The sequence below is a fragment of the Borostomias antarcticus genome, assembly GCF_949987555.1.
Source record: "Borostomias antarcticus genome assembly, chromosome: 15".
Lineage (NCBI taxonomy): Eukaryota > Metazoa > Chordata > Actinopteri > Stomiiformes > Stomiidae > Borostomias > Borostomias antarcticus.
Genome location: NC_140248.1, coordinates 13,352,072 through 13,424,160, shown reverse-complemented (window position 1 = coordinate 13,424,160; position 72,089 = coordinate 13,352,072). Strand labels below are relative to the sequence as shown.

Here is a 72,089-nt window from a genome sequence, read left to right as displayed (position 1 = left end):
GAGAGAGGGGGCCAGTGAGAATGAGAGAGGGGGGGAGGGGGAAGGAGAGAGAGGGAGAGAGGGAAGGAGGGAGAGAGAGGGAGAGACAGAAGGAGAGAGAGGGAGAGAGGGAAGGGGGGATAGAGAGGGAGAGCTGAAAGGAGGGGTAGAAAGGGTGGCCAGAGAGTTAAAGAGAAAGAGAGAGAGATGGACAGTGAGGAGGGAGAGAGGGAAGGAGAGAGAGAGGAGGCCAGAGAGAAGGGGGCATAGAGAGGGAGAGAGGGAAGGAGAGAGAGAGAGGGAGAGAGGGAAGGAGGGGCGCCTGATAGTTAGAGAGGGGGCCAGAAAGGGCATATTTTACTTGTGACAGCGGGCGTGTGGTCCGGCAGGCTAACGCTAGCTGGGGTTGGTTTATTAGAGTTGTTTCTTTTACGAGGGGGCCGGCCCAACTAACAAAACCAACAGGTTCAGACCGGCCATCTCCACCCGTGGTCCAGACACCAGCAGACTGCTCCATAAAGGACTTTACTGGACCAGTCAGGCCCAGACACACTGATCCACACACACATAGGCATGCACACACACACACACACACACACACACACACACACACACACACACGCACACACACGCACACACACTGAATGTGACTCTGCATTCTCACACAAAATCACACACAGATGATTGCTCATCCACTCCCCAGATTAAACACAGATATGAAGCATACAGCTCTCTATGGAAGCCCTGGAGGATCATTAAACCACATGCATGTAATATAATATAATAATATCATTCTGCATCTTCACATCGACCGATTTGAAATGAATAAAATCCAGCCCTGGGTCAGTGTGTGTGTGTGTGTGTGTGTGTGTGCGCAGGCGTGTGTGTGTGTGTGTGCGTGTGCGTGTGTGTGTGTGTGTGTGTGTGTCAGCACGAGTGATTTGTCTTCAGGCATGAAACTTTACTTTCTCTCTCCACAAACACAGAGATTGTGGTGAGGAGATCAGATAAGGAGAGAAAGAGGGAGAGATGAGGAGAGAAAGAGTGGAGGAGGAGGGGAGATGAGAGGGAGAGATAACATGAAGAGAGAAAGAGGGAGAGGTGGAGGAGAAAAAGAGATGAGAGAAAGACGGAGAGATGAGGAGAGAAAGAGATGAGAGAAATACAGAGAGATGAGGAGAGAAAGAGTGCAGGAGGAGGGGAGATGAGAGGGAGAGAAAACAGAAGGAAAGAAGGAGGGAGAGATGAGGAGGGGAGAACAAGGGAGAGATGAGGAGAGAAAGAGATGAGAGAAAGAGGGAGAGATGAGAGAAAGAGGGAGAGATGAGAGAAGGGGAGTAAGAGGGAGAGACATGGAGTAGAGAAAGAAGGAGATGAGAGGAGATAGAATGAGAGATGAGATGAGGAGAGACAGAGGGAGAGAGCAACAGAGACACAGAGCAGTTCAGTACAAAGCCAAACCTTTTGTTCATAGCAGCGATGGAGCTGGTCATTTACAGGCTACAGTACATGCTATGATGCCATGTTCTGAAAACATAAAAAAATGAAGTGCTTCCTACTTGTGTAAAATCCATACAATAGGTGTAATACCCCCCCCCCCCCACACACACACACACATAATACAGTATGCTGCACCGCCTAAACTGAGTGGTACAACTTCGATGACTAGCGCAGTCTCACTACCTCTGAACTCTGAATGCACTGTTAAGAGGAAGGTGGAGAGTCCAGCTCCTCTCTCGGTGTGCTGTCAGCTGACGGGGACCTTCTCATTGCCACTGTTGCCTTAGACCGAGTTTGTTCAGGGATTAGTCTGAAACGTATGTTAAATGGTCTGTGACCACACCAATGATATTGTCCTTTCAGACATAAGCCACATGTCACCAGAGGCAGCTTAGGGGTGAAGTAGGAGCAGTTTCAACGCACCCCCCCCCCTTCCCCACTCCCCCACCTGCAGACTTGTCTGAACTTTGACCCTGCGACACGTCACCGTCGGCAGTGACCTTAGCCTCTGGCTCCAGCCAACACAAAAGAGCCTGACCTGACTCCCTGACCTTGACGCTCCACCCGAATCTGCTCCTGTCACCATGACGCATGGATGCGGGGCGTGTGTGGAAAGAGCTGACCACCGAGTGACCGCGGCCCCTCGCGCTCGTTACGGACGGCCGTGACGTGAGGAGGGCGATGGGAAGCAGGAGAGGAACCGCGGACGAGGAGGAACTGTGTGAATCAGCGGCGCGTGGCGGCGTACACGCAGGAGGCCTGTCGGGAGACATCGACAGTATACATAGAACTATATGGAGAAACCCCATCCCACAACAGGATAGCTGCTGTATGAACACACACACACGGACAATGGTGTGACTAAACTGACCGGCTAAACAGCAACTTGGCGCGCTGACATCTGTCCACAACTGTCCTCTCTAGACGGCAGCCACGGGTGGGTCAGCTCCATGGTAACCATCGGTGGCCGGTGGCCTTGGCAGTTTGACCTTCAAACACGCCTGTTGTTATTTTCCATGGAGTTCAGCAGCTAAGAATGTGAGGCATGCAGAGCCTGAAACATCTCTCTCCTCCCTACAACCCCCACCCTCCCTCCCTCCCTCCCTCCTCTCTCTTCATGTTCTCTCTTTGTCTGTCTGTCTGTCTGTGTGTGCGTGTATGACCGCAGTATGTCGTCTTGCTTAACCCACCCTACAGTATATCTCTCACTCCTCTTTTTAAGTGTACTATATTATCCGGACAGGACATTTATGTCTATCTACTGAACTATGAATGCTCTCTCTCTCTCTTTTTTTTGCTGGTGTGAGCGGGTTCACATGGACATGGTACAGTAGCTCTGTGAAATTCACATTGGTTAATATTCCCAGCTGGACCTATCTGTGTACAGATCTAGGGGGGCTATTTAAGTCTGTTTCCCTGCAGGATATCCTTTAGGACACCACGTGTGTTTTCAGACCCTCCAGAACACACAAAGACACACACCAGGACTGATGGTCAGATGTTATGTGGGTACATAAACACACATGTATGTCCTGCAGTCACTTAAAGCAATAGCCAACACTTAAAACGGTTTAGCCTGGATTAGAAAGAAAGGCATTTGAAAGGCACAGCTGATTAGCCCAAGTACCTTAAAGTTCAAGAGTAAAAATACATTATAAAGTAGAATTTACAGTAATCTGGATATTACAGTTACAGTAATTTAATTACAGCTTTAATTTTCTCTAAAATAATGAAATGATCAGTGTTAAAGGGGTATTAGTTTATATAATAATAGTACATCACCATGTACAATATAGGAAGTAAAATTCTTATTTGGTGGGTAAGAACAGTAACTGCAAAAAAGTGTGATGATGTAATAGCTCATTTTCATTTCATTTACATGCACATCACACTTTTTGAGGGGTTGCAGAAACAGCTAACACTATCAAGTTGTGCAACTTCCCCCCGAGATCAATAAAGTACTTAGCATACTAGCAATACTAGCATACTACTACTACTAAGTTCTTACCCACCTAATAATGTAGTCTTTACATGACATTCATGCTGGATTGATGGAAACATCTAAAAAAAACCATCCTGTTGTGTGTGTGCTGTCCTTGTACTACAGACCCATGTCACACCACAGATTCAGCCAAGACACACACCTTAACACAACATCAGAGATGCATGAAAGAGCCCCCCACATCTAAAGGTTGCCTACAAAACATATAAGTCTGAATTTTTGGTAATGTCCACCAGCCATACGTTTCTGTCCCTCTATGTCTACACATCCTTCTAACACACATCTAGTAGATCATGACAAATCCCAGATGACTTCTGTTGATATCTGTATCTATAATGTACCAGCCTGACAAACACCAAGAACTTTTCTTTTTTTTTTTTTACCAAACTCAAATCCCTGAAGCATGTCAGCTCACCATGGACAGTGTTGTGTCCTCCGCTGCTTCTCCAGTGTGTGTTGGCGTGTGTGTTAGTGTGTGTACTTGATTGCATGCGTGTCTATTCCTGGATGTGTGAGACGTCTGAACACAAAGAGACACAGACATGCCCCAGGAAAATCAGAGCAGCTGAGCCAGTCCAAAACTAAACCACTACTTACCACACACACACACACACACACACACAAATGCACGCACACACCACTCACACAGACAAAACTCTAGCTAGGTATAAAAAGTAAACTCCTTGCATGTACAAAATGTCCTGTCTATCAAAAGTTTTTTCACAGATAATCATCCGCAATAAAAAACGGCTGTGGTCTCTTATCTTACTTAGCACACACAAACTTGAGCCCCACATACTTGACTTACCTCGTCCTGCACAGGTCTGTCGTCTGTCAGCCTCTCTCTCTCTCTCTCTCTCTCTCTCTCTATCTGGACGGTCAAGTTTGTCTCTCGGATTCCTTCTCTCCCCGGGTGGAAGGTAGGCGGACATTTTTCCAAACACACTCCCATCTCACGGCAGCACTTCTGTTTCGTTCATTTGAATCTTTCAAATCCAGTTCTGGCCACTCTCCTGCCAAGTCTGCCTTTCGGCCAGCTCCTAAGAGCAGAGCAATGATGGAACAGAGAGCGGCAGAGTTCGAGAGAGGGAGAGAGAGAGAGAGAGAGAGAGAGAGAAGAGAGGGAGAGAGGGAGAGAGGGAGAGAGAGGGAGAGAGAAGGAGAGAGGGAGTCATTAAAGGCCCGGGCACACTGACTCAAACGGCTGAAAACAGAGACGCGGAGGGGACGCGCTAAACAGAGAGGCTCTGAAATGAACACGGCTGCTTTTCCACTGGCTCCCCCTGTGTGGGACTCCAACCCATACTGCCCCCACCCCCCCACACCCTCCACCCACTCCTCCTCTGTGCTCTTCTCCTCCCCTCCCTCCTCATGCTCCTCCTCTGTGCTCTTCTCCTCCCCTTCGCTATGCCCCAACCCCCCCCCCCCCCCAGCAACTTGACATAGCAGAAGCTCATTCTGACTAAAGTCCAGAGTATGTCTGTGTCTGCTTTGTTGATGTACATTTGAAGACAGTTGCCCAGGCTAACTGAAGTGCCTGTGATTTAAAACACATTGAATATTTGGTTATATTCTGTGCAGTGCAGAGTTGAGGTCAATTCTGAATCTAGTTAAGAATTGCTGTGAAACACCAATTTGATTTATGGAACTGTAATTTATTTGAACACACTTCCACAATGCAGAATAGGAATTGGAATTAGAGGAAAATAATTTAATCTGGTAAAGGTAAATTCAATTATACTATAAATCACAAAAGAAACTATGTACTCAAGACTATAACACATTAACCTTGTAATCAAAGTTTGTTTGATACAGTATACAATATGGTTAAATGGTTTTCACATTGTGATAGGCGGAATACGTTTTGGGAAGCATGAGAGGTATCCCTGTTCATCAGTAAAAAAATCTTTCATGATTCATACTAATGTTGAATTTCTTTTGCAAATAGCATTGAATTCAATGTTAGATTCTGCAATTCTAATTCCTATTACAACTCAGCATCTTGAAGATGTGCAAGGAAGGTATAAAGAGGGAGGTGTCAGACACATGATGCTATGTGAGCCTCATGGGATCTGTGCAACAGCATTCTAGTGCAGCTGTAGTTCTCTGAAGCTTCCTTCTTTTAATGTTCCTTGGAAGTGTGTTCAGTTTAATATCAACTCTAATTCCACCAGCTGAATTGGAACGAATAAGTGTGAATTGACTCTTCCACTGGCGCTACGCTCATTCAGCCTGAATGTGCAAACGTGAGGACATCTGTATGTGAGTGCATGCTTTATGAGTGCAAGCCTGTTTTCATGGACATCTTGTTAGTGTGTGCATGTGTGTGTGTGTGTGTGTGCGCGCGCGTGTGTTTACCTACTAGCACTGGCACCTGATCCTAAATCCCAAAGGAAAGCTATAGAGCTATAGAACTTTGATATGGTACAATATTTCAGTTTGCTGGACATGTTGAATCGGCTGGGCCCTATCTCAAATAAAACCAACAAGCCACTCAATTCAATCAATATTCTGAATCAAATGAACCCAGACAAGCCCCTGAAGTAAGCAGCAATACATACTGATATCCCACTGACAAAGTAAGCCTGGAGATTTAGCCTGGAGAACTGAAGTTCAACGTGGGCGAAAATATAGCTTTTCACGCTAAAAATCCATGTGTGAAGTATTAGCCTAGTTCTAGAGCCTCATCACCCCCTCCCTCCCCAGAATCTGTTCTAAGCTTCCCTGCTACCAGGCTGCCACACAGCTGGATCTGTGGCACCACACACACACACGCACGCGCACACGCACGCGCACACACACACACACACACACACACACACACACACACACACACACACGTCACCTCACCCTCTCACTCTTGACAATTAAGCTCATCTAAAGATTGCTGGGTCCTCTCACCATCTTGTGACAGCTGTGTCAGACCCAATTAGCCCTGGAAGACTGGTCCTGCTGCTCAAAGGCAATACAACAGCCCACAGCTACAGAACAACTTTTCTATGAAGAGAAAAAGGATCACCTAGTCTCAGTCATTTTGAACTGGGTATTTTTAGCTGACATGACAGTGACTACTGACTACAGTAACTAGGTCAATAGCTAATTAAATGACAGAACATACAGATTTCTAGTGGTCAACACTTGTTCAATCAATCAATCAATCAATCAATCAAAGCTTTATTTGTATGGCACATTTCATACACAGAGGAAACACAATGCGCTTTAAGCGCATTATGTTGTCAGGCTTGGGATTAATTCCCTTACTGTGCAAACCTAGACCAGCAAAATACCTCAGTCCTGCGCCATCTTAGAGATGGAGCACAGGGACATTCAAGAGAGGTTCACCGTTGGCAATGCAGACATACAGAAATGGGAGGAAGCAGGGACAGTGGACGCTCACAGTGGCGTTTTTTAGCCGTCTGCTCTAAGGCGTTACGTAAAAGGCTGGCCTGGCTGTCCTAAAAATCATGCCATCTAATTCCGCTCACGGCGCCGCTGTCTGTCGTTGGCACATAATCTCTCCCCCCCTCCCCTTCTTCTAGAGATGACCCACTTTTGGATGAGCCTCAGTTGGGCTCCCTGCTGCAGACTGACATCCAGGGCCCAGGTGCTCTGGTGTAGAAGAGGGCCTGGACTGGACCCACCATCAGGCCCGCTAGGCCCACCTCACCTGACCTCATTTCCATGCCCACGTATCCCACAACCCTCTGCTGCCTGGCGCACGGTGCGTCCCCCAGAGCCTTCTGAGCACTACCCACAACCCGCCACCGACCGACACCACTCTCCCTCTTTCCCTATCTCCCTCTCTCTCTCCTGCCTAAGGTTCTGGGTCAGAGGCACGCACCCAAGCCTACCCGGGCGGGCCTGCCACACCACAGCTGCCTCCGGTGGCATGCCGCCCCTCCACACGCACCCACACACTCACCCCCAAACACGACTGGTCTGGAAATAGATGCAGTAATCCAGTGTGCAGACAGGGTGTTCTGTCCCCTTTCCTGCGCGCTCAGACAGCTTTTCTGTTTCGTAGCGATAAACACAGCCGGTCTGGCGGGCGCACTGGCAGTGCCAGCATGGCAGATCCTTTCCTCCTCATCTTCCTTCTCGTCCCCACTCAGCCCCGCCGAGAGCCATGTATGCATAACGGCGCTTTACATCCCCCATTCCATCTCAGGTAAATGTAAATACGAGTTCATTAAGAGGCAAACGTTCAATATCACTTTGCCATTCACAGTTTAGGTGAAGATGTGCTCTGTAGTGCAGGAGCTGTGCAGCAAACGACACAAATCCAGACCCGAATCGTCTTGGATAAGCTCACCTGAAAGAAAGGGGTGCTTAAGACTAGGCTCTAATGGGACACACAGCTACACACACACACACACACAGACACACGCACACACATTGGATATCCACTGTAAACAATGATAAACTAGATTTACAAACAAAAGCCTTTATAAATAAATATCCATCCAAATAAATATACCATCAAATGCACCTTCAATGTTACCCGCCAGTCCAGTGGTGTGACTGTGACCCCGGGAGCATGGCGTGGGGGAGGGGATTACCCTGAACTCCAGACAGCCACCCGCCTGATACCCATGGTCAAAGGTCATGGGAAAAGCAAGGAACAAAAGACCTCTTAAAGCAAGTGAGCAGAGAAGAGGAGAGCTTAAAGCTTTGACCGTGTGGTTTAGTGTGTGTGTGTGTGTGTGCGTGTGTGTGTGTGAGAGAGAGAGAGAGAGAGAGAGAGAGAGAGAGAGAGAGAGAGAGAGAGAGAGAGAGACAGAGACAGAGACAGAGATAAAGAGAGAGAGAGGCACTAACGGAAACAAAACCACAACAGAAAGGCACAAAAGCAGGAGTTTTGGTTGACATGCAACACTGAGGAAGCTCACTGGAAAGCTTGGACCAATTCTACCAGCCTCTTCATACTTAAATACCCCTATATGGAGCAGAGCATGTCCCCCAACCCCTGGCTAATCACTTCCTTTAACAAACAGATGGACTTGGTTAAAAAATGGCTAATAAAGGCTTATCAGACAGGCATCATCAGCCTCATCACACACATACACATACACATACACACATACACACACACACACACACACACACACACACACACACGTCACGCTTGCTTAGTTATTGAACACAACTCTTCAAGTGAAAACAATATAATTCAGCATAAACTTAACTTAATGCATAATCATACACAAAATGCATCGCCATTTGAATCTGCACAGGTATTACAGGTTCATTGCTTTTCTCTTTGAAATTATTTGCAATAATTTGAAAGCACAGTGTGCTAGACATCCAAACTTCTCTCCCTCTGTGCGCACCCCTCCTCTCATCACCACCCTTCACACCTGCACAAGGGCACTACTGATCCCTGCTTGAGGAAACAGGATCACATCACAAGGGAGTGAGGGGGAGAGGGGAGGGAGGAGGATTTGGGGCACAGCCGCTGATCACACTCATGGGGCTATGACCCCTGACCTGTGAAAGACTGACACAAACGGAGGGTTTATGTCAACAAAGACGACTAAGCCCTCTTCTCTTTAATATAAGTTACTAGCACTTCATACACAGGTGTCGCCTAGCCCCACTAACCCCATAAAACAACCCCACATCAAACAACTGCAGTAAGAATGCGAATTGCATTTGTACTCGACTTTAAGTAGGCTAGTGATGGAGTAGACTCGAGTTACGTCACTGTTCTCAATTTTATTAGGCAACCTACCACTGGAAGTTTCATCATTAATGCACTAATCTAAATTCGCGGGTTATGACGAAGTTCGACCATATTCTTCGTGGTGTTTTATTTAGCAAGTAACCAGTTAACTTGCTCGAAAATATAAATAAAATATTTGTCTATTTGAGGTCAACTAACCTGGACACAAATACGGCTTTTAAACAGCATATCACCTTACTTTGGTGGCGTGGTGAACTTACCTGTAAAACGTGTCCCCTCAGCAGGCCTGCTACAAATCTCATTTTTCAATTGTCTCATTTGTTTTCTACTTATGTTAGTTTTAGTCCTACTTGCAATGGGCATGTCCCGAAATACAGATTACAAGTGTCTACCGCCAGTCCTTTGCAAATAAAAGTCGAAGCCAGATGTCTCGAGTTCCAACGTTCCAACGCTCGAGAGGAGTTTCTCTGCTCATCTGCTGCAGCTGGCCAAATTAACATGATACAGCGACACCTAGTGTCACTTCTTAGTATCACTACCCAAGTCATATCAATGCAGATAAAACATTTATTTGCAAACATAATTTATATATTTCCTAAGTACATCATTATCATCAGACTTTTTCACAACCATAATTATAGAGGCAGTCATTTGAAACAAAATATATCTTCTGGGATATCTTGTGTAATGCGTACATTTAAAACAATTTAAATACATAAAAGCATTTTATTTTGACTTTAATTTCGGTTTATGTATAAGTTTGCTTTTCAAGTAAATAGATTATATTCAATGTGTGAACTTTTCCACGTTTGCATGCAGAGCACTTGTGGAAGCAGGGCGGGTTATTTACCTTGCTTATCATTTCTTTTTCCTTTTAGCGTCAAGACAAGGTGAAGACCTTTAACAACTCAAGCATGAAATAAAGTCAGGAGAAAAAAGTAACCAAGAACAGAAGCATCAAAACCCATCAACACCCCATGTGGTTGTGAGCAGGAGGGGTTCTCATCACAAACTGCATTGTTGTCATTATTGTAGTGATATAGGCTACCCCTGATCACATGAAGATACAGGTACATACTGTATCAAACTTCAATATGAAATGCTTCAACATAGTCAACATCTAGATCTAGCAAACATCATGATGGGGGGGCAGCACAGACGAGGAGAGTCCTGAGAAGAGTGTACATACAGTGCTCTAGCGAGAGAGAGAACACAAAACGACAAGAGAGCAGAGGAACAGGAGGGCATGTTACAGAAGCTATTTCCTGTTCATCATCTTAGGTTCTTACTGCAGCCATGTTGGAAGCCCGATGCTACGGTATGCTGTCTTTATCACACTAAAAAAGTTGGTCAGAATATGAAAGAGACATATTACTGAATCTTTAAAAATTGAAGAAAAAATTGATATGGATGATTATGAAAAATAATAATAAAAAAAAAATTCAAGTGATTCTGAATGCAGGAAACCAGAATCAAAATAAGTGAGTAGCATAAGAGAGAGAGTGAGCAGCTCAGTGCTAATTGCTGACTACTGTAAATTTTTGGAGGCATGTCAAAAACATTTTTTCGCATGTTGTACAGTATGTGTCAAGCTAAGTAATGTAGTTAATATAAACAAACAATTAGGAACTGAAATTGCACTTTTGTGATGCTTGGTTATGTGTAACAGAAACAAGAAAATAGAAAATATTCTTATGCAGTTTAACACTGCCTGTGAAACAGAATAAATATAATAATGATCCTTCTCAGGAAATCTGTGACTTACTGTCCAATGAGTACTTGCCTGTCTGATGTGTGTTCTGTATTTGTCACAAAATACATGGCACTGACTGATATGCAGGTCAATCATCACATCTCTCAACGCCATCACTGAGTTCTTAAATTTGGACACACCTGAACACTGATCATCAATTTGAATGTTTGGACATATAGTTTCCTCAGCTAAAATACATGGGCATTTGCATGAATCACTCAGAAATGCTTAATAACATAATACTACAGAACGCAATGCAGTGAGCATTTGAAAAGCAATGGTCTCTTTTCAGATTCACACATAGAAAAACAAGGTCTTGGGATGTTAAAACTTAATTCCAGAGAGACTCAAAAGGGATACATCATGACTCATGAGCAGCCAATAGAATTTAAGGGACCACGGTCAAACAGTAATTCATTAACTGAACAAATATGCAGTTGACTGTATAAGGTAACTGGCAGAGGGGAGGTTGAACTAAGCTACTGTAACTAAAACCTCACCCCAAAAAGAACCAGCTCTCTCTGATTGTCATTGGTCAGGGGTAGTCTTGTGCTTTTTTAATTTTTATTTAGGGGAGTTGTGCAGGTGAAATGAGTAAACGGAACATTTTCAAAGCCATGGCAAAAAAGATTTGTGCAGCTTTCCTCCCCATCATCACAGTGTATGAGGAAGCAGCCATGCTTTGACAGGGGGAGGGACCTCAGGCAGCACAACCACGTCGACTACCCTCTGACACTGAACCCGAGGCTGCCTGTGGCCAGTGACTGCTTCTGGGCGCCAGGAAGCTGAAGCTACATTGTGCTATGATCGCCACACACATACCTCCTCCATTCATGAACAGTGCGTTTGAACACACACAGTTAAATAACAATGTCAAACGCTGCGATAAATAGAGAGACTTATTGGACGAGCGTGTGTTACTGTAACACAGCATCTGTTGATGGAAGCCAGGGCTGTCTGGACTGGTTCTGATAGCGGCGTGGGCGTGGGTGCGGCTTAGCAGAGGGAAACGTTCACACTGTTTGTTCACCAGAGAGTTTCTGAGCCCGCTCTGAGGGGAGGGGCGGGGCGCGTCCCTCAGTCCTGCAGCAGCGTCTCCCTCCAGTTGAAGCTGTGATTGGGCCCGTGCGTCAGAGGCAGGATGGGCGGGTCCACGAGCTGCCACACCCCCGTCTCCCCCATCTCCTCACACGCACAGAAACCCAGGTAGGGAATCTACAATGTCACAAAGCAGAGAAGGCGCCGAAACGTCAATCAAGACACACTAGTGTCAGTAAGAAAGAGCCTGTGAGGTTAGACAGAGGCAGAATGACTTGACTGAGACCCTGTTTTGACTTGGTTTTAAAATGCCTTTTGGATGATCAGATCACAAGTGGACAGCGCTAAATACAAGTGTGAACGGCCACCAAAACACACTGTGAAACGTTTACTCAAGCCGCTTGCTGAGGTGGTCTGGGGCGCATTTGAAAACATATCTTTAGTAGTCTAAACGCTAATGCGTTCTGATGCGTCCCCGACAAAGACGTAACAGGAAAACACGTCATCAGCAGGAGAATATTTCTTCTTTTTCACCTTATCCTGCGCTTTTGAAAGTTGCAAATGACTTTGTCCTATCAATAGAAACAGTTCAAATAGTCCCATCATGTACATTCATTCTTCAAACATCTTCAGTTGCTTTCATGCACACTTTATTTTTATTTATAAAAAAAAGAAATCTGATCGAAGTCAAACCGACTGATTATTGATTTGTTTACATGGAATAGGTGTTTGACACGCACGTAGGCAGGAGTGAGTTAGTTACTATAGTTACTTACAGTATATGAACACAAGTGTTCAGCTGGACACATTTGGAGACGCATGACAGACAGGTGTAAACGGCGATGTGTCTCACTGTCCACTTGTGATCTCATCGTCCAAAACGCATTCTAAAACCAAGTCTAAACAGGGTCTGAGAGACAGAGCAAGATTCCAACGAGAGAAACGAGAGAGGAGGAGGCAAGAAAAGGAACAGAGAGTAATCATCTCTGGAAAGACATGTGGGGAGCAGGCTGACCTTCCGGACCACTTGTACAAAGTCCTTGGAGTTCTGTGGGCTGAGGCCCTGCATCTGGCGCGTACAGGCCTCCAGGGAGGAAGCATGGGCCACGATCAGGACCGTGTTTCCTGTGTGAGCGAGAGAAGGAGCGGCCAGAGCCGAGCATACCACAGATACCATGACTTACAGTACAGGCAGACACACACCCCATCTCACTCAAATCAGTATGCAGCAGCAGTGAGTTACATCTATGGCTTCCTCTCTCTCATACTCAGACACACACACAGGCGCACGCACACACACACTCTATATATATACACGCACACACATGCACAGTATATATATATATATACACACACATACACACACACACACACACACACACACACACACACACACACACACAGACTTGAACTTACCTAGGTTCTTACACTCGGACACAATCTCCCGGGTCACCTGGAAGCTTCGGCTGATGTAGGTTTCGTAGGACTCCGACACGCCCAACTTACTGATGGGAATATGAGGTCTGAGGGGAAGCCAGGAAACAGTGACTTAGTTCGTTGAGCACTAGTCTGACTCAACGGATGTAGGTTTTGGGGATAATGTCATTATGACAATGCCTTGTCATGACAATGCCTTGTCATTCGTTTTCTATTACCCAATCAGTGGCGCCGATTCGTGTGGTCGGCCAATCGGTGATGATGGGAGATTATCCCAGACAACAACAACAACAACCTACCAACCACTCTGCCAAAATGACTGTGATTGTGACTGTGATTCAAAGAGATACGAGTTTTAAGAGTCCAACCAGACCTTTCTCCAGCGCTGGAGCGAAGTGTGTCACCCATATGACCAGCATAGAGTTCAGTGTTCTTATCACTAGCAGACCTGTTGCTAGGGCTCAGTCTTAGGGAGGGCATATGAACTGCATTAGGGGGCACAATTATTATTAAATATTTTTGATAATATATGCTATTGTATTTGTGCAGCACTGACACATACTAATTACACTGAGCTCTCTCATTCTGCCTGTGACAGTAAAGTTGAAGGCGGCGTTTCTGAGTGTTGAATCTTCTCATCAAAATGTCCTTCCATTCGTCATTGAACTTATGAGTAGATCCTTTTCAAAGGCAAGCTGAATACACTGAGCCTTGTGTTTGAGCAACATACTGTGCTGATGGTCAGAGAAAACATTTCTAAGTGCTGAAAAGGAGTTTTAACATATTGCTGCAGATGTCCTCCAAGTTAGGGCAAGGGTAGACCTATAAGCTGTGATGACAGTCATCATTGCCTGGAGTGCAGCTCAGCTCGACTCCCAACTGAAATTGCACATACGCTAACCGCTACATTGGCGTGAATCACTTTTTCAGTACAGCGGCCACCTCCAGCTAGAGATAGGCTATTGCTCACATAGCAGAATGCAGTTGAGAGCTCATTGAGGCCTTATGTCCCATTAGGGATGAAGAGGAGTAAGGTCGCGTTCACTCCAGCCTTGTTGAGGCTGGTGCGGACCAAACAACCACTCTCTGGTCCGCTGGACGAGGTGGTCTCGGTCCGCTATCAAGTGAACTCTGGTGTGGTCCATTTCTGGTGTGAACACCAATCAAAGCAATCACGGGAAGCGTACCATTTTACGGGTTAAAAAAAAAGGTAGGCCTTTTCTAGTGTAGCCTACCTGTCTTTGCGCAGACAAGACAGCACTTGTATTCCAACGTGTATTCCGTGAAAATGCAGGGGAGAAACGCCATGAAGTCAGATGTAGGGCTGATTTCGATTGATGGACAGGTCATTGTTTGATGAACCAAGTCCCACAATGTCTAGCCTACATTACAAGTTGAAAATAGGCTATATATTGGCATTATAATCATTTTGGCATTATAATCATTTTATGTTGTTGGCTACATTTTGCAATTTGGGAGTAAAGAGCGCATTTGCCATGCCATTACGTAGGATGTTATAATTTGGATTATTATTATAGTCCACAATAAAGATGATTATGATTATGATCAAATTGTGTAATAACAGTGCATGCAATTTAATTTATTTAAATCATTGGGATACCCTTCATGTCCAAGGTAGACTGGTGCAAACTTGAAGAGTGGAAGCGGCCTACTGGGAAGCAGGCGTAGGCCTACATAAATACATTTCTCTTCCAAATTAAGTTTATGCATGTGCAAAACATCTCTTTGTGCGCTCAAAATATCCCTTCACGGGCACAGAATTTTAGCACAAAAATAACGCCATAAATAGCCATAAATTCCTGACAGTGCTCCATGATGTGGGCTACCATAAGGCTATGATATCCAGGCAGAAATTGCGCAAATTGTCTTTTCACCCACCAATTGTATGTTTCTCTAATTTAATGTTTTCATTTATAAGGTATATACAGTAAGTATTTTTAATTTAACAGAAAAATATGATAATTAATGCAAACCTATTAATAAATGAATTAACTATGGGCGTCAGTGGGGGGGCACTAGCACTTTTGGGAGTGGGCCAGGCCCCCTAAGGACCACCCATAGTGACGGCCATGATCCCTCATCTGTAGCTACCTGTAGGTTGTGTCTACCTGTAGGTTGTGTCCACACTCAGGTTAGCAGCAGCTAAGTCAGTCGGAGGGATCCAGGCTGGGAGAGCCGTGCCTGACACCCACTTAGTCCACTCAAACAGGCCCGGCTCCACACGGATCTTAGTCTTTCCCTCCTGCTGGAGACCTGGAACACGGTGGATGGGGAGGGGGGGCGTTATGGACTGAATTAGTGATACACTCTAACATATGCTACAGTTATAACCTGAGGTTGTTCTAACTCTAGGAGAAGAGCTGCAGGTAATGGTGGTAGCGATGGTGGTGGATGATGGTGATGATGGCGGTAGAGGTAGTGATGATGGTAGTAGTAGTAGAACTTAATTTGTCCCGTAACGGTAGTGGGTGATGGTGATGGTGGTGGAGAGTGATGGCGGTGAGGTCGTACCTCGGAGGATGTTGTGGGCCGTCTGGACACAGCGCAGCGACGGAGAGCAGTACACAAAGTCTATGACTGCGTGACTCTCAAACAGGGCCTCGCCTGTCAGGAAACATACAGTACATCACACAGGCTGAATATACCATCCCGTAACTAATATAACCTGGACATTGTACCTGGGTACCACCTACCCACGAGGCGGGCCTGGGTGGAGCCAAACACTGTGATTGGGCAGTCTTTGTCATAGTCCCGGTACCCTCCGCTCCTGGCTGGCAAGCTCAATGGCATGTTGAGATTGGAGCGGATATATCGACCTACACACACACACAGACACACACACACACACACACACACACACACACACACACACACACACACACACACACACACACACACACACACACACACACACACACACACACACACACACACACACACACGAAACCCAGGCAGGGGGACATGTTGTTAACTCAAAGAAGCACAGTGAGCATCAAATCCACCAATGAAGCTGTATCTACTCCTCCATGCCTTCCCTCCCTCTCCCTCTAACCTTTGGCATCAAAGCACTGAGTGATCCAGTGTTTCCCAAACACCACATCCATCCTCTCCCCATGGCGACACACAAACAGGCTGCTCTTGGGCAGACAAGACTGACTGCTGGGTCTCAGCACCTGAGGGATCAGCCAAACCGGTTTTACATTTAAAATACAGCAGATTATATTTCAAAATACTGCACATTATATTTCAAAATACAGTACATTTTCCCCTCAACTAACTAAGGGTGACATCGTCACCCTTAGCAACGCGTAAGGTATTGAAATATACTGAGTACACATGCGTGCACACACACACACACATATACACACACACACACACACACACACACACACATATATACACACACATACAGATTCTGGTTGCATTGGCCCTCATCTCTTTGACAGTGTGTGAAACAGGATGTCACTGTGTGCAATTTCCAAGTCAAAAATGCACGTTGCCTGACAATAGCTCATTGCCACATCTGCCACCTGTAGAATTCCAATATTGTTCAGAATGAGCTGATCAACCAATCCATTTGAAATATGATTTACGGGACCCCTACTATCTATCACAAGCCTACCTGGACAGGGGGACAGAGAAAATTCAGGCTGAGTGGATCTCCAGGGTCGTCAAGGAGACGGCCATCCAACTGTCCATCAAATAAGAGCCCGCCCACCGCGGCGCCGGTGTTGGATGGCGAGGCACAGCTGAGAAACGAGTGAGACCTGGGGAAAGCAACACAGATATAAAACGGGCCGCGATGAAGCAGCAACATTACCTGTCTTGCCATAGTATCAGGGGCAGATCACAATGACCCCGTCAACTTTTACTACCAAAACGGTACTGACAGTCGAGGACGACGAGGCTTCCCTTCCCTCCTTACCCGTGGAACACCCAGGTGTCACACTCGTCCGCCCGGCTGACGTAGTTCTCGGGCAGGAGGCCGGACAGCCCCGTGCCCAGCGACGTGCCATAGACCCATCCCTCGCTGGCACTGCTCTGCTCCCCGGACGACATGAACATGAAGTCCCCCGGCACCAGCTCCAGCTCGTCCTCGTTCTGAGGCATGTAGGGGTACATGACACGCAGCGTCTGGGTTGGTGGGGGGGGGGGGGGGGGGGGGTCAGGTCACAGGTCAAATGGCCAGAGGTGGACAACCAGAATGCCAGCCAGCAAAGATAATGTGGCCCCATTGACCTCGACGGAAGACGAGGGGGTGACGACGTACCTCGTGATTGGCGAATCGTATGTCCCGAGAGAAGAGCACGGCTAGCCAATCGCAGCCCAGGGAGATGTCCACGCCCTTGGCCAACTTCTCCAGCGCGGCCAGGTGGTTGGTCTGGAAGTGGTAGGCCAGGGTGACATGGAGCTGCTTCTTATGGGGTTCCACGTGGACATCTGAGCAAATAGGGGGCACACCATCATCCAGAGGTTTAAGCTGGCTTCACATACAACAGCCGAGACAGTTTTATAAGCAGTTAGATTCGATTGTTTGGTGAGACTGCCGATATGGAACGTTGAAAGTTTAAAAAATGTCACATTTCAAGATTCAACCCGTTGAATCTTGAAAGACAAGACAGGCTTTTTAAAAACCAGTGTCTTGGCCGTTGTGCGTTGTGTGCCGTCTGCTGCAGAACTTACCGGCTTTAGCTGCGGCCTCGGTGGCGAAGTCCGCGGCGAAGCTCTTGAGCACCTCCGCGATCTGCTCCTCCACGAAGAGGCCGATGAAGTTGGAGGAGGTGTAGAGCTCCAGGGGGAGCGGCGTGGGGAAGCGGCCCCGCCACTGGGCCACCGTGGCCTGGAGGGCCTCGCACAGCGCCTCCACCTTCCCGTCCGCACACTGACCACACACCGCGGGACACGGGACAGAGCGCGTCACTCGCGGCATCGTCAGCATAAACACAGGCACCGAGACACGGCAAACCGATTTGACCGCTGCTCGTATGACCTCTGACCCTCGGAGTTATTAAGAAAGGGGAGGTCAGAGATGCATTGTAATTGTAACCCAAATACTGTGACACTGGTCAGAGTGCTATCCTTGAGCACACGTGCGCATGTGCACACACATTACATCACAGTCATTTAGCAGACACTTTTATCCAAAGCGACTTACAATAATTGCATTTAACGTTTAACTACTCACCAGAACTCACAAGTGCATCTCCTTTCTAAACAAGTGACTAAGAGCATAATCTAGTCTAGTGCTAAAGCCAAAGTGTAAGAGTGCTGAAGCCAAAGTGCATGAGTAGGCCCTACACACACACACGCACACACACAAACACTCACCATGAAGAACTGGCAGAGGGTGATGTGGGGGAAGATGTTGTGGGCCTTGTTCTTGCCGCAGGTAACCCGACTCTGCTGCCAGAAGTGTGAGAGCTGGTGGAGCAGTGGTCCACTGGGGCGCAGGTACAACACGTACTCCCTGGGCAGGGGGTCGTCCAGGAAGGGGTCGTCCACATGGGAGAACAGCCTGGGCCAGGGCGAGGCATGCGGGGGGGGGCAGTTACAGAAGCGCACATGGAACTGGTGGGTGTTCTTTCTCAGCGTGAGTCATGTCTTTATAGCTTGTGCGTCACTGTCAAAACAGTAGGCTTGACCCTGGTTTCCATTCATTGGCGTCAATGTTTAAATATCTGTGAGTGTGTGTGCACTGTGTATGATTGGTTTTGGGGACAAGGGCATTCAATACTATTTCCAGCAGGTGGCAGCAGCGATGGAGCAAAGAGTGTAGAGACAGTTCACATCTGGACCAGGCCTTTAATGACCACCATTAGTTCAGACCAGGCATCTCACTATTCACCTATATAAATAACTGTGTGTATGTGCATTTTTGTAAGTGTGCTTTTGTGTTCGTCTGTGTGTGTGTGTGGGTGGGGGGGGGTTCGTCTGTTTCTTTTATGAGTTTGTGTGTGTGTGTGTGTGTGTGTGTGTGCGCGTGTGTTTGTCTTAACTCACCAATCACAGGCTGCCTGGACATTCCTGCCTCCTGTGGACACCAGAGCTTTTAGACTGCAGAGAGAGAGAGAGAGAGAGAGAGAGAGAAAGGAAAAGGAAAGAGAGCGGGAGAGAGATCAACGTGCTATAGTCACAAGATCAATTGTCTCTCTTCCAGCAGATGTTTATTGGAACTTAGCTGAGTGTTTAAGAGTTATGTGATTCACATCACAGTGAAGATCAGTAGCCATCTGTGGTCTAACTGTGTACAGCATGAGGCTTCACGCCTCAGAGCTTTATAACAAAGCACAACCACGCGCTCTAAAGGAGAAATTCACTTCTACCTTTTGGTTCACTTTGAAAACATTCAAATGAGGCAGCTGGCTGAAACCAAGAGCTTGAAGTTAAATATTACCCAATCAGTTTGGTATCATTTTGTTCACACACAATATGGCACAGACAGCAGCATCCTCATCACACATGCCTGAGCACACGCTAGTGTGGGGGAGGGGACATCACACTCTGGTTGTCATACATTTCAGAATGGAAGCACAGAGCTGACACAGTGTAGTTACTCTAACATGTTAATACGGTACACAAGTAAGAAAACAAACCATAGTCAAACTGGGGTGAAAAAGAAACTTGGAACTGTGCAACACTGAACAATGTTCTCCAAAGACACAAGACGGTGTCACGGAGAGGATAACATTTTTGGAGACAGTATGCTAAAGCCTCAAGATTGCAAAAAGATCATCCACACTCCTGTCACAGAGAGGTGCTATGTAAACTCTGACCATCAAATGATATCTCTCCAGGGGGGCGTGGGCGACACCTCCTCCCACTATCTGACACAGTCTGTAACAGTCAGAAGAGGAGCTGTCTGGTCAGGAGTGACACGCGCAGCAGGTGACATCTGACTCTCCGTTGACTTCTGAATCATACGTTTCGGGGAGGAAAAAATGCAAATGCTTGGAATCAGATGAACCCGGATAAACTGTAATTAGGAAAGCGGAAAGATTTTCTTGTTATACTTAACTTTAACCGCTTCATAAACAGGAAGTCATAGGAACGTTCCGATCCGTACATAACGTAACCTATGTACCGCATCTCAAAAGCCACCGTTCTAATTGTGTAATTTTCCAGGCAACAGCTCATATCCTGGGGCTTTTTTTTCCGAGTAAGGTGAAGAGCTGATTATATTACAGTTAATGAGAGCTCAGAATCTAATTAGTAGGTTATCTTTTTATAAAACCTCAGTTCATTGAGTCTCCGTGGGGATGGGCTGCTCTGCTGATCACATTTTTTTTATCCTTTATTTACACAGGTTGGTCTCATTGAGATTTGCATCTCTTTTTCAAGAGACACCTGTCCAGGGGTAACATGACATCAAATAAATTAATAAACAATGGACAAAAACTGCACTGACCACTGCAATACCTTTTAGCTACATTACAGTAATTTAACAGACACTTTTATCCAAAACTACATGCCAACCCCCTGCCCACCAGCGACAGAACTATCAACGATAGTTTCCACTCGTAGACTATGGCGTGAGGTCTGCCAACCTGTAGTCTGACTCACTACATGTAGGTTTTGGGGACAAGTCTTATAATTTGTTTATTACTGCCCAATCACTGGCGACGGAAGATTTTCCCAGCCCAATCAGATTCACTCCAGACTATGCGAAACAACAATGACCTAGCAACCACTCTGCCCAAGACGATTGTGATTGGTTTAAGAAATGCTGCGTTTCCCCCCTCATCTCCGAATGGTAATGAGTTAAGCCAGCCCTTTCCTCAGCACTGGCACAGCGTAAACGAAGAGTGGAGATAGGTCTGGCTATGCGAGACTAGCCAATCTGTGGAACATGGGTCACCATCTGTGAGTGTGGTCTGAAGAGCGCAGAGCCACTGTATGGCTACGTATATCTCTTTCCTGAGTGAGAAAATAACATTGAATTGTAGTAGTGCCACTCTGGTGTACAAAATCAACAAGCTATTTATAACCCTGCCCTACAGAGAGGGACCTAGATCCTGCCCCCCCCCCCCCCCCCAACCCCTGGGGCAGTGTGCCCTGCCAACTATAAGCATGCTGGGATGGGAAAGCCCTGGTTACGGCAACACCAGATGGCTCACCCAGTTCCACACAATATACAGACCTAGAGAAATAAGGAATGAGACACCTGGAGTTTGGGCATACATGAAGCTACATGCGCACTTACTCACACACACACACGCGCACACACGCACACACACACACACGTACACACACACGTACATATGCACACACACACACAGATCCCATCAGGTTATTTATCCAGGAGGGCAACTAGATCAGAGGATTTCCTGTTTCTACAGGCATGATGGAATTAAAGCTGTCCAGATGTGACACTCTCAGCTACAGTAGGAGTAGGGCTGGGTACTGGCAAGGACCTCTTGATACGCTACGTATCATGATACATGGGCCATGATACGATTGTATTAAGATACATTGCGATGTGAAACAATACAATTCATAGATATGTATTGCGATACACTGCGATACTCTACAGCTGAAATACAGCTGAAAATACAATTCCATCACCCGCTCCCTGGAGGTGATCCTGAGGGCAGAGGGAATGTAAGAACATTTTAAATCCATTTAAAACATGAATAATGTATCTATGACTGAATTCTATCCTTTTTTTATGTATCAATGCAGTATTGAGGAAAATCGATACAGTACCACAGAAAACAAATATTGTGATGTGTTGCTGTATCGATTTTATTGCCCAGCCCTAAGTAGGAGTACTGCCTGAACATCAGAATGTCAGAATGTGGTATCAAACCATCAGATAATCTCCATTGTTTGAACACTGGTCTGTTTGTCTTCTGTCCCTCACTTCCCTCATGTGAGAGTATGCCTGACAAAGACCTGCTTGGTGGAAACACCGCATGTGAACAAAACCACATGGAGCATATTCTGCTGTGTGGGTATTTATGCATTTCCTATTTCTGTCTGGATTTCAACTCTAGTATTCTATACCCCCCACCCCCCTACACACACACACACACACACACACAGTATATTGCACAACATTAAAATGCCAATTTAATTTGTATATTCTTCATAAGGTGAAGATACTGAGCTCCAATGAATTATAACATGCAGCATACTGCATTGCGGTCAAGTGTAGACAAACACACTGTGCTCACACCGTCCATAAGCTCCACACCTGTAGCTCTGTCAGTGTGCAGTATCAACTCCCCTACAGGCTGTAGCTCTGTCAGCGTGCAGTATCAACTCCCCTACAGGCTGTAGCTCTGTCAGCGTGCAGTATCAACTCCCCTACAGGCAGTCAGCGTGCAGTATCAACTCCCCTACAGGCTGCCCAGGTCTCCAGGGTTACTGTGATTCTAACCCGCGCCCCTCCACTCCAGTCCAGGCAGGAACTGAATGATTTATTTATAAACTGCATTTCCTGTTCAAGGCTACTGAGGGACGAAAAGGTTGGAGAGAAGTCTCACAGCGTGCGATTGGATAATGACTGTGTGTGTTGTAGCCAATGGAGAAGTGTGTATAATATGTTCTATACGTTTAATACCTCCCTGTTTTGTTAAATAAAATGAAATACATGACAGCGTGGGATACATGTGGCTAATAAATTTGATAGCAATCCTAGTTTGATTAACAACACAGATATTGGCTGGAATTTAACCACATCCGCCTACATTTACCATTATTAGTTAAAATACATGTATAGGGAGAGGAAGAGAGAGTAGAGAGAGCGACAGAGATAAAGAAAGAGACTGTGAGAGAGACATGGGAAGAAAGAGCTGTGTGTACCCGATGGCCCCTCCCTCCTGCGTCAGCTCTATGGGAAATCCACACTTCCTGTTTACAAGCTGACACCAAGCGTACATCGCTGACCACTTATCACACCATGGAGAAAGCCCTCCGAGTCATCACCAGCACACTGAACTGGAGCTCCTGGAAACACCCCCAGCCAGGGCCCTCCAGGCAGGTCTATCAACAGAGGACGCGCCCCTCCCTTCATCTGGCTCTGGCCCACAGTCCTCATGGGCTCTCCGTGGATCTGGTGCACCAGGACTGGAGCCCCTGAACACAGGAGAGAGAAAGAAGGCTTCCTTCTTCTCAACTTCAGGGGCCTTTTTTCGACAGCTGCTATTTTGTTCCCGTTGGCTGACCTCTGAGAGCAGATTATGCTGAAAAAGGTTAATTAGAACACAGGGCCGTGTGTTCAGAGTGGCAGCGGGCGCACAGTCTCCACCCCCGATCAGCCCCCCGATCACCCCCCAAATGAGACAGAGTCCAGATGCCACCTCCGCATCTGACTACGCGGGATCGAACCCTAGAGAATAGAATCATCAGATCCAGTGGCACACCTTGCTCCAATGTACAGAGGTGTGTGGGAAAGAGGAGAGAGAGACGACAGGAGAGAGAGAGAGAGCCAGGGCAGAGACAAAGGGAAGGAAATGAAAGACAAGCTAGCGATTACACCACGCACAAAGCCTCTCATTGTGTAAGAATATGATTTGAAACAAAAGGCTCAGTCACTAATTGGTTCTGTAAGACATCTCTGTCATCCGGTCATTGTGCACTAATTACGAGCTTTCAACGAGAGGCCTTCTCTTAGCAGCCAGTGTCACAGTGTCCCCATTCAGTGGTATCTCTCTTCAAGAACTCAACAGTACTGTATGAGCCTCTTCACCTCTGTTCCTCACACACTCACTTCATTATTTTCCGAGAGATGAGATTGTGTGACACACAGGCAGAAAAGGTGCATGCACAGCTAGGCAGAGGGTGACACCATTCAATTTAACGGAGAAGTTTGAGACAGAGGGTGAGAGACAGACGGTGAGTGGACCCAATGACAGACTGTCAGTCTGAAGTGAAAAATGTTTAAATATGCATTTTAAAATACTCATAGACATGGTTGTGGACGTTTGGCGCTGGATCATAAACATTTTTGACGATGACACATAAAGCAAAGTTCCACAATCAACTGAGCTGATATGGTCATAACCTACAGGGTAGAATCGTGCTAAAGGCCTGTTGATGAGGCCTCCACAACCACCTGATTAGTCCACAACCACCTGATTAGTCCACAACCACCTGATTAATCCACAACCACCTGATGAGTCATACCTGCCTATGAACAGTGAGGTTAAAAACACTATTATAAAGGTGGTGGAATGTAATGGGGAGAAATGATATGAATGTCATACGCAGGTGACAAATACTGTAGCCCTGAAATGTAAATGACTAAACATGCTCACCGCCAAGTATTAGTGTCTACGGATATTTAGTGAGTCAAACCCAATGAATAATTAACAATTACTTGTGAGGCAGATGAAAGGAAATTATTTAAGGGTGCATGAACCTGAGGACATTTCACAAAGATGGCAAAAGTGACGTAAAGGGGTCTGACTCACAAAGCACCCGCCCAATGCAATACGGGACATCCTCCCTGGTTAACTTATTTTAATAGCAGGCTAGTAGCACCATGCAAGACTGGAAGGCACTGCAGGGAGTGGTACAGTCAGCAGAACATACTGTATCAAAGGGGAGACTCTCCCACATCTCCAGGACATCTACACAAGGTGGAAAAGGACCAGGGCCAGGAGAACCCTCATGGATCCCAGTCACCCGGACGACAGCCTCTTCTCTCTGCTCAGGTCAGGGAGGAGGTACCGCGTACTCAAACCAACTCAGAGAGGCTCAGAAGGAGCTCCGTCCCTCAGACCATCAGGATCCTGAATGAAGAGACGGCCTGTTGAAACTCTGGACTGAGTAGCTACACTCACCTTATATTTATACTCGGTAGAATATACACATCTACATTTTGTGCTTGTGAATATACATATCAATAGACTATAGATAAATTACCATACTTCCTTCAGATCCATAGGTACTCTATTTAACCCAACTGCACAACTTCACTCCCCCAGCATCCCATTCCTTTCATGTATATATGTAAGTACTGTATATACATAACATTACAGTAATTTAGTAGACACATTTATCCAAAGCAACTAACAATAATTGCATTTAATGTAGGAATGTAATGTACTACTACTTGCCAGAACTCACAAGTGCATATCCTTTCTAAAACAAGTGACTAAGAGCATAATCTAGTACTGAAGACAAAGTGCAAGAATAGCAAACTAAAAACACAATAGGTGCTTAAGAGTACTTCTTGAAGAAGTCTAGAGACTGTCTGAATCTGAGCCTCCACCATCATAGTCTAGAGACTTTCTATATCTGAACCTCCACCATCATAGTCTAGAGACTGTCTGTATCTGAACCTCCACCATCATAGTCTAGAGACTGTCTGTATCTGAACCTCCACCATCATAGTCTAGAGACTGTCTGTATCTGAACCTCCACCATCATAGTCTAGAGACTGTCTATATCTGAACCTCCACCATCATAGTCTAGAGACTGTCTGTATCTGAACCTCAGCCATCATAGTCTAGAGACTGTCTATATCTGAACCTCCACCATCATAGTCTAGAGACTGTCTGTATCTGAACCTCCACCATCATAGTCTAGAGACTGTCTGTATCTGAACCTCAGCCATCATAGTCTAGAGACTGTCTGTATCTGAACCTCCACCATCATAGTCTAGAGCAGCCTTTCTCAAACTATGGGCCGCGGACCGGCACCGGGCCGCAGAGGAATCCCTGCTGGGCCGTGACACACCCCCCAAAATAAAAGAACTGTATATTCAATCAAAATAACTGTATTCAATTCAATGCTGTTGATCCGTTTTAGCTGTATGTGCAAAAGACTCCAATGCCGAGACAGACAACTCAGCCAACAGAGACAGACAGCAGACAGATAGACAGACAACAGAGACACAGACATGAGGTGGTGCAAACAAGACAGATACACATTTAAATGTTAATGTTATATTAAAATGGGGCTGTATTATAAAGCGTTACCAAATGTTTTCAATAAAATACATTGAATGAAAAAAATGTATTTCTTTCCCCAAAACATTATGTAAGTGGTCCGCAGAGGTTGAGGGCCATGGATTACTGGGCCCTGGGACAAAAATGTTTGAGAGAGGCTGGTCTAGAGGGTCTGTATCTGAACCAAAACAGTGCTGTGTTTTTCTCCCAGGAAGTCTTTGTTCAATACACCATTTTGAATTCCTTATTGAACTCCTATGAAGACAGACAACATGCCACATCAATCCTGCCATCTGTTAGTTCATGTTCAGCTATCTAGCAATGTGGTAAACATACTTATGTCCCCTGAGAAGCAACTTGAAAGCTTTTTGGATCAGCAAAACACCAAACATGAAAAAGCTAAGATAGAAAGAAATAATGTATGTAAAATGTTAACCTAAACATTATATACATCTGCATATTTGAAGCATTTACACAATTCCAAAGGAATTATAATATAGTTCATATGTGATCTGAAGATGGATAGAAATGCACCATTATATGTACATTATGTTGTACTGTATACTAGTCACAGAAAGGCTTGGACAACACTAACACCCTCTCTTAATTTAAGCACATATGGGTTCTCTGAAAAGGTCAAAACCACTTCCTGAAATAGGCCACTTCCTCTTGGCGGAAACAATTCTGAACAGAAGTTTACATAGAGTAGAACATACAAGCAAAATAAAAAAAAATAAAAAAATTATATTAACTTGCATTGAGTTAAAGGTCTGTGTTAATTCTGGAATGGAAACTGGAGCAACTCTAAAAATCTGAATCTTGAATTCACTTACTGTAACAGTACTGTACAATCCTTACCACATCTGCATGAGCTGCATTATAGTGTTCAGTAACCACAGAAACAGTGACGGAAGTTGTGAGTTGTGCCTTTGAAGATCGTCTTTGTTAGAAGATACAGAACAGGGATTACAGTAACAGACTGCGAAGAAACAGTTCCCCAGAAAACACTAATTTGCAATGCACAGCACACATGCACAGTGAGAAAGAGTGGCACGTCATGAAAACAGATAGCACAGTAAACTATCACACTACCCATAACGTCTGCTATATGGGCTCACTCAGCCAATCTGGCAACAGGTTTGGCAATGGTCCATCACCATTCATAACCAATTCACAGCAGCCTAGAGAAGTACAGTACAGTATCAACACAAGCAGCAGCCGTACGCCAATGAGAAAACAACAGAAAAGGACATGGATGAGAAGCTCCAAGGGAAGGATAGCGCCCTATGGTTGTGTCATCAAAGGGCCAAATGTAATCAGGCAGTGTAATTAAACGCCTATTACTCCCCGGCTATTCTAAAAGCCATCTGCAATATGGCGCTTGCTCAGGCCTGCCAGAGCCCACAGGCTCCCCGTGTGGAATTAGACGAGGGAGGGGTCTGACCATGCTGCACTGACACTTACTGTGGCAACCCAGACTGGGCAGATGGTTCTTCTATAAACACAAACACATACATACATACATACATACACACACACACACACACACACACACACACACACACACACACACACACACACACACACACACACACACACACACACCATCCTGTCTCAAACATACATACAAACAAACATGCAGACAAACGTGTGCGTGCATACACACACACACACACACACACACACACACACACACACATACACACTATCGTAAAATGCACACACTCACAAACAAGAGTGTGGTCCTGATCAGCAAAGTGTAACAGAGACTGTTAACATCCATGAGGACAAACATCACAAGCCCCAACTATCTGAGTTTTGGCAGTGTCATTCTGTGATCTTGTCTGTTGCCCAGTTACAAATCATTACTCTCAAACCATCTATGCTCATGAAGGATGCTAGTCACAAACAAATGTTTTATGTGCAAAACCATTAACAACTACTGTAGTTAACGCTTTTTTCTGTTGCCTCCTATGATTGGAAAGTTTGTTCACAATCTTTCTCTGGGTTGCATCATTATCGGGGAGAAACTAGTGAAAGATTGCTCTTAAACTGGAAAGGAATCTCAGCCTTTCCTTTGTATCACACCCCTAACCACTCTTGTCAGCCTTTTCTGTCTGTCTGACTCTTTCCTGCACACCTTAAAAAATATATAAATATATATATATACAGTATATATATCTTTAGGATATCAAGGAGTCCCAAAGTCCCATCTTTTATATTTTATATGAAACAACAATATTATGGTTTGTTTTGTTTCTTATTTATTTATTTATTTAAAATAAATAAATAAGAAAAAAACAAACCAAATGTGGAGAAGCAGTAAACTGACAACAGAGATATTGAAACATGAGCTGTATTTGGAGCTTCGGTCATTCTGATCACATTCCATCCTGACTTCCTCCAGGCGGGCGAGGAGAGGCGACCATCAGCGAGATCACTTCTGATTACGCTGGTCGATAGGTGGATGATTCAGCATGAACTCCTGCCATGAAACAGTGGGGTTGTGTGATTCATGGTTACCAATGGTTCAGCCTCCTCCACAATGAGGCTCTTGTCCCCCCCAGGGCTATGACAGGCACCACCAATGACACTGTGTCCCCGGAAAGCATTTGCATATTGTCATAAGTAGGTGAGGCTTGTGTGAGTGCAAGCATGTGTAAACTGTAGCAGGAAACAAGTTATCATGAAGCTGACCTTAGGTAGTGACTAAAAAAGCACTACTATGGAGACAAAACATGCCGTGGAAAGGTTAAGCTTACTAAGCTGACAGCTCTCATCATCAATGTTCAAAAAAGATATCCAGGTTTGTATCATTTCTAGATATGAATCATCTTCAAGGAATCTTCGGTGTGCAGTTGTTTGGTCACTTGTTCTTCCCATTTATTTTTTACTCAGCAAAACAGGATGACTAAACCATCTGTTCTGCTCACATCCGGTGAAGAGTTAGCCCACTTGGAACTAACTACTGTAGCAATGGAGCTGTGTTCTGTTCTGTAACCTCTGAGGATCCTTATCTGAAATGTTTCTCTTCTAATCACATCCCAGTGTCTGACTATTAGGTCATTTCAACTGAAATTACCAGGTTGCTCTTTTTCCACCACCCTGAATGTACTTTGGCTAATTTTAAAGGAGTGATTTGGTATTTCGCATCATAAGCCCTGTTATAGTGTTATGTACAATCATAATATATATTATACAATCATATACAACGGCCCATATACAAATTTTGACAGACCTTGCACTCTTAGGATATTAGTGCTCAGTGTTAGAGATATTGGTGCTGGACATACTGCTAGAGAACCATCAGCTAACCATATAATGGATCTCTCTCTGGGCATGACATGAGCAATGAGCACTAATATATCAAAAGTGCAAAGTCTGTCAACATTTTTAGATGGACCGTTTATATGATCGTAAATAACCTTAAAACAGGGCTTATGATGCTAAATTCCATACTCCTCTAACCCTGAGATGTCTTACTTAAGGAGCTCCTGCACTGTGGCTGGTTGCATGGGATTATAATGTGACAGCGGGCTAACTTTTGACCTAAGATTTTATTAGGTTTAAACAATTTATGGGCGTGTAAACCAGTTTGTAGAGTAAAAAAAAATCTTGCTTACTAATATGTGACATTTTGTCGTGAACACACACTGGTGAAAGGGACAGTGGGCTGCTGTAGGTCTGCATCAAGGAGATTTTACTTCTCGACCAAGGATATCAACTTGGCACGCGCGTATTAACATGATGACCTACGTCGCGCGAACAGTTGTCAGCAGCCTACAGCATATAGGCTACTGTAGAAGAAGCCTACTACCATGCACACTGCGGAGCGAGTAGGCCTAACATGTCTGTGAGTGGAGAAACTTTGACAACAGAAAGACATTTCTTTCGAATCTTACGATTTAGGCTGCTTTGATCGGCCTGTATTGTTTTTAGGCACATTTGAGCAGCTCATGCTTGCTTGAGATTATATGACATGGATTAGTGAAAATAAAATACTCACGCCCTGGTTTTAGGAAATCCCATGGAGAGCAGCACATCAAGATTGGACCCATGTTTGACAGTGCCCGTCCGGTTCTGCCGCTGTCTCCGCGGGGTGACTTTGGTGTACAGATCTTCTTTCGCTGCCATAACTCACCGTTCCATTGGAATCTCAGTATCTCGATCCACTTATTTTCAATAACACCAGAACGATAGAGGCAGCGGGTTATCAAAACTGATCATTTGTGTTTTAAGAATCCATTCGCATGCACGAACCTTTTTAGAGGATGATGGGGGACCAGTAATAAGCCTGGGGTTGTGCCTAAAACGTTACGAACACAAAATAAGCTAGGCTTCCTGGTGACAAGCACAGAAAAGTCACAACCATCGCAGAAGGGGGTCACCAATCGGAAGTCACTTTTGCTCTCTCACCACGACATCACCCCGAGCTACAATGGCCGAGATGGAAAATATGTCGCTTCCACAAGTCCGTTGCAGCCTAGACTACGTTAAGATAATTTCGACAGCACATATTTCTAGTCAAATGATTCGCTGTAACTGCGCTTTCTCTCCTCGCAATGTCTTATTTATGAATGGGTTTGAGTGAGCGAAGGTCTATCCTGTCAAAAGGTTGCAGCTCAATAGAACCGCCCCTTTCTTTAAAGAGGCAGTGATGGGCTTCAACAATGTAGGCTATCGTATCAATAAGAGTGTATGAATGAATGACTGTAGTGATAAAAGGTTTGATGATTAATGTGGAACAGAGCAGATGAGGTTATAAGAAAGGCAACCTGCCTGTTAAATTGCGCCTATATAAATCGCCCACACCTAAAAGCATTTAGAAAAGAGTTAATTCAAGCCTGAGATCTGAACATGCACCGTCACCAATACACACTTAAGAGACGACTGATAAACACAAAGAATGCGAGAATAATGGATCAATTATCTATAACAGCCTATAGGCCTACTTCCATTATGGCAAGAGAGAAAGTATTAATGCAATAACAATTTGAGCTCGCCACCATGTGGTAACATTCTGTCTGAAAACAGCAAAGGAGGACTCACACACCAAAAATATAACCAGACTCAAAGTCTTACAAAAATGTTTTAAGATTTAGTAGGGATCAATATCATTCTGCAACATTCAATAACATTGTCTGCCCAACCTTTAGGAATACCAACACAATAGTCTGATTTGTAATAAAAACTTAAGTCAGGTGTGAATAAAACCATTTTATTTAAAGAAATTCATCACAAATGCAAGATGAGCTCTCCACAATCTTCATCGATGTAGAACACAGAAACGGCTGACATGACTGACTTATGCAAACAGTACAGCCAGGACCGCACTTCAATCGCCTATTTCAACAATGCTAGAAGGTGTTTATATGCATGATTACTGTTTGTACAAACAAAACCATCTGTTTTCTTTTAACAGTTACAATGTTTCTGTGAGTGCCGGTGTCCCTTCCGCATGTCTTAATCAAACTTAAATTATGTACATTTTTACAAGCAGCCTAATGCAGAACCTTGAAGTTTGATTTCAATAAAAAAACAAACATCAAAACAATTCTCTAAACAATAATCTGTGGATACTGTACCAAAACATTTCATAGTGCAGTCACTCAAAGCTCAAATGTACAGCAGCTACAGCACACACAAGGCACACGGATCTGTGGTATTTCTGCAGAAATACAGTTGGGTTAAGTGGATCAATGAATGGCCATCAGCTGGGGCTCCAATTGACTATAAATTCAAGGCCTGTTGTCAGTTTTGTCAGTAAAAAAAAAAGCCTAGCTGTCCTTGGGTGTGATCTCATTCTCAAAAACCACAGCAATTCATATAAAATGTTATGAGTAGGAGACAAATATGCCTAACAAATACACAGTCAAACTTAGTTTCACATTAAACCGAATAGCTAAAAAGCGACTTCAGATATCAAATTCAAACATATCAATCTGATCAAAAGGGCAGTGGGAAAGGAAGTGGTGTTGTAACAATCCTGGGTTCAGCCTGGAGATGTTGCTTTCCCGCAGGAGCTATACCACGAAGGAAGACTTCTGTCTGAATTCGCCCCCCTGTGACTGAAATAACAAAGACATAAGGAAATTAGACACCTCATAGTGGACTTTAATGAACAGCAAGTTTGTTTGATTCCTGCCTTTTTTGTATCAATATTTTTGTGTATATGCAGAGTTCACTTATAAATGGGACTTGGGTCTCAAATTGATACCCTGGTAATAACAAGTAAACAATTTAGAGGCATGTCATGCTCAATCGGTGTATTCTGGTTGGGTGGCAACAAGGCCAAAAACAACCCCCTCCTGACCCAGAGAATATCACTATTGGAGATTACTAATCTGGGATGTTTGTTCTGTTCACAGTGAATTTGCATGATAGGAAAACATAAAGTTAAAGTTTGGAGGTGCAGAGTGAAACTTACATCCTCTTCATCACCGTAATCTGAGGTAGGCTGGTACACCACGGACACTTTGGGTTTCCTTTGAGAGAGAGACATACAGTACTGTGAGAGAGACATACAGTACTGTGAGAGAGGCATACAGTACTGTGAGAGACATACAGTACTGTGAGAGACATACAGTACTGTGAGAGAGAGACATACAGTACTGTGAGAGACATACAGTACTGTGAGAGAGACAGTACTGTGGGAGAGACATACGCTACTGTGAGAGAGAGACATACAGTACTGTGAGAGAGATACAGTACTGTGAGAGATACAGTACTGTGAGATAGACATACAGTATTGAGAGAGACATACAGTACTGTGTGAGTGAGACATACACTAACACTACTGTGAGAGAGAGACATACAGTACTGTGAGACACAGTAGTGAGACACAGTACTGTGAGAGAGAGACAGTACTGTGAGAGAGACATACAGTACTGTGTGTGAGAAAGAGAGAGAGAGAGACAGTATTGTGAGAGAGAGAGACAGTATTGTGAGAGAGAGAGACAGTACTGTGAGAGAGAGAGACAGTACTGTGAGAGAGAGACACTGTATTGTGAGAGAGACATACTGTAAGAGAGAGACTCATACACTACTGTGAGAGAGAGACATACAATACTGTGAGAGAGAGACATACAATACTGTGAGAGAGGCATACAGTGCTGTGGGAGAGAGAGAGACGGACACTGGCTATTTCATATCCACTGGCACTGAAAGGCCCCTCTGATAACTCATGCATACAACAGTTACAAAAAGTTTTATTTAAAAAAAAATTTAAGACTTACTTTTCGCTCTTCTCTGTAAGGGTGAGAAAAAAAACAAATAAAACGGTGAAGCAATTGTTTTGCCATATACAACATCAATATAAGTCTGATGTACACATTTTTTTGTAAACTTATGTAAAATAACTTCAAGAGTTTGGTAAATAGAGGGCTGTGAACTCACTGGGCAAGTATCCTTTGCGGTTGGCATACCACAGGCCGAAAACCAGCAAGGCCACGGCCAGCAGCGCCACTATCACCCCAGCAACAATGCCTCCAGTGTTCACATCGCCTGAACAGAGAGAGAGAGAGAGCAGGAAAGCCATACACAGCGTCGTATTAACTCACTTCAAAGCGCTCAGGGTTGGTTTAGCACCCTTATGCTAATGACCATAGTGCTGTATGTAGGTGTGTGTACTGTATCCCACTTGGAGACTAATGTGCACAACTGTTGACCAGTGAGAGACAGCTAGATTCTATAGTAACCAGCCACAAAAATCTTTGACTGAGTCAGCTATGTTTTCATTTTAACAGTGCCAACAATAATCTAGTAGTTTTCATTGAGTATAGCACTAGTGAATGCATTATTCCTCCAATGAACTGTCCTGGCCTGCACTTATACAGCGTTTTTATCCAAAGTGCTTTACAATGGCTTCTCATTCACACACCAATGGCGGCATCTGCCATGAAAGGTGCTAGCCTGCTCATCGGGAGCAATTTGGGGTTCAGTGTCTTGTCCAAGGACACTTCGACATGTGGACCATTGGGCGACCCGCCCTCCTCCAATTTCGCTTTCAACTTTTCACCACCATTATATTCCCTGTGGAAATCAGGCACTTACGGACTTCCATCCTCTTTGCTTGACAGCGCTGGGCAGCACCAGCCTCATTGGCTGCCTCACAGTAGTAATCTCCCGTATCCATCTTGGTGACAGCGGGAAACTCCTAGAGGGATTTTCCAGGGAGAATAAGGACACGTCATCTTTTTGGTCACAAGAAAATCAATCAAGAATAAAGTTGTGTTTCCTTGCCTAAAATATTTTTGATGATGAGAATCACTCACCAGGTTGCCGTTGGCAGGGTTCATCTTGTAGGTGGCGTTCTTGAAGTCGGGGAACTGCTTGGGGTCGACGGGGAGGGGTATCTTGCCTTTGTACCACTTGTAGGTGGGAGGAGGAGAGGCGTCGCCGTCCCGGCAGGTGAGGAGCGCCGCGCCGCCCGTCGTCACGGAGCTGGGGACGCGACACATGGGCACGGACGGAGGCACTGCAGCAGGGCGTCACATACTATTAACACATCCACCGCACAGTCAACCAACCCAGACATTCTGCTGTGACACTGACATTACTGTCTGCTGTCATTTCAGAGATAAGATTGTCCTAGTAGCCATATAGCTGGTGAATGGGTTGAACACTTAAACTGATGCACCTGAAACAAAATAAGAGCCAATTCTTTAATGAAAAAGCTGAAAATAATGGAGAGCTGAATAAAAGTGAATATGCCTTACCTAAAACGGTCAGCTTCACTTTAACTTGTCCAAATTTGCCATTGCCAGACACTTCACAGTCATACTCCCCATTATCCTTGCGGGTTACTTTGCTGAATCTGATCCTTTCATCAAATTTAGTCACTCGGTCAGCATATGTCGCTGTAGGAGGGAAAGGTATTGCATCATCACTAGAAGAGATGGGCAGCTACAATGTCGTACATTTTTAAAGGTAGAAATCACTGATGTTTAGGCGGGAAGTCCCTTTGAGTCACACACAGACACACAGAATAAAATGCATACAAACGTAAAGCTGCAGTATGTCACTTCTGCGCTATGAGCATGCTAGCCAGTATGAGCCAGTGATGAGGGAAAATTTCATGTGCCAACTAAAATTCTGTCTGCTTCAATCTCACGATTTGTGGGTTTGGGTACCCATAAAGCCATGGAAGAATGCTCAGTTTTGCTGATTGGATCACAGCAGCACACTCCCACACTTTGAACCCAGGTGTGGCCTGCAAGTTTGTTTTATCTTTTTTTTCATGCTCTGGTTTTGACCCGACACCAAATTATAATACTTATTATAATTGCTGTAGCAGAGCCAAACAGTAGTCTACAAATAGCAATCATAGAAATACAGCAATATTTAAAATCTTAAAATCTTACATACTGCTGCTTTAGCATAATTTAATAACTGTGGATTTTAATATAAAATCATGCAAAAAAACATATGGTCAAAATAGGCTGCAAAATAAACCCACAAGAGCACACATTAAGTGTCCCCTTCACATGAATGAAGTTTGTACATACTTGTAGGTTTCCCATCAAAAACAACATAGACTTGGTCCTCGGTGTCTTTCTTTATGTCCTTAAACTTCCACTCAACTCTAGCATTTGCTCCGAAGTCTGCTGAGTAACTGCATGAGAGATCAGCACCTGACGAAAAAAGACAGATCAGGAAAAAAAACAATCTATGCTAGGTACACATACTTTGTGCCATGTCTTGGCAACACACATTATTGCTTACAAACCCACAGCCAAGCTAGGGTACCCAAAGGCTCCTCCATTGAGAAGACATCATAAATCTTAAAAACTTACCCTGATTCTCTCTGACCTTCACATTTGCATTGTTGGTTGTGACTGTAAATGCATCTACACCTGTGACAGAGATGTGAGAAGTGATCAGACAAGATGATAAGGATATAGTTGAATTCCTTAAGTCAGTTGTTTTCTATATTGTTTTCTACAGGTACTTAAATCAAGTTCAACACAAAGAGAGTAAGCTGTCAAATGCATTAGAGGTGCTAGTCCACGATCACGATCAACCCTTCATTAAAGGAGTAGTAAAGGTAAAATGCATGTTTAGCCCTGTTTTAAGGTTATTTATGATCATATACAATGGTTCAGATCAAAACGTTGACAAAACTAGCACTTTTGATAAAGTCCGATAATTGCTCTACCACTGTTTTGGTCATACAATGGATGTGGGTGGGCACCTTGAAAAATCTTAAAAATATGTTAAACTCTCGATTTCAAAGACAAGAAGCTCACCGAGGGGGTAATTGGTGTCCGTTGGTGTTCTGACATCAAATTCGCCTCAAAGTATGAATCCTGTCGGGTTTTATTGATCATTTTATGAAATCCATTGACTTGTATTGACGTGACCGTTGTAGATGTGTAGATCGATCCGCAGAGGGAATTCAGGAAGCGGAACTACTTACGGTAGCTATTGTTATTGTTTATGTTGCTAGGCTACCTAGTTTGCGGAAGTTTACACACGTAGGCTATGTGTTGCGACTAAATAGTTATGCTAAATATTTAAAAAAGCCTTTCCAGATGAACTAGAATCTTACTTTATGGCGAATTATATGTCAGAACGCCAACTAACACCTCGTGAGTTTCTTGTCTTTGAAATTGAGAGTTTAACATGATTTTTGAATGATTTTTCACGGTGCCCACCCACAGCCATTGTATGACCAAAACGGTGGTAGAGCAATTATCAGACTTTCTCAAAAGTGCTAGTTTTGTCAACGTTTTGAACTGAACCATTGTATATGATCATAAGTAACCTTAAAACAGGGCTAAACATGCATTTTCCCTTTACTACTCCTTTAAACTCTAATTGCCATACTCTTTTAGGGTGTGGGCAAAATAGTTTATTTCTCTCCTGAGACAGAACACTTCAGGTGAAACTGGGCTGTGACTGATAAGCCGCAGGGCCATTTCAGAGCAGACACATTGGACTGGACTGTAGAGGTACTGGCCAGTCACTACAGTCCAGTCAGTCGCCTTGCAGTTATGATGCATTATGCACCAGAAACAAGTGGAGCACAACACAACTGGATAGCTCATTCCTAAGCGTTTCAGAGTGCATCAGACGAGGCCCAGACGGTGAACGACTCGTGCTACTGTGAGGCATAGCCGGTTAACCTATAATCCAAAGTCTGCCATTTTGATCTAAAGATAGCCTACTGTTGTTATGAACAATAGAGACTAAGGTGGTAGATTGTGGCTTGCCTAGACAAAAGCATGGAGACTAAATGAGTGTGTAAAATGAAACCAGAAGGGACCACGAATTCCTTGTTTGCTTGGTTGTCATGTGAGTTTCGGGGTGGGGAGGTTTGCAAGGTGAGCCATTAACCAACCACACAGATAACATGGAGGACATACCACTACTGTAATTCGTGTTTAGGTGAATTTAAACGTTAACTTTCATCTGCTCTTGAAACGAAGCTCCTAGTGACTATGGCTGTTTGGTAGGCCTACACACAATGACCAGTCTTGAAAGAGCTGTTGTGCCCAATTATTGTAGGCTATGTAGGTAGAAAATGTGTTTGTTGTGGACCAAGATAATTTGAGATCACAGATAGTCCAGGTTGTTTAATGTGTAGCACATACAATTACAAAAAATACAAAAAATAATGGAGGGTTTATAGAAAATAATGGAGGGTTTATAGCCTATTAAAATTAATTTTTAGAAGTTTTTAAAAGAGGCCTAGACCTAAGTTACACTGAGAACATTATGAAGGTTTTTTTTACTCGACAAAACGTGCACTCACCTGATAAGTGAAAGACTATCAACACCGAAACCAAGCTGGTGGCAAACATGTCGACTACTGTCAACCAAGTCCTTTGTTTTCAACGCAGTGTCCAATTTCGTTGTAGACAAAGTAAAAACAAAACGTGGATTGGTTTTCAGGGTCGCAAGGTGTTGATCAGTTTAAAATACACGGATAGCCCTACACTAAATAAATCAAGCAAGCAACAGATAGATTAACAAATCGACGCCCTTCCGCACACCTGTAGAAAGTAGGACGGTCTACCAACGATACAGGTAGAACCATGGTTAGAGCCCCAAACCGCCTAACTAGCTGACGTCATACAATGTGAAGGCAGCAATTGGCTGCCAATTGGAAGAGCAAAATAACCGGTTCCACTAGTTCTGCTAGCCAGGTGTCTCATGGGTCGCCTCAGTGAATCCACCCACTCTACGTGTGACGAGTTGATAATTCTGTCCGATATCAGCTGGCAGCTTCAGGCACAGTCGAAAATAAACAAGTGTCAAAATAGCCTATATGAAATCAGGATTCGGTGTAGCGGACTCCTTGCAATGAGTAAAATCTGTTGTCAATACTGTATAAAAGGCCAGCAAAAAGTATTTAATATGAATTTATTAGAAATGACATCAAACTTTTAACACAAATAATAGGCTGAGAGTGGTGTTGGGAAATAATGTTATTTGTCATGAAACCAACACATTTGGCATCGGTGCCACGCTTCTATTTCCATCTCCCCGTTATCGGAAACAATAATTGTATTATTGGGCCAATAGGCTAGGCCTATGAGTTGTTTAAAAATCTTTGAAATAAAAAATGAGTTAAAACTCAGTGCGTTACATAATGAAATGTCCATGATCGTGGTGTCCATAAAGGAGGGGGGGGGCAACAACTCAGGGTTCCATGGGTAGCACAGTCCAAAACTGTCTAAATCAGCTCTCCATGTCCAGGTGCTGTCGAGTGACCAATGCTGTCCCATTTCAAGTCTCCCACACGCCTTCCTCTTCTCCGGTTCGTCCTCACTGTGGATCCACGCCGGCCGCTCCTGCTATGCCATTCTGGCGCAACTGGGTTCTAAGCATCTGGTTCTTGGTTTTCCACTCATCAACCTGTGGAAAAGAGGAAAGGGGATAGAATATATAATAGTTCAATTTACCATCAATTTTTCAAATACAGGCATTCACTACTACTTTGTATGGTTGATACAGTGTCAAAAAGACTGCCAAATAATATTTCTACCAACTCCATATTGTTATATTATCTTAGTTATGTTGACATTGAGAACAACCAAACCAGTACAGCCACAGTGGGGAAATAATCTTGTGGCCAACTATGGAGGGTTGTGCAGTCAGTGCAAACACAAGGTTCCCCAGCCAAAGAAATAAACACATTTTGCATGAGTACCCAATGTGAGCTAGAATAGAGCACCTCTTGTCTAAGCAGCTGGTTGTCCATCCGGAGTCTCTCCAGAGCCTCCAGGTCCTCCCCGTACCTGCTGTTGCTCTGACGCAGCTCCTGGATGTAGTCGCAGGCTTTGGACAGGATGCCTCCTTTACTCTGTGAGGGCACCATGCAGCCGTGACTAACCACAAGGCAGGCCTAAGAGAACCAAACTCCTAATACCCCTCAAAAACCCAATCAAGGCACACTTCCATCACCTTAAATGTAGTAGTCAAAATAGACGAGAGACAGACCAACGATAACTGTGACAACCAAACTTACCGTTGAAAAGGCATATCGAATAAGCACGAAAAAAAGGAATAGTTGGTGTCACTCTGACCTGCCCATTCTTGGTAGAATCGATGGTGCAGTCTGGGATAGTTTTAGACAGCTGGACGATCCAATTATTTATTTTGTCTCTGCGCCTGCGCTCAACTGGGAAACAGACATAATGGGAGGTCAAAACCTAAAGCAGACAACACACTCCAAGAGATTAGATACTTTTTTGACACATTCTATCACCTTCATTGTGTTGAGCTCGTCTTTTGTCGTCCCTTGAAGTGCGAGGTGTCTCTGACTTGCTGTAGATTGTTAAAGAAAGAAATTAAAATGGCAGCCCAATGCCAAAATACAACAACATTGACTGTATCTTCATGTATCCAACACTAAGAATACTGATGATTTATTTTCTTTTATCCAGGGCCTTCAGTAAGAGGAAATGATAACATGTATCTGAATCAGAGCTAAAATGACCTGATCGAAGAGCAAATGTTACGTGATAGAAATCTTTGTGCAGGGTGCTATGGACCTCTGGTTAGCTCCTGTCAGGACCTCCTGGGATGACATCATCACATATAACTGACCTGTGAGAAAAAAACGGGATGATGATTGAAGCCCACACACATGGTACAGAACTGAGGTTCTTGTGACAGCATCGTATTATCATCTTCTCGTACCGGCAGGTGCACTCTGTGTGAGCAGTGAGTCAGTAGCCTGAACGTTGGTCACCATGGCAGCCTGCGTTGCGTCCGTGATGGTGGCAGGGTAGTAGTAGTGGGTCTCGGAGGCCTCTCCCTCCAGTCCCTCAGACTGTGAGAACACCGCCTGACGGTTGCAGGAGAACATTCAATAACAGACCAAGCCCTAACTCTCATTGAAGTGACTTATACAGTATGGGAGTGATTGAATGACTGTGTTTGTTCATTCGTGTGTGTGTGTCAGTGCCATCATGATGCTCTACCTGTGTCACCGCCTGGGTTGTTGCTGGGAAGCCTGTCACCACGCTGACAGCAGCAGCTCCATCGGTGTGTCCCTCCACCTGTCCATCAGACACCTGGATCACCCGATAGGTCACCTGCACCAAGAAGGTTAAGGGTCAGGAAGACAACAAGCTCTAATGCGCACAGAATACATTTGGAAAGAACAACTTGTGCGTCTCATTCTTACTTTTTTGTTCCTTGAATAATGTGTTTAACAAAAATGTGCAGTCCTTTTGCTGAGGGTCACTAATGTTGTTTTTTCAGTTCTTGGCAGATGAAAGAACACAAGCAAAAAAAAACATTTACAGTTCTCCCAGTCCATACATCTGTGTGTGTGTGTGTATGTGTGTGTGTGTTGCAGAGTCCTTCCTACCTGCCCTTGAGGAGGGTACAGCTCCCCTACCTGCCCCCCTGCTCCCTCCGTCTTAAACAGGTACTTGATGGGCTGATCAGTGGAAAAGGTGGCTGCTGACTGAATGGTGGTTATGGCAGTCGGGTCGTCTGCTGTGGCAACAGCACCTTTGGGACAGCAGACAAGTCAGTTCCTCAACCTGCTCAGCCAGTCTGACCTGTTCACATGTAGCGTTCATCTGCTACACTAGCATAACGAAACAACTAGCATGAACAAGATACTTCCCTCTGATGAAGAGAAATACTATTGTTCAAGGTAACAACTAATGAGTAACGGACAGAACAGTCACACAGGCAAGAGAAAATCATAGCTTGGGTCACTAAGTGAACAGTTTATCCACTAAATGACCATATAGCCAACCAATGCACAGGACGAAAGATGTGTTTGGTTTGTTTATGGTTAAAAAAGTAGCAGTCTCACCCTCTTCGGTTATAGGAACACCCTCGTCATCATCTGGGCTTTTCTGATGCCTGTGACAAAAGACAAGATGAAGATCGTAAGCAAGTGGCTGTAGTGCAATGGGATGGTTGCATGCTGCTTGGTGAGAACTTCCGGCCGCTCACCCCTTCATCTCGATTGAAAATCTCAGGTTGGCCTCGATCCCCAAGGTCTCTCCAAGGTCCCACGTTTCTGTTTTCTACACTTCAACCTGTTTACGAACAAAGAGACATATTTAGCTAGTTAGCTTGTGGTTATATTTATTCAACAATCAGCGAACTAGCAACGTTAGCTACTAAATAGATACCATTTACATGCATACAACTTAACATCATAAGACTCCAAACGTTCTCTATTATCTAGCAGCTATGTTCATCCAAATTACTACCACACAAAGTCGAGAGGAGGGTTTATAGGCTAGCAAGCTAGCGTTACTTGTTAGGCTATGCACCTGGTGGAAATATTTTAACGTCCATTCACTGTTAAATACAGAGTACACGAACATACACAGAAACAGAATTCTCACTCCAACTAGCTATGCTAGCTAACAACCTGAGACTTCATCTTACAGTTTACGTTAACTGGCCAGCTAACTACAGCTAATGTATGTAAACAAAGCGAATGTGCTGCAGCTTACTGGTGTGCTATAGCTGGTGCTGGTAGCTAACGATAGCTATCTGTCTAGGTATCCTTATATTAGCTAAAAAGCATAATACATTCGTATTACAATGCAAGCTACATACATAGAGCTTATCGAAATTCTCATAGGATGAAGCAAAACCAATTTTGCACCTCACCAGAATATTTGACAACTGAGTCCACCCATCCATAATTTGTGCAGTTAACTTGCGCATGTGCAGTAAGCACCTCGTCTCCACCCTAACGTCATTTTCCAGCGACCCGTTTTGCCCCCAACGCTTGCACTTCAACCTAGCCTCGCGTCACCAGTCTCTCCTCGGGCCTCGAGCCTGGTATCTATTTTACTTCACTGCCTTAAGCCCGCCCCCATCCGGCTCGAGCCTGTAGAGCCCCTATAGGGGGATATGGAGGACCAAACCTGTCAAAATTAAAAATAAATACATAAATAAATAAATAAATGACTCAACAAATGACCAAAAAATAAATGAATGAATAAATATGCACAAAAATAAATAAATGAATGAATAAATGCATGCAGTAATGTGTAAATAAATACATTAAATTTGATATAAATGTATAAAATTATATATTTACTTATTGTTTGATTCATTATTTCTTGCATTTATTTCCATATTCATTTATTTATTCATTTATTTATTTATGTATTTATTTCCACATTTATTTATTCTTTGTTTGCTCGCTCCTTATATGCTAATTAGGGGGCTGTCCATCATGGTGATCCCTTACTGATTGGTTAATCAGTATCAGAGTGCATAGATCGACTGCCGATCATTGTCCGTTTTACACAGCTGTGCTCCGAATTCTCCACGAAATTTTCGTTCCCTATAATAGTCCACTATTTATTACCCACAATTCACCTTGATTTTCATAGAACAGTGCATGTACCCTACATTTTCTCCGTTCCCTAGGTAGTTCACTACATAGTGAACCCTATATAGGGAATAGGGAGTGAGGGAACGAGGGAGCGATTCCGAACACAGCTAATGTGTGGGACGGACTCCCCACTCCACCGGAACCGATCGCAACAACAGGGAAGCAGCCGTCACATGACATGTTTGGGTGATTTTGGGGGAAAATGTTATGATTTATAATTAAAAAACAGATATTAGCCTAATAATTACATAAATATATAATTAATGAGAAATGATCAAAAAGCCAAACGGAGATATGTTTTTGCTAGTTGAACTTTAGGCCTGTAATATATTGTGCATGGTCTATGTGGAGACAAATAAATCAATCAATAAATAACTTCCTCTTTGGCAGCATTCCTTTTTTGTGAAGAGGCTTGCATTTGCATGTCGCAGCCTAATCAGCTGATTGGTCTGTTCCATTGTCCCTGCCTATTTTGATTCATGTTTATGTTGGTTATGAATACAGGCTTTTATAAAAGAGTTTGCTAGGCTACAAGTCAAGCGATTTAGGGATCAAGTGATGTTCTTTGCTTTTATCTTTTGACACCACATTCTGTGATTTTGTTTGAGGCTGTGAAATCGGTGTGAGGATAACAAAAAGTGACATAATTGACAGTGTAGTGTGCGGAGCGCAGAAAGTCTCTATCCGGGATGAAACAGCCGAAAATGACCATGCCCTCTTTAAGGGGAGACATTGTAGGCTACAGGTGAGATATCCTCATGAATTTCAACCAGTTTAATCTTCAAATTAAGATAAATATTTTTTGTATTACACTTTGTCTTAAAAAGCTTTATATATGTAAATTAGGCAATATCTTGTTAAATATGCATACAATTGCACACAGTAGGCCTAGTCTATATTTCAGTACCAAATGTAAACAATGGATAAACTGTAAAAGGCTAATATGACCCAAAGGAACCACTTGGGATGTGTGCCAAAATCTCTATGCAGGATGAAAATGACATGAAACATGAAAATGACCACACCCTTTTTTTTAAATGACCACAACCCTTTTCATCGGAACTGCTAATTCCAACATGTAGGCTACAGTATCTTTTAAACCGTTGGAGTTTGAGCTATAGATTTTCTGAGGTGCCATGTTTATGGGGTCATAGAAGAGTGTAACCTTTCTAATTCATATTTTACAAGAAAATTAAAAAATGTTAGGGCAACTACACAACTAACTACATACAGGAATTGTTTATAAACTTATGAACTTTCAAGACTTTATTTACAAAATTAGAATATTTGTCATCTACTACGGACAATTTTAACAAGCCAAGGGATTTTTGAAAGAAAGTGAGCATTTGATTATAAGAAATGTTATTTTCAATCAATGGAATAAACGTAGACAGCAGTATCTACACAAGATCAGCAGTAGTAGGCTAACACAAGTCCAGGCATGAGGATGATGATCAGTGTTCATTCAGGGAAAGGGTTTTTACAACCATCACCTCCCTGCATTTGCAATACTTACAGTACAACAATGGATCTCAGCTACCCAGAAGGGACACCCATTCTTGCGAGCACACTTGCCACACGTGCAGGGACCTGGCAGGCCTTCGTGTTTTTGAGATGGATGGGTCTCCGTTAGATTTAACTGACTAGCACCTTTTTGTTGAGGTGATTAGAGAATCACCTGGCCCTGCAAGCCGCAGCAGAATGTGACACAGGGAGAGAGAACTCTAGTGGTGAGGTCCTGGAGTATTGTGTTGTCCTACCCCCCGAAACCATCCTATTGGATGAGGAAGAGCAGACCCCAGTCAACAGGGAGGTCTCCGTGAGTCCCGTGGTTTCAGTGAAGGTATTGGGTTGCGCTGAGGCTGTGGGTGAACCTGCGGTGATGGCCGCTGGCCAGCAGGGGGAGCAGTTTCCGGAGGTTGAGGTTGCCGGAGTGGGTGAGCTCTTGGTAGCTGAAACCTTTGTAGCTAGGAGCCTTCTAACTGAGAAAGCAGCAGCAGACAGTGCTGTAGCCTCTTGTCACGAGAACCCTGTAGAGCAGAAAGGGACATGCCAGCTTGCTTTGAGTAAGGTGGAGGCAGGTGCGGCTGCCTGTGAGCATGCTGGGGTGAGCTTGGCTGAGGAGTTTGTCTGAGGTGGACTCAGGTTTCACCCAGCCTGTAGTACTTCCTGTAAACACTGCGGGAGCTGTACCAATTGAGCAACTGAGAGTCTGCCCCTTGTGGTCGTTGAGCGTCTTGATCGGGCCCGTTAGCAGACAGCATCTGCCTTATTTTCTTGTAGATATGTTTTATGTGTTTTAGTGCCTAGACAATAGACACTACGCTAGAATGCAGAAGTCAGTGCTCCACAGGGTGGTGGATTCTGACTTGACGGGGGGGACAGATAGGTAGTTCAGTAGGGCAATCTAGGGAGAGTGAGGGGTACGTGACGGGGGGAAAAATCATTCATATTTGCCAATATCTTGATCTGCATACAGCACTAACAACCCAACTGAGTTTTTACAGACAACTGTCGTTCCTGGACTGCCGGATAAATGCCACACCGGTTGGGACCGCAAGTATTTGAGTAATTTGAGAGGACTGCCAATTACAGTTGTGTTAGATGATGCTAACCTCACACACACATTCACAGTTTCTAATTATTGTCCTATTGACCAAAGGGGCTGAGATCTGCTTTGCAAACTAGTTTTTCAGAGGTGTTGTGACTCCAACAGTGTTAATATCATACGGCCTAAAAAGGTAACACCACCACGCAACAACATCGTGTTTTACAGCCTTAAGCTAGAAAGACATATTCTTGGAATATTGGAAAAAAGGAAAAAAAAGAAACAGACATCACTCCAATTTATCAAAGCTGTTTTCAATGATTTATTTTTGTTATGTTTATGTACCTCTGGGACATGATTTCTGAGAAGACCTGGTGTTAACCACAAGGTTGGTGAGAAATTGAAACATATTTCACTTGTTATTTCTGAGTTTGTTAACAGAGAGGAGACAGGCACGGGACGAGAGATGGAGGCTACTCCAGGAATTGGATACTCACACCAGGTGACTCTCCAACAACAGGGGTAAACCTGCTTCCCATACAGATGGGCTGACACCTGTGGTTCGTGGGATGCATGGCCAAACGCCTTGACTCCGCGTTGCCCGACTAACTGTGGGTAAGAGATAGGTATGACCTAGACTAGATTTAAGGATATTAACCAAGCAGATGTCAAACCCAAGGGACCATCACGTACGAAGCGTGCCCAAATCTCTCTGTCCTCAAACGCAGAAGAGAGGGATTGTAAAGGTCCACATCTTTTTATTAGAAAGAGATGTGGTTGTTGAAATTGAGAACTCAACCTACAACACCCCTAGTGTTCTCTTGAGAAAAGGTTTAGATAAATTATATTTGTTCAAGATTTGAGAATTGCATATAAAACTATTCATTTAGTTTTATTTGGTTTGAGTAATGCATTTTTTCCCATCTCTACATAATGTGTTAGGTCTCAAATGTATACATGTAGATGATCAACTTCTTGCTAGGGAGTCATGCATTGATGGCACAAAAGTGTTGTTGTTTTATTTCAGGAAATGGCCACAGAATTTCTAAAAACAAAATCCAATTGGTGCGTGAGCAGGTCAATTACCTTGGTCACGTAATAATAATAAGAATGCACTGCTTGGGACTGTAGGCTACTACAAAGCCTGGATCCCTGATTATTGCAGACATAACCCTCACTGTCCGATTTGGCTAAATGGACAAAAGCTAGCTCCCCCAGACAAAATTACATGGACTAACGAGCCCGACTGGCTCTAACGACGCTTAAACAGAGACTGACCAACGCACTCTGTTTAAGTATTCCTGACTATGATTAGCCTTTCCACCTGGTTGCGAAAAAGAAAGGTTACACGTCAGCAGTGCTGGCACAGAAACCTGGAGATATAGGAGGTATAGGCCGGTAACCTATTACTAAAAAAGACTTGACTCTGTTGTTCAGAGGTATCCTGTCCTACTTGAGATCAGTGGCAGCTACCACTGGCGGCTATATTTAAGACCTAGTAGCACTACGCACGCTGTTTGTCTATGTCCCGCATGCTGTGTCTGCTCTTCTTTTACAGGGAGAAACATCACACCTGCAACCAGCAAGGGGGCTGCTTTTTCAGAATGTACTTTTGACCAGGTCTAATGTTACATTTCAAAGATGCACTGCTCTTAACCCTGCAACCCTGCTTCCTGCTCCAGAAGGCAGAGAGACATGACTGTGTCGACATAGTGGAGGAAATCAATAAGCCACGCTCAAACCTCACAGATATTCTTCTCTCTCAGCCTGATTTTGAGTTTCTTATGGATCAGATCAAACACAAGCACAACCAATCGTTGCATATAGGTATGGTATTAGAGTTGCGCATTATTTTGGCTCCCTATGGCGAAACAGTGGATTTTCTCACGTCAACTGGTAAACTTATTGCGTAATATTTTCTATGATTTTGCCTTCTAGTAGTGGGCAAATGCCAAGCTCCTGTTGAAAGCTCTGATCCTGTCCCCATAGGCAACTCAACTGCTGACCTCGCTGAAGAAGCTGCGGCTGTCTCTACTTCCTTCTGTATTGTCTATGCTCTGTTTCATCCACAGATCCGGACAGGACTCCTCCATTCTCTCTAACACACATTTCTGACTTGTAGGCATCTGCATCACCTCCTGGACATAAGAACTGGAAGAGAATGCTCATTTCATAATCAGCATAACCTATATTGCATCTTTCATGCTTTCATTATGTTTTCAAATTAGCACACTGACCAGATCATGTTTCAAAAAACAGGGGTGGTGAAGGATGTTAACAGATATTGCTTTACACCAGAGTTCACTGTTTTATGCAGAACAGGGAGACCAGACCAGGGTGAGGTCCTTACTGGACGACCTACAGTATGAAAATGACTAACACCGTTTCCCCAAAGCAGGATCAGTCTCATGCCATGAAGAGGATATGATAGAATATTGGTTTGCACTTAACAATGTTCTAAAGACATTTTCAACAGAAGCGATGACAACCATTCCTGAGAGAGATTCCATCATCTTAAACCTGGGGATTGGGTCCTAATCCGCGACCACAGATGGAGGAGCTGGAACTCGCCCGGATGGCTCGGGCCAATACCAGGTTCTACTCACCACGCAGACGGCTGTCAGAGTAGCTGAGAGGGCTTTGTGGGTCCAAGCCATTGCCGGGGCGTTCCAGACCAAGAAGATGATCCACCAAGGGATCGTAACCACACTGTCTTTTCCTCCTGAGGAGGAGCTATTGAAAGGAGTGACCTTGCCTGTCGCCTCCTTCCCATGGTCGTTGTTATGGCAACGTGGACAAGCTCCACAGCCATGATCTCATAAAATACACCACACACGCACTATGACACTAACGTAACTCAATTCATTTTTCTCCTGAAACTGAAGTAATGGAGCGAATGAAGAAGACATGATGATCACACCACAGCAATATTTGTTTGTCCTGTTGAACGCTACACTCCACTTAACTGTTGGGACTATTCGATGGATGTAGATGGATGGACGATACTACATTTTGTTAAGATTCGAAAGCAACAATCAATTTCCAGGTTCTACTGTTGTAACTGTGACTGATGTTGGTTTAGAGAAAGAATCACCTTATTGGTGTGTTTTGACTAGAGATGTTATGCGGGTATTGAAAATTCATAATTATGGAGTTCACATTTGTAGATCTGTTCCAGACTATCCTCAGGGTACCGTGTTTAACTGCTCTGCACCTAACTCAATCAATCAATGAAAGCTTTATTTGTATAGCGCATTTCATACCCAGAGGCAACACAATGCGCTTTACAGAGAACAAGGGAGGTGGGCATACGACCCACTCTACATATTCCAGAGGGAAGCAAAAAAACTGTAATCACCCGGGGGCCAGATAAGTGAGCTGTAAAAATTCTTCCCTGACCCCTCTCAACAAGGCGATCGAGCAAGCTCCAGGAGTATGTTTGTCTACCGGCTAAGAACATTTATGAAGCAATACATTGCATTAAATTACATTTCAGAGTGAGAGGCTAAAAGCATCATAGGAGAGAGAATATTCTACGGACATGCTACATCATCCACAGTAGACACAGGGGTATCTATCGGACTTCGGGAGGTCTGCTGGTGACAGTGGGGCATCCACTGGACCTGGTTAGAAGATAGGAGGGAGAGAGAGAGGCACTAGGGAGAGGGAAGGCAGAGGGAAGGCAGAGCAGGGTTAGTAGCACATAGAGCCATACAGACCACACAGATATTGAAACAGGCAACCTGGGGCAGGCTCCTGGAATATATTTGTCTAATGGCTAAGAACATTTAAAGAACAATAAATAATATTAAATTAAGTTTAAATTAAGTTTTCGGAGCAAGAAAGGCTAAGAGCATCAGGTCCAGGCCTAAGCCGGATGTGGACTGATGTGTGTCTGTGTGTACGTGTGTGTGTGTGTACTAAATACTACGATATCCACAGCTCCGCAGCTGACACTGGACCTGGTTAGAGGATAGGAGGGAGAGAGAGAGACACTAGAGGAGACAGAAAACGGTTAGTAGCACACTGAGTCATTGAAGCAACACAACACACTGCATCAACTAAGTAAATTACACATGAAAAGACACATCCTATTTAAGCTATTAGGACAGTCAGAGATTTTTCATCTAAAATGAACTAATCTAACTATTGGATTTAAAAAATATATACCTCTTAGTACCTCTGCACCCATATTTTACCAAATTCCTTTAACCCAAGCAGATAATCACATTATGATTGGCAAGGTTTAGCTACTCATATTTCATACACTCCTGGACAATCCTTTGCTTGTCATTTTCATGTAAAAAGTAGATAGACTGAATAACTCCTATACAGATATAGAAGAGACTATTCTAAAGGGGTTGACAAGGGGTTAATAAGAACCATAATCTCACCTTGTTCTATTCAAGGTTACACAGTTTTCTGAAATAGCCAGACCAAGATGAATTCACAATATTCAAGCCAAGTAGAAAATCATGCACTGAGTACTAGGAACTTGTACAGGTGTATCCACTACAGTTCCTTGGAAAAATTCTATTATCATTTCTGGATTAAAATGTAAAATTGCATCGTCACAGCCTAACCAAATTGCACCCACAGGAATCTGAACTTCAAAAGCGAGTTAGACAATTCAAAGTGACCTCTTCAATATGTCACAGCATGTATTGAGATTTTCAGATAAACACACAGATTAGGACAAATTAATGATCTAAGGTTATTTTTGAGATGTTATATCCAGGTTCAGAGAGCCATTCCAAGAGGCGTATTTTTGATCTGTAGGGAAACAGCTTATTCAATTTATAGCAACAGTGTAATATGGATGTTATCTTGCTCATTTAATTCCCATGATTAGGAAAGTTGATCACACTGAAATGCAGGTATTTATCAACAATCAAACTCTAGACACTGTAGAACTATCTAAAAATTTAAATGTGTTTATGTATGTATATTATCTCCTAACTCAGCTTGAAGCCTAACTCTCAACTGTCTTGCAATGACACATGAGCACATCATACAAAGTAATTTCAGCCTTAGCTAAAGAAGTAAATGAAATGGAAAAAGGTTGTGCTACAAAATAGATTTGCCTTAGATATTGATGAAGCAAACAAGAAAGGTATTCAAATCTTAAATACTGTTCATAAATGGAATGCTTGGGGAGTTTTTGATAATGCTTTTTCAAGTCCTGGATATTCTCGAATCTATGTATCATTTGTATGGTTATTATTTTGATCATTATTATTTTTGGAATTGTTCTTCAGTGTATTGGAAAGTGTTTAAATACTGTTACAAATATGTCCATTGCTGCCTTAATGATTATGGAAGAAGTTAACTTAAATATTAATTTAATTCAAGACCTTAATGAAGTACCATTGACATTGAGGATTTGGAATATTTTGATACATAATCGGATGTGTTTCTAATTTGAATTTAAGGGTTTTCCTCTAAAACAAAGAAAGAGGTTTTTCTCCCAATCACTAATGAATATGTGAAATGCGTATTAGATTAGTAATCATGTCATCTTTTTACCTTGCTTCCGTCAAATTTTGAAGCAAGGAGTTTTGGTGCATGGTTGCATGTGGAGAGAAAATAATCTTGAGTTTGTTAAATTTTCATGAATCTTTAGTCTGCTCCACCTAGTGGAGAAAATAGATTACTTCCTTTCCATATGTGTAGCATTACGTTGTTTTTTTAAAATATTATTTAATTTGATTATCCACATTGTTGAGACTTTCATTTTTATTATAGTTGTGGATGTTTAATCCACAAAACGGGGAAATTGTGAATGAAATTTCAGTCTCACTAATGTTACCCACACCATTTGTTCTTTTCTGTTTTCCTACCTGACTGTTGTCAACTTTGTAGTTCGTTCCCCTAGAATCAGTCTGTTAAAACTACAAATTGTTTCTGTGACATCACTTCCCTGTCCTCTTCATCCTGAAACTGCATGTCACTTCCTTTCTCACGTTATAAGGTATCACTCCCGAGTCAGAAACACCACTCTGACTGAGGAAGCACTTCCTGTTTTCAGAGTCCGCTTTGCAAACTGTAAACATCTGAATAAATCTATTGTCTTTGTTTGAAACCAGCTTGACAGACCACTCGGCGTGTTCTTGAAATCTAAACTAAACCAAGTAAGATTTTCATTCATAATATATGGACAGAAGTCAGAAATTAGGTTCACTGTTCCTACCATCAAGGCCATGCTTATTGTGAAGACAAACATCAACCTCCCTTGCCAGGAGTTCATGGAGATGCTGGCAAAAGACAGAGCAGTCCTCAAGAAAATACGTTCTTCTGAGAAATATACAGACTAGGTAAGGGAAGGCAAGCAAGGGAAGTTTATTTGTATAGCACATTTCATACACCAAGGCAATTCAAAGTGATTTACATAGAATAGATTTTTTTTAAAATCACAGGTGTGTATATATGATCAAATCTAATCTTGTTTCTTATGTTGATAAGTATTTCACTTACTATTGTCTCTGTTCTTTCAATTTTGCTCATGTTCTCTGCTCTTATTCTACCCGGACTACCAGGACCACTGACTGGCTGTTCAGAATGAGCGAGTGACTGTCTGACTGGCTGTTCAGACCTATCCAACCATGTTTGTTTGTTTAGTTTTGTTTATTTGAAAAATAAATGGATCATGAAACCATAAAATTGTCCACGTTTTTTTATTATTATTTCAGACACACAAGATTAACATTATGGAGTGGCCAGCCCAATCCCTGGACCTTAATCCAATAGAAAACTTGTGGGGTGACATAAAAAATGCTGTTTCTGAGGCAAAACCAAGAAATGCAGAGGAATTGTGGAATGTAGTCCAATCGTCCTGGGCTGCAATACCTGTTCACAGGTGCCAGAAGTTGGTCAACTCCATGCAGCACAGATGTGAAGCAGTTCTCAGAAACAGTGGTTACAGTATACAACTAAATATTAGTTCAGTGATTCACAGGAAAGCTAAGTCTTGAAGCATTTTTCAGTTTATACAGTAAATGTTTGAGTTTGTAAAGACAAACTTTCTTCACTTTATATAAAGCAATAACAAATTTGATAAATTTGTCTTCATGTTTTGATTTGGAATAGAATGTGCAGTGTTCCCAATGCATTTGCATGTATGGAAATAAAAGCTATCATAAGGATTTTGAGCTTTACTTTGAGCTTTACTCACTTTTTTAAACACACCGCTATTATTTTGAACACAACTATCTAAACCAGGTCTTATAATAATTATATTCTTTTCTGTATTAGACTGTACTATTATACTACTACTTCACACATTATGATTTGGATCACCCAAAACCGTTTTTTGGTTCATTCCACAGATTAGTCCACACCATAAATAATAAAGGAAATATCTTTATTTGATAGAATCACTGGGACCAAAGCATGAACCAGTCAGTCAATATTGAGCTCAACATTACATTACATTAGGCAATAGTCATTTAACAGATGCTTTTTCCAAAGCGACTTATAATATTTGCATTTAACGTAGGTAGTCTAGTCTAAGTGTACTACTACTTGCCAGGACTCACAAGGGCATCTACAAGTGCAAAGCTCAAGCTTTACATTAACAAGTAATTGGGATTATAGTATATGTCTTTAGTTGTCATTAAGGCATAGGCTACTCAATGGTTTCGATATAATAGGCAAATGATGCTAAATTTGCTACAGTATCACAATAGAGATCATGAGACTTTCAAGGCATGCAGTTAGTAGCCATAGGCCGTGGATTAAAGGCACAATATAATGTGAGTGCAGTCACATTGATGATGATGATGATGACATACATTTTTTTTTAAATCTTATTGAGGGTGCTACTTTTTGTAGCAGGCCTTTACTTCTCTTATGGCCAGTGAACTTCAAGCAGCAGGGGAAGCATTATCATCGCTAGCAGCAGACCACTGCTGCTCTGTATCAGGACACCCAGAGATGTTGAGCACTTCACAAGGAGATCTGAGAGGAAGCAAACATACACATTAGGCTTTGTTCAAAAATCACAATGAGGAACATGTTCTGTACGTATGTCTCACACAAAAGCCACACACACACATGCACACATACAGTAGGCCTCATATTTCTATGGTAATATCCTCAAATAGTCAACAATTGCATTATCAAACTAGAAATGGTGCTCGGAGAGCACAGGCCTCCGCCCACTTCGTGGCTCTGTGCGCGCACATGTGTTTGGTATTGCTGCATTCATTAGGTTGAGAGCTTTATGCCAGTCCAAACCCTGTGTCTCTGTAACCTTCCCACGGTGAGATATGGCCGTTTGGCTCTCCCCCATCACACCCCAGGTCAAACCCTGTGTCTTTATGACCGCCCACACGGGGTGCTGGCTTCCTTATACGTTTTCTTTTAATTTGTGGATCCGCCCTGTGATTTGGATCTGCTCCAAAATGTAATGGGTTCAAAGTTGGCCCATGCTACACTGCTCTGCAGAGTTTCATGAAAATTGGCCTGGTAGTTTTTACGTAATCCTGCTTGCTAACAAACTAACTAACAAACAAATGCAAAACATTACCCCTCGCCCTGCGTGATCAGCAGTTAGTAAGATAGGATCTGCTCACTGTTATCCACACTGGCTATTTTCATTGCGTCCGCCTGCTGCTTGATAGTGCAGGTGTAGTTCTGTGTAGTCCTGGGTTTGCTGTCCAAGATGCCTGTGAGATTGAGACTGAGACGGCAGGTGTTGCCCTCTATGAAGACGCTGGTTCTGTTTTTGAAGGTGGAGTCCTGGCTCACAGTAGAGTCAGTGCTACCAACGACTCTGCCATCCACAGTGTACTTGCAACTTAAAGGCTTAGCTGTTGACGCAGCAGCAGGCTCATATTTGCAATCCATCTGCAGGTTGTTTTCTTTTGTCAAACAGGAAGTGAGTTCAGTCACCTTCTGGGCTGAGGAAAACCCTGCAACATAAAGCTGTAACTCAAGACCTTCTCCAATTTCAAAACTTTCACCTCGTAAATTTTTTACATCCATCATTACAAACACCACCACAGTGGGTCTCATGACAAAACATGTTTGCTTACCCAAGAGGCAAATTGTGGCAAGAAGGTACATCCTTTTCAACGTCTCTAAATCTAGTGGATTGCACATAGAAAGGGTATCAAGCACCAAGGGTAGGCTACTGTACAAATAAAATGTTAACCTTGTGATGCAATAGTTTTGCAGTAATCCTAGATACATATTTTTGGTAATGTATGGTCTGTAGCCATTAGCCTACATACTATCTGAAAATATTACCAAAGCCTCAAAGGGTGGGGTCGGACCAGAGTAACGATGTGAACACTGCAACATTTATCTCTTCCTTTATAGCAGGTTAGTAAACAACAGTAGGCTATGAAATATTATACTGTAAGTAGAAATATAACAAAGGACAGGTTCTGCATGCCTGGGAAACATCCAAAGTCTTTGAATTTTGAAGCTAAAACCTAAACATACATTTCATAGATATATATTTAATTGTATTTCAAATTATTATACAGTATGTATGTATGTATGTATGTATGTATGTATGTATGTATGTATGTATGTATGTATGTATGAATGCTACTGTATAATTGCAAGGCACACCAAAACGTCTTCATAAGGCTAAAGAGATTTAGCTTAGAAATTTAGGCTGAATTCTCCTACCTTTTAGCTGAAAATGTTGGGTCTCTGCTCCGTCGGGGTATAGCGAGGATTAACGTCTCTCAGAGATGGTCTTCAGGCACTAGAGAAGATGAAAGTGTGTGTGTGTGTGCGTGCGTGTGTGTGTGTGTGTGTGTGTGTGTGTGTGTGTGTGTGTGTGTGTGTGTGAGAGAGAGAGAGAGAGAGAGAGAGAGAGAGACCTCATACTTGCATCAGCACCTTGTCCTCACTTGTCCTTTGTGAGTGAGTGTTTATAAAAATGTTCATCTAGACTACTTTATTTGGCAGGCAGGTGCAATATAGGCCTAACGTAACAGTTTAAAATATACATTTTATAATATTGCTTAGACTTTATTTTCTCCAAATGTGCTTATCTGCCCAGAGGCATGCAGCATCCATATAGTGACGCATGTCCACAGATGCAGACTCCCAGACACCACAGCATGTCCAGTGTGTGCCTCAATCGTCCATTTGTATAGTATTTCACCCTATAGGCGAGGCCACTATCACTACTGCAATAGGCTTTAAATCCGTAAACATAAAGCGTGATGAGCTGAAACAAGATATCGGATAATACGGGCTATTCGAACTGTAAATGTAAGTCCGCGGACGTGCACTGCAGTAGCCTACTGCCACGCGCTGACCGTGGACAGCTCCCTAGCTGCTGGGTTCGGTTCGGTCCACTCCTCTCCGCGCGGTTTCCGCTGCAGGTCTCACTGGCACCCCTAAATTACCGGAGTCTATCGGCACAGGCTGGTTGTCGCATCTTCCTAGGGTGGTAGGCTGCACAGTTGCTGGAATTTACTATTTTCAGGTAGGAAAAAATACATTGTTTAATTTGGACATGTAATGTTTAATCGTTGGGGGTTTAAGATGCATTTTACGTAGCCTATTTTTGGTAGGCCTTGGGCACCGAAAAATGTTGCCCACTCACTCAGCCGCGCGTACAGACTAAAGCCATTTGCAATCAAGTCAAGGGAGGGAACTTGGTGCATGGCAGACTGCACTGCATGGGCGTAGCCTAATCTAGTTTTGGGTAGATAACAGTTCACATCCCGTCAGATTGGAATATATGTTTTGAAGAGGGCGAAATAAGGCTGTTCGTGCATATGAAAAATAATTGTAATTTTGAAGTCTAGACTAATAGCCTATGCAGTTTCATGCAAATATTCGCGCTATGGGCTAGTAGACAGGGCTATTGCTTTATACGTTGCAATTTTTTCAGCACTGATTTAGGACAATCATTCACACTGATCTTCGTTTGATTTTTCCATAGCGGCCCTAAAAGGTTTTTGAGCTGACCAGGTCAAACACGAGCCAGGCGCCATGGAGCCGCATCCCTGCGCTACAGCCTGTCTCCTTTTCGGTAATTTACCCTGCGGGATGATGACGAATCTCCTATTAAGCAATGTAATAACTTTAAAGCATATTGTAGCCTAGTACAAACACATTCAAATCTTCACTATGTGGCTTTCATCAATATTTTGTTTCAGGAGCCCAGGCATCTTACCGTATGACCCTATGACCTCTGAGCTGCCCTTATCTGAAGGACAAATACACGTGCATATGGTGGAATGATACTCTGATTGCACTCACATGTAGGCTTACCAATAACTTGTATTTTCTTGTTGTGGGTCAGTGTGGGAATCAAAACATCAGTTTCCACATGAGAACTCAAAATCTACCACTAGACCCAAAGAGGAATTCCTGAAGATCCAGAGGTTGATAATTGTGGTCCCGTGCGGAAGGTCAGCAGGTACCGTACGATTCTGACTGGCCTCTGTGTTTTGTGTGTCAGTTTTTGTCACCACCGCATCAGGGTTCTGGTACACCCCGCGGGGACCCCAGATGTACCCCTGCCTCACCTACCTGGAGAGGAACGTACGTGTGGACTGTGAGTTCCCCGCCTCCGATCAGCGTCCAGGGCCCTACTGTGAGTACAAGCAGGACAGCCGGCTGGTGGGCAGCACCCTCCCCAACGCCGTGGCCCTGGTGTCCTCAGACAACCGGAGGAGGGCCAACGTGAGCCTGGTCACCCCCACCCTCTGCCGCCTCACCTGGGCCCCGTTGGCCGACGAGAGGCCCTACACCTACACCTGCAGGGTCTACCAGGGAAGCTCCTGGAAAGAGAACAGCATGGGCGTACACCAAAGTGAGCATTTATGCACTCGTACCTCTCTGTGCATTTCTCTGGTGCTGAGTATACCATAATAAACAGTGTAGAAAGACTGAAATGTGTGTTCCTACCAAATTATCATTGAGAATGTCTCTCTGTGTGCTTGTATATATGTGCACATCCACGGGTCTTGTATTAATGTAAGTGTTAGAAGCTGACGATCTGTTTCTCTCTGTCTTTCTAGGGCATCTTTTAATATGCTCTGCCATCAGCATGATGCTGCAAACTGGGCCTTGGCTGCTATCCCTGGTGATGTTACTTCCTGTGGCTGTGGGGCTTCTGTCTCCATGATCTCCTCTCTGTGGATAGATAGATGATCAATTAGGTGTTTTTAAACTGATTTTCATATTATTACAGTGCACTTAACAGTAATCTACTGAGGTAGGACAGCATGCATGTTCACAAGAGTATCACAACGTGGGCATATAGATCAGTCTGTTTTTCTGTTCATTTTTATTACATTTTGGAGACATTTATGGAAGCCTTTGGGCCAAGCGTGAACCTCCCTCCATTTAGAACATCGTCACTAACTGCCATAACGTATAGAGTTAACATTTCTAAAACGAACCAACAACGTCTTAATTTTAAAGAGCCTCAGTCGGAGTTTGGATTGAGGAAACAGAGGAGGAGGAGGGGGTCGGGCGAACACACCCAAATGAGAGTGGGCTTTTGGCTGGCAGCCACCAATCGGGAGCACTTAAGGGATCTGTCTCATGGCTATTGAAAGCAAATAATACTGTAGATACAGCGGAAATGACACATGGAAAGTTGACAATCGATTGATTGTGGCGTCAAGTATTGTTAAGGATCTCAAGTCAGATGGGCTAGGTTGTTCCTCTGTTTGTGTATCTACATGCAGTAGATGAAACCCTACGAAAGCACACTGATGCTCTTGTAGATTGAACTCTTTCCTTACTATTGGATAAATAATGCTGGCTTTGCACCCCATCTTTGTCTTACATGTATTGTGTAACAAACCGTAGGTATGAGTTAACAGTATGTTGATATTCCATCCCTATCAGTACCATTAACTAACTATCACGTAGGAACTCAGTGCCATGTACCACTAGAGAATCTCTCAGCAGGATTTCAGCACACACAGCATATGGTTAGTAATTGTGTTGCAACAGTGAAAATAATATATGTCACTTTGATATTTTACTTTCTACTTAGTATAATTCTTAAATTTGATAACACATTGATTCCATTGGCAACAAACAATCTATTGAAAGTATATTTGTAAAGTATTTCTAAAAAACTGTCAAGTGGAATTGCTTAAGGGTTTCTATTGCCTGGTGATTAGCCATGCTGATTCTATAGCCGTTACTCTACTTTCTGCACCTTAACATGATTATTATTCCATGTTAAAAACATTTTCCTTTAACTTTGTAACAATTTGTTTGATGCACAGCCTGCTGTTGAGAAGTCCAGTGTCCTTTGCCCTAGACTAAAAACACTGTGAGATCAGAATAGATTTTTTTTTTTTAGAACAAATTCAAAATAATGAAAGAATCTTGTGTGAAAATTGTTGAACATGTCATATGAGCGGTCACAGAGGATATGATCTGGTAATGAGTTGATTGTTCAGTGCATGGGCAGATGACATACTGTATAGGCCTACATATTATCGATGATATTTGATGCGTCATTCTTTTTGAATACTTGTTAGTGTATTTGCCAGGGACAGCTTCCACTGCACTGTTTGCACCTGCTTGAAGTGCCTCTTGGCTCTTCTAATGCTGCTTGCTGTAATCAAACGCCTTGTAGGATAGCTGCTGACAAAACTGCTGCTCTCATTTTGTCTGCCACTCATAACAGCGTCCTCACAGTGCCTATTTCCTCACCATAGCAGTCTGTATTATTTGTGTAGTAAAATTTGTGATTGTGACATCTGATGCTTTTAGGTGCAAAAAGCTTCTTCTTTTTTTTTTACAGAAAGTGTACAACATGCTATAGAAATGTACAGAAATAAAGGTACAGAATTATGACGGTGAATTGCTCTTCTCTCTCTTTTTCCATGAAATTGACAGACAGTATGCTGGTCATGTGATAGTACTAATTGTACACTTCTCTATGAGCTACTCTATGAGCAATTGAAGAAGAAAAAAACATTAAACAGCATGAGTCATAAGTTAAATCAGGGGTGCCCAATACGTCGATCGCGATCGACCGGTCGATCGCAAAGGTAGTGTGGGTAGATCGCATGGCATTGAAAAAAAATAATAAACACCCCCCGCCCCCCAAAAAAAGTTAGCCTATCATCCATCCTCACTATGGCATTTGCCACTTGATTGACGTACAGGTATGCCAGTCTGAGATCTCATCTTTTCAAACACACGGTTCACCACGCATGCGCGCCAGTTGCAATTCTCCGGCGAGCTGATTAGCCTACCTAGTTGATGTGAGACACACTGATGTGAGATGGCTTAGTAGGGGGAAATTCCTGCAGAGGTTCCGAGAGCTCTGTCCGGAGATAAAAGAGTTTCTCCTTGTCACTAAACATGCAGAATACAACCAACTAAATGACGATCAGTGGCTGCTAGACTTGGCATTTTTAACCGATCTGACCAACATGTTGAATGATCTTAATTTAGAGCTGCAAGGAAAAGACAAAACCGTGGTCAATATGATTAGCTCAGTTAATGCTTTCAAACGAAAATTGCAACATGTGTCCTCAAAACTGCAGCGCCATGATTTGGCGAACTTCCAAAACCTTGCGTCAGAGTTGGAGATGCAAAAGAAGGCTTGTGCGCAACTTGACAGTGCGCGTTTCGCAGAGCAGATTGGGACAATTGTATCAGAGTTTGACAAACGCTTTCAAGACTTTGCTGTACTCGAGCCAGTCGCTACATTTATGTGCTACCCATTTCAGGAAGATGTTGAGGTTGATTCACTCGCATCAAAAATCGCAACGCTGTTTCACCTGAACCCGTCTGGAGTGGAGGACGAGATGTTGACACTACAAGCTGACATTCAGTTGAAGGCCAGGGCTCATGGACAGTTCTGGAACTTACTCACAGAGGAAAAGTACCCAAACATGAGGAAATGTGCTACCTTCTTGACTGCATTATTTGGCTCCACTTATTTATGTGAGTCACCCTTTTCCCACATGAAGATTATTAAGTCCAAATACCGTTCCACCATGACTGATGATCATTTGGAGGCCTGCTTGAGGATGGCTACCAGCAGCTACTGCCCGGACTATGCAACCCTGGCTGATTCCATTCAGTGCAAGTCATCAGAGTAAGGTAGGCTAATGACCAAAAATGTTGTGTTGTATTGTGCCATACGGGTTCATGCAGGTATGCAAGGTAGACCAACATAAGATATACTCAGTATATATATATATATAAAAATATGTTTAGCATTTTTAATGTAGGTAGATCATTTGGACTTGGTCATTTTAAAAGTAGCTCCCAAGCTGAAAAGGTGTGGGCACCCCTGAGTTAAATGCATATTTTTTTTAGAGATAATTTAGAGAAAAGTTGATCAACATTAGCATATCTCCCTGACTTGGATACAATCCCCGAGAAAACATTCCTGACTGGATTCCCTGGAGAGGAGATACCTCAGAGTGGGTGGCTCTTAAGATAAGATGAACTTACAATCCCTGGGGGGTGGATTTGGTTTTTGTTATAGGGTATTCACTGCATAGACTATTGGGAACTGATAAACTCTCACAGAAGTTACAGTTGGTTTAGATGTTTTTGTCTCGAAAAAGATATCAACGCTTGCCTTGGATCCTTCCACGGCAGTTTGTTCTTCCAATTACGGAGACCCTTGCAGTAACAATCCTTTAAAACCACAAGAGGACGCTGCTGGATCTGAAACCTGAGAAGCAAGACGAGGACATCTTCCTACTGTCGCGCCCTATCTCCTCGTCCAGCAGAGGGCGCCCAAACACACTGATAAACAAGAAGACTTCTAAGTTCAATGCAACTGTATATCAGTTATAGAATTATATATCATACAAAAATATAGCACAAGTGTTGTTAAGAATCTGAATTGCTTAAATTACAGAAAATAGAGTGGATATATTATGTAGACAGATTTACTGCCAGAGTCAAACCCCGCAGCCCCACAGAGAATTAATGCTAAATAGACTGACAGTTTTCTAACTTAAAGGGGGAACACCGCTGTCAGCAAGTTTATCTCAAATGTCGCTTTGTTCTCAATGAAACCGATCGGTACACACCAACATTTAACAGATCTGTGCAGTAGTAAGCTAGCTCCTCTTTCCTCTGTGCGCGCACCCCGTTTATAATGGAGGTCTATGGGCCTCTGCTAAAAACTATGATAAACATGCATTTTCAAGGCAGGAAGCGCAGGGTGTGATCTGAACGGTGTGCATTAGTTGGGGGTGAATAAAGCAGGGACAGAGACCTTATACTGTGTGCGGACATCATCTTCTTTTACTTGGATATACTCTAGTCCAGCACCAGTTTTTTGAAGTTTTTCCACGATGTGCATATCCACTTCTGGCGATGTGATCTTACCTGTGTCATTATGCTGTCATGTGAAATATATTGCATACTCAAACTGAATATTGAAACAAAAGCTCCATTTGAGCCAGAACTATTTCGCCGAACATACTACACCATACCTTTCGCACTGTAAACTTCCGCCGCAAGTTGTAGAGAGCGCAAGCATGCGCATGCACGGTAAAGCTAGACGATTGTTTACATCCTCCTAGCCATGCCTAACACATCAGCACATGGGGATGGTGATTCATTTCACAAGTCAACATTCTGTTGAGACTGGTAAGGCACTTCCTGGAGCTTCCTGCCTTGAAAATGCATGTTTATCATAGTTTTTAGCAGAGGCCCATGGACCTCCGTTATAAAGGGGGTGCGCGCACAGAGGAAAAAGGAGCTAGCTTACTACTGCATGGATCAGTTAAATGTTGGTGTGTACCGATCGGTTTCATTGAGGACAAAGCGACATTTGAGCTAAACTTGCTAAGACAGCGGTGTTCCCCTTTAAGTCTTGTTTTGGTTCATTTAAACCTGCATCTGCAACCTAATTAATTTGAGATCTTAAGCATGGGGAAAATGTGCTGACTGTGATTAAGTGGAATTTGTGTATGTGGGTCATCTGTGCTGGTTAATCATTAATCTACCCATTCTGCATACATAATCAGCAAAGGCAATTATGCCCTCATTAAGACTTAAATCTCCAGTGCAACCCCCCCCCCCCTCTCCTTCACAAAGACACACGCACACACACACACACAAATACACACACACTCTCTCTCTCTCTTTCACAAACACACACACAAACACACACAAACTACAGCATCAGTACCGGATCCTTCTTCTTAAGCACCTATTGTAGGCTATTTATATTTTGCTTCTCTTGCACTTTGGCTTTAGCACTAGATTATGCTCTTAGTCACTTGTTTAGAAAAGAGATACACTTGTGAATTCTGGCAAGTAGTAGTAGCCTACACTGACTACATACATTAAATGAAAATATTCTAAATCACTTTTGGATAAAAGCATCTGCAAATTACTGTAATGTACAGCATCATGTCTGGTCAGGCAGAGAAGCACCTTCAGTGGCAGACTGAACACTGATCCTGCCACGGTGCTCCACTCAATGCCTCCGTAGGTCTTTCCTACCAGCCGCCATTAGACTTTTTAACACATCCTCGGCGGGGTGCCATGCCATGGCAAACATACATGACACTTTAGATTGACATTTAAGAATGAACTGACATTTTAGACTTTAGATTGTGGTTTATTGTTTACTACTGCAAATTATTTTCTTGTTACTTGAAATCTTTTTACTGTTTTTATGATGCGTTGTGTTTTATGTTGTTCATGTGCTACAACAAGGGAATTTACCCATTGGGGTTTATTAAGTATTATATCGATCGACGTTAGCAGTATGATTATTTTTCGGTCCGTGTGGACAGTCCATCTTCAATCACATACAGTACAGCCTCATCAATCACATTCAGTGCCACTGCCCAGGACATGAGCAGGTTCCTTACCTGTGGTTTCTGAGAGAAGTTAAGAGAAATATTTAAGTCCTCTGGGGGAGGAGAGGAGGGGCCATGATGGAATATTGGATGGAAAGACGTGAATGTACAGTAGGTGGTTGGTAACATTGAGGGAATTTAGGGGGAACGGATGACGGATGATTTTTCACAATCAAATGGCTCTCTATGACAATGCGCTCAGGGTGAAAAGGACACAGATGTTCTGAGTACATCAGAGAAAAACAATGTTATAAGATTTATTAAGACTTGAATGTAACACTATTTACAATATATTTACACACAATGTCAAAAAACGGTATAATTTTGTTTAATACAAAAAGGGTCTTCCACGATACTACTATAATACAATGTACATAATCAAACACAATAGTAGTTACACCAAACACATTTGACACATATTACATGACTTTAAGTCCCTTTATATAACTACGGACTGTAATAGTTAAGGACATGTTGAGACATAGGCTAAACATTATTGCAAGTTACCAGCAAAGGTTTCAATATTTAAGGCAATACTAGGCAAACGTGGGGATATAAATGAATTAAATATAGGATACAAAATACAGAAATACAGAAGAATAAAGTAACATCAAAATTGATCCTTTCTCTTTACCACAGAATCTGCAAATACTGGGACACAATAAATGAGCAATACATGGAAGAAGGAGAAGAAATATAGAATAGGATTCATGTACCTCTGTGTGTAACTCTGTATCGCCATCACGATGACTAAATGTGTGGACTCTTCCCCGCGGGGACAACAGATGTTCCTTGATGCGCAGGGAACAAGGGGTGTCTCATTGAGGATACATAGCTGTGGCATACTGGCTAAATAGATATTCTCTGGTCTCCTGACTCCCTGACTAGAAGTCTTTCTGTGCTGCTGATGGGGGATCATCATCATGTGCCTGGTGGTTGTCATCGTGGCCTCAGGGCTGGTCCTGTGTGCTTTGCCTCCTCCGTTATCAGTAGGGGTACTGTTTCTGTTTCTTCCCAGCGAAGCAGGCCAGCCAGGTGCACAACAACATGGCCGCCGCCGCCCCTGCTCCTGTGCAGTAGAATGCCCAACCGATCTCGCATGAACCTATGGATTTAAACACACACACACACACACACACACACACACACACACACACACACACACACACACACACACACACACACACACACACACACACACAATATGATTATACTTCAATCCGACAGAGCCAATATTCAGTGACAGAATGCACAGTGGATCAGTAACCTTACCGAGCTCGAACTGGTTGGAACTGTTGCTGCAAGTTTGCCGAACCTCCTCACTGTCCCAACCTAGAGGGTACAGCGCACATCCCGACCCAATCAGCAACGCTGCACAGAGACGAGAAAGAGAGAGAGAAATTAATTACTTTGAGATTTTAATTGAAATTAGTCTCTTAGCATAAAACTCATCAACGGTTAATTGAGAGATGAAAGGTGAAGGCCCACAACTCGGGTAATAGAGCTGTGAGTTCACACACACACTGTGGAATTCCACAGATGGAGAGAGAGAGACAGAGCAGGCCTTGACACTTTCCAATAAGTGCCTCATGGAAAATTAATGATGTTTGAAGATTCAAATCATGTCAGGCCCCTCAAGGTCATGGCAGCAGCCTTCAAGACTCCTTTTGCAATCTTAATTTGGACCAGATCAGATGTGAACACATGCTACAGTGTGTATTCACCCTCATGTATTCAGTATTCAACCATGTATTCAGTGTTCAACACAGTGGGAGGCACGTATGTTCAAACCCCCCTCAGAGGTCTTTTGTAAAAACGTATCTTAAGTTAACAATACACTGCAGTTACATACAGTACAGAAGGAACCGGTATGTGCAGTAATTACATGATGTTACTTGTGTAATAACCAGTACCACTTAACCATATTATTGTATGTACTGTAGCTACATAGTAAGTAAGGTACACTTCAAGCAACGCATACTGCATCTATCAAATGTACATACTGTATATTGAAATGTTGTTGAAGCCATATAATTCAGTTTCCATGTGTAGCTGCCGGGTGTATACAAGAGTAGCAGATTAATGTGTTCCCTCTGAATGTTCAAGGCAATCAGGGATTCTGGCCGGCGAGTCGCTGGCATTGCTAGGCAGTAAAGAGCCATATAATTGACTTTCATTTCACTGCAGACACAAAACTGGGACACCCACACATGGCAGGGCTGTGAAGCTTCCCCTGTGAGGGGATAATGTGGTCCATCACAGGGCCATTATTGAATACACTGGGACTGACCAGCCTCTGCTCATCCCCAAGGTGTTTTTCTAATGGATGTCACTTGGTTGCTTACTACACACTTACCTTACCTTGCCAGATTTGAACTGCAGAAAGCACAAACAAACACACAGGACTATCTTGCTAACACAGCGATTAACCCAGCCGTGACACCGCAAAGCTGTCAGTTTGTACTGAGCAGTGAGTTTTAACTAAGCTCCGTCACATAGAGTAAACACTCCAAGCCAGGTTATAGATTCCTATGGAGCCTCCTGCATGTAGAACTGGAGTAGGAGAGCTCTCAGACAAGCTCTGTAATTATACATTACAAAAACATGGCATACTCAAGTCTTTGAAGACCAAATCTCAAGAGGTCTCGGGACACGGTAGTTCATGAATAGTCAATAGGAAATAGCAAGGCAATGTCGCAGCACTTGAAAAATCTTGTTCTATGCAATGCATTCTGGTCAGCTTCAGACCACTGTCAGACAGGTCTCTAACATGAAGAGTGTGAGGTCATAATAAGGTATAATTTCCTTTTAGGATCTTGCAAAAGTTGGACATCTGTTCTTTATGCACAATGAAGAGGCAGGCTGACAGACTGATGGTATCTATCTACAGCTGCCTCCGCTGTCTCAGAGTGCTCATTTAGAGGTGTTGTGTTTTGAGGATGTGGGTGAAATGATAACAGTGTAGAGGGACAGATTTATGTAGAGCATGTGGCAGAGAGACACAGAGCCAGGTCTAGAGATGAACACAGACAAAAACAGATTCAGAGTCTTGGAGAGACGCGTACTACCAAACTCTCTATGTCAAGTCGTTTTAGAATATACTGTAACTGAACCAGCTCTTAACAGAAAGTCCCAAAATCTTATGCCATTTTAAACTCTACACAATGAAATTCAAACTGATTTTGTAAATTTGGTCCTTTTTGAAACTAATCCTCGGTGGAATATCCACCGATTGAATAGTGATAATGTTGGGTCGACTCAGGAATGTCTGTCTACGGAAGGACTCCATGAACATATCCTTTGTACAGTACAGAGATATCATGGGGAGAAAGATATCAGACAAGTATCAGGTAAGAATCGGGATGTGACTGAGCAGAGTCACAGAAAACAAGATCAAAGTCAGAAAAAGAAAGGGAAAATTAACAAAGAATGGCTACATGAAAAGTTTAACTTACTGTAGATATTACTATAGACAGAAGAGAGAAAGAGACAGAGAAAGAGAGACAGAGAAAGAGAGAGTGAAGGGGGTGATTAATAAAAGGTCCTGAGTGGTTTGGTAAATATTGTTATAAACAGCTTCCTGCTAATCAGTTTATGAAAATGCAGTAAAGCTACAGCCCTCCACGTCAACCTGAGCTAAGAGCTTGCTGCTCAGGGCTCAGTGGGTGTCCTGTCAGGCTTTCATCCCTGTTCCCTGGGACCTCTCATGCTGTTGATCTCATGCACGGAGCACATCCTGACTTCAAACCTTAATCCCATTTCAGACCTTCATCTCGCTGCTCATATCCTTCGCCTGCCATCAGAGACTTGTGCGTTAGGACCAGGAAAAGCTGACTCTCCTCTCAACGCTTACTCACATCTTTCACAACAGGCTTCATTCCTTTGAGGTTAATCTTTATCTTGGCGAGCAGACACAGTACACAGTCCTCTGAGATGTCTCGGGGAATGTCACCACAACACATTCGAGCAGGTGCTCGTGCTGTAGCAACGCTCGCCGTTTCCAAGGGAGAGTTTTAACCGGCAGCTCCATGACTCTCAGAACAGGTGGCACGCTGTCAACAGAACCTAAAGTGTTCCCCAAAAAATTCAAGATCCCAAAACACAACCAGAGTCAGCTGGAAAGACGGCCTTGTTGTCCGGAGGCCTTTCATAGCCCGATGCACCACATGCTAGACACAGACAGGCCGTGGCTTCGGGAGGCCAGCGAATGCTAACCTCAGGACACACAGGTCATCTCCACATCTGCTGAGAAGCACTGTTCTCTTTTGGCAGCGACCCCATCCTTGCTCTAAGCAACTTAATCACATCTTGATTAATTTTTTTCATCAGCACCCTCATACACTCACTTGCCCCTTTATTAGGTACACCTCTAGTACCAGGTAGGACCCTTTATTAGGTACACCTATCTAGTACCGGTTAGGACCCTTTATTATGTACCTACCTGGTACTAGAGGTGTACCTAATAAAGGGTTCTATCCAGTACTAGAGGTGCAACTAACGGTGTGTTCACACGCTTCCGTTTGATGCGTGTCCGTCAACGTATGGCGAAAGGTGTGTCTGCTGCACGCAACAACAACCAAATTCCACCTTGCGATGACGTCTTTCTCCGTCAAGACATCTGATTGGTCGGCAGCTCCAGCAACGCATCTGAAAGTTGAACATTGCTCAACCTTCGACGCTAGTAACGCAGGCAACGCAACGCACCGGGACAACAACGGAACCAGAATGCCATTTGGCTGCAGCCATTGAAAGTGAATGGCATCCGTCAATGTTGACGCATCAAATGGAAGCGTGTGAGCAGCCCGTAATAAAGGGTCCTACCTGGTACTAGAGCTGTACCTAATAAAGGGTCCTACCTGGTACTAGAGGTGTACTTAATAAAGTGGCCGGTGAGTGTAGATAAAATAATCACATCCATGCATTTGGTAACTTTGGGATGTCAAAGGGACAATGAAGAGAGATCAATAGGAGACTTGGCAGAATACAGATTTAAATACTGTAGATGAGCTAACTGTACTGCTCACTGTACTGTACTGTAGTGTAGTACTGCAGAATAATGTACAGTAGTTGTACTGTACATAAGCTAACACACTGTAATGTGGTACTGTAATGTAGAGTCGTTGTATTGTGGATGAGCTAACTTACTGTGACTCAGACATTTCCATTCTCAATGTCTGACATGCATCTTTCACTGAGCCAACTTTGATCGCTAAGCTATACGCAGACGATGCATTTTTCAAATATGCTCATTAGTGGTCTGGTGGAGTTTCCCGGAAGTTTCCCCACTGAGTCTTATCGTTTCCCACGGCCCTCCACAACAGGGGGTCGAGAAGAAGGTTAGGCCATGCTATGGGCTGGAAAAGTACAAAATACTTATTTCTGTCTGGAAAAAAAAGACAGCAGAGGATCAAATGAAGGGAATGACTTAGAAGTGCAGATGAGGAAAAAAAGATACAAATATAACACCACATTTGGTGGGAAATAACTCAAAGGATACATTTCTTCAACGAAGTGATGAAATGTCTTTAAAGAGATGTCTTCAAAGGAGAAATTCTAAGTCCCAGTGTGTAACTTAGAATCTAAATTACATAATATACTGCGTATATCAGCCCCAACAACCAAGCCCCCCCCCCCCCCCACACACACACACACAGCTGTCTGAATGGCTCCCCGGTCACCACTATGGACACTTCTGCTTTCTGGGCACAGTCGTCTCTTGGGACCTCAAATGGAAACTAAACACCAGCTCCCTCGCGAAAAAGGTACAGCAGAGGATGTACTTCCTGAGGCAGCTGAAGAATTTCAGACTACCAAAGAAAATGATGGTACTCTTCTACACCTCCCTCACTGAGTCCATCCTCACCTCCTCCATCACCATCTGGTACTCCACCGCTACAGCCAAAGACAGGGCCAGACTGCAGCGTGTCATCTGATCTGCCGAGAAGGTGATCGGCTGCAACCTGCCCTCCCTCCTGGTCCTGCAGAACTCTAGGACCCTGAAGCGGGCCTGGAAGATTGCGGCCGATCCCCTCCCACCCCGGCTTTAATCTCTTCGTGCCTCTCCCCTCAGGCAGGAGGCTGCGACCCATCAGGATCACGACCGCACGCCACAGAGGCAGCTTCTTCCACACGGCCATCCGCCTCAACAACAAGGCTTGTGTCCCACTCTCACTCTCCCCCCTCCCCCCTCCACCACGGACCCCGCCACCGTTGAGACACACTTGCACATGAGCACTGAATGTACTGTATAGGACGCACCACGCTCACATATCACACCGCACACGCCATATACACACACACACACTCACATTATACTCACTCACTGTATATACACTGACCGCAATACATTTTGTATATTGTTCTTGTCATATTTTGCACTAGTATTTTGTACTACTGTCTTTGCACTGTCCTGTACCGTGCACCATGTCCAATGTTGTCTCCATGTTATGCACCGTGCACAAAGGCACATCTATTCACATCTATTTATCTAATTTTGAGAACTCTTCAGAGGGAAACCAGCTGCAGTTAGGGTTACATTTATGCCTCACGATAAATTGCAGTAATTAATGTTTCTATAGAAGTCTGCTTCTGAAATGCGGTGTCAATTTTGCTTTTTGTCGATTACCTTTCCATGTACACTGAGGAACTGTGGTACTGTAGCCACTCCTCTGTCCTATAACTGACAGCCATCTCTCACATGTGCTTATGAATCGGCTGAAATATAGACCTGGTATCATGCAGTCATACTGTAGCTGCACTGATGTTTGACATAAATGAAGCACCCAAGTGCTAAACTTAGCTACGGGAAGGCCTTGGAGATATGAGATATAGAGTGACATTCTTAGTGCCTACTCGAGTTCAAATCAATTGCTTGGGAACTCCCATGATATTGTAATTGTAGACTGTCATGATTAGGAACACTTCCGAAAAATTGAGTCGATTGTCAAACCCCCCACAATGATATCAAAAGTAGACAAAGATCTTGTGACACAGTGAACTCCAGAGGAAACTGCGGTGAATGACTCTACAGTGACTGATCTACCCAACGGAGCATGGCGTGACCGCAATTTGCCAGAGGGTACAATAAAATGGAGAGCTACGGCCTATCACCCGACTCCAACCTGGAACAATCCCAACAGTTCACTTCCTACTCACTGATTATCTTGGGGCAAGGAGACCTCACCCACTGCCAGGGATCTGTGCCTCATAACAGGAGCTAGCTGACATTGTTCTGTCTACCTTTCCAGAGCACACTGCCTTTAGATTAGATAGACCGGGGCTCATGCCCACACACCTGCTCCCTAACAGAGAGGGGTCAGCTCAAAAGGTCAAGAGGGGCTTATCGTTGTTGACTGGCAATTTCTATGCATTTGTTGACTTGAGGGGGGGTTGTTATACACTGTCCCATACCCTGTGAGTGCCCAATCTCTTGAATGGGCACAAACACATCTTCTTATCTGTCCCCTTGAATACACTAAACAAAGCCTTTATCGTCATAGACAATACACAGTATTGTCCTCCTGCAGCTTCAGACACACCAGGTTAGCAGTCAAGACCAGGTCTCTATGACTTTGAAAGCTTGCTGCGCAACCTCAGGTTTCTATAAAATCAGGTTATGTGTACAGTATACTGTAGGTTCCTGCGGACAGACAACACTCCTCTTCTCGTATGACATTCCTCCCCTGGCTGCAGTGAGGATGAAGTTTCAGCAGTTGAGCTCTGTTGTTTCCGGACGTCATGAGAGGCTGTCCCAAACAGGCCCCTTCGGGCTAGTCTTACCTAACTTCCCAGATTTGGCTCCGTTTCCCCTTTTATTAACAAATGCCGGTGACATCCTAAAACAGGCACACCATTACAGATGGTTCCATTAAGACAAAGCCTATTAAGGGAGACACCTCTAAGGTTGTCAAACATTTTTTAGAATGTACATTAAAGAGGGCACCTTGACCACCAAAGGACAGAGAGAAGTGTGAAGTCATTCTTCAAAGGGCTAGGGCACATACTGTACTTATGAAGAAATTGTTTAAGTAATGGCCTAGAAATTATATATTTTAGGAGTTCAAATCCAGAGTCTCACTATTGGTACTGAGTACTGATATTGATATAATAGTGAGAGAGATTAATTGCATCATTGCCGTTTTAAACCAAGTCAGGGCTTTACATAAAGGTAATACTCAACGGTAACCCTCATGACCATAAGACCATAAAGAATGTATTATTTTTTGTAATTATGAGATCTCTCTTAACAGTGAAAGCAAAAGAAGTCTGAAGAAACCGAAGCTTGCAGAATCTGAGAATGGAAATGATTCTGGAGACTGGAGCCTCAGTTTGTCCCTCTGAGACAGCAGACCCCGCCAACAGAGGGACCCCAGGGCTCCATTACCCCCAGATGTCCGTCTCTGTTCGATCTGCTGCTCATCTCCAGAGCAGGTAGAGTTACCAGACAGGAAATAGAATTACAGCTTGGTTCTCTCTGGTCCAGGGTGGAGGAGCAGAATGCTTAATTCACCACTCTCAGAAAGCCACATCTAAAACATCTGGACATCATACTTGACGTCAGCAGCATTCCAGATAGTGCAGCCAAGAGCACCACGCCTAAAGGC

General features: G+C 43.6%; 4 protein-coding genes across 5 annotated transcripts in view; all 4 read right to left on the bottom strand.

The window, feature by feature from the left end:
• Window positions 1-11,994: 11,994 nt before the first annotated feature.
• Window positions 11,995-30,443, bottom strand: LOC311318298 (ubiquitin-associated and SH3 domain-containing protein B-like; the record flags this gene model as incomplete). Its single annotated transcript, XM_084449588.1, has 14 exons — window positions 11,995-12,132; window positions 12,971-13,080; window positions 13,372-13,478; window positions 15,522-15,666; window positions 15,925-16,017; window positions 16,107-16,229; window positions 16,466-16,586; window positions 17,036-17,180; window positions 17,339-17,547; window positions 17,684-17,853; window positions 18,097-18,295; window positions 18,742-18,928; window positions 19,414-19,467; window positions 30,316-30,443. The coding sequence occupies 14 exons, from the start codon at window positions 30,441-30,443 to the stop codon at window positions 11,995-11,997; spliced, it is 1,929 nt and encodes a 642-aa protein (XP_084305714.1).
• Window positions 30,444-31,521: 1,078 nt separating this feature from the next.
• Window positions 31,522-38,412, bottom strand: f11r.1 (F11 receptor, tandem duplicate 1). The gene is made up of 10 exons (XM_084450574.1): window positions 38,065-38,412; window positions 36,104-36,163; window positions 35,816-35,941; window positions 35,027-35,167; window positions 34,583-34,785; window positions 34,362-34,464; window positions 33,705-33,812; window positions 33,545-33,557; window positions 32,737-32,794; window positions 31,522-32,377 (listed from the first exon to the last, which is right to left on the bottom strand). Exons 1-10 carry the CDS (start codon window positions 38,111-38,113, stop codon window positions 32,333-32,335), a joined length of 906 nt encoding a protein of 301 aa, XP_084306700.1. The 5' UTR covers window positions 38,114-38,412; the 3' UTR covers window positions 31,522-32,332.
• A 315-nt stretch (window positions 38,413-38,727) lies between these two features.
• LOC311318718 (upstream stimulatory factor 1-like) lies at window positions 38,728-42,457 on the bottom strand. Of its 2 annotated transcripts, none has more exons than XM_084450135.1 (11): window positions 42,408-42,457; window positions 41,736-41,821; window positions 41,593-41,642; window positions 41,134-41,279; window positions 40,742-40,855; window positions 40,458-40,605; window positions 40,277-40,364; window positions 40,024-40,082; window positions 39,842-39,936; window positions 39,490-39,618; window positions 38,728-39,170 (listed from the first exon to the last, which is right to left on the bottom strand). In XM_084450135.1, exons 2-11 carry the CDS (start codon window positions 41,741-41,743, stop codon window positions 39,081-39,083), a joined length of 927 nt encoding a protein of 308 aa, XP_084306261.1. In that variant the 5' UTR covers window positions 41,744-41,821; window positions 42,408-42,457; the 3' UTR covers window positions 38,728-39,080. The 2 variants fall into 2 exon arrangements, with proteins under 2 accessions (XP_084306261.1, XP_084306262.1); XM_084450136.1 differs by having other exon boundaries at window positions 40,310-40,364.
• Window positions 42,458-63,903: 21,446 nt separating this feature from the next.
• The window catches only part of LOC311318628 (LHFPL tetraspan subfamily member 6 protein), a 21,995-nt gene continuing 13,809 nt past the window's right edge, over window positions 63,904-72,089 (bottom strand). Inside the window, exons 3-4 of the mRNA XM_084450006.1 lie at window positions 64,759-64,857; window positions 63,904-64,591 (exon numbers count right to left, since the gene is read on the bottom strand). Of these exons, the coding sequence (XP_084306132.1) occupies window positions 64,473-64,591; window positions 64,759-64,857 (218 nt within the window). The 3' untranslated portion in view covers window positions 63,904-64,472. The remainder of the gene's footprint in view (window positions 64,592-64,758; window positions 64,858-72,089) is intronic.

Coding starts and splice junctions, on each gene's coding strand:
- f11r.1 (XM_084450574.1), bottom strand. CDS start 38,113: ATGTTTGCCACCAGCTTGGTTTCGGTGTTGATAGTCTTTCACTTATCA. Junction 35,168..35,815: donor TTTTGATGGGAAACCTACAA/GTATGTACAAAC, acceptor TCCCTCCTACAG/CGACATATGCTGACCGAGTG. Junction 33,813..34,361: donor AGCAAAGAGGATGGAAGTCC/GTAAGTGCCTGA, acceptor CTCTCTGTTCAG/GCGATGTGAACACTGGAGGC.
- LOC311318718 (XM_084450135.1), bottom strand. Junction 40,856..41,133: donor TGTACCCTCCTCAAGGGCAG/GTAGGAAGGACT, acceptor TTCTTGGTGCAG/GTGACCTATCGGGTGATCCA. Junction 39,619..39,841: donor ATTCTACCAAGAATGGGCAG/GTCAGAGTGACA, acceptor GTGCCCTCACAG/AGTAAAGGAGGCATCCTGTC.